The following is a 72,089-nucleotide window of genomic DNA, read 5'->3' as shown; positions in this document are numbered from 1 at the left end:
TGGCGGCGTCGACTTCTCGCCCTCCAGTGTAAGGATACGACCCCGACTCCATGCAAATTCAACAAGCCAGCGACCCCGCACCCTCGTCGGAAACTTTCACACCATATACAAACTGGGTCCTTAAAGACATTGCCCAGCGTCAGGCAGTGGCTGCACTTACTGCTTCCTCGCCGTTGGACTCAGAAGACATCTCCTGCGACGAACATTGGACCACTGTCAGCTCGAAATCCAAGCGCCAAAAACAGACGGAGGACTCGTGGCACCTTCGCTACGCCCCTCGACTCAATCCAGACGGCTATGTTGGTATCATCAAACCCAGAGTTACGTGCAGTCTCGCTGCATATAAGGGACAATGCGTCTTCGCGGAAGCAATTCATGCAGCTCTCTTACAGGCAGCGGGAAACACACCTGACCTACAAGTTGACATTACACAATACGGACTTTATCCCGTCTGGGACAAAAACATCATCGTAATCAACACCCCGAACGAGGCACTGATCCAACGCATCCTCAACATATCAGCACTGCAATTTCCAGACAGAACTGTGCCTATACACAGCTACATCACGCCAACGGACAAAATGGGCCGAGGCGTCATTCGAGTTGCCAACCACATTTCTACAGACCATATAGTTCAACGCAGAGTCTCGCCGGGTAACAAAGTTATAGGGGCCCGGCGTCTTGGAACCGCAAACGTAGTCGTGCTCACGTTCGAACACGCAGACATTCCAAGAAATGTGCTCGTTTTTGGAGAAGACTACCCTGTACAACGCTACCGCAAGACCATCGCGACCTGCTACAACTGTGGCAAGGTCGGTCACCGTACCGATGTCTGCCCTCATCCGACGACGCCATCCAGCCGGTCCCCTACATGCGGAAAGGCAGATGTCGACCTTGCCAACCATGAGTGTCTAGCCTGCTGTCTCCTCTCAAACGGCCCTCACATCACCGGAGCAAGGGAATGTCCCAAGCGCTACCGACGCCCGGTGGGCACGTCATCCCGACACATTAGAACAGCATCATCGACATGCAGGGCTTCATGCGGGCGAACATCCACGAGTAACAACGGGGCCCGCTCACGCTCTCGCCAACGCAGCATCTCCCGAGGCCGCCCAGCTCAAAAGGCTCCTCGGGCTCCATCCCGATCCAGATCTCGATCCAGTTCGAGACCCAGACAGGCCCTACAACAACAAACAACCAAGGCATCACGGAACTGCAGTCGGGGCCCACCTCAGACGAAGAAGACATCGTTACCACCGGTAAGCTGGGCAGAGATTGTTGTTCCCACCCAAGCTAGAAACGATGACGACGCACAAACAATCACACAACTCCAAAAGATGATAGCCACGCAACAACAGGTACTCACGAAACAACAACACAAGATAGAGCAGTTAGAAGAAGCACTGAAGTCACGGACAACAAGTCAACTGCCACCCAGCACAACCCTGCTTCAACCCACAACGGGAACCATGGAAACAGACACTCAGGCTCCCTCGCTTTACCCAGTCGGAAAACCTCACCAAGACCTGATTGAACAAATCGTTAATACAGTTGTCAAGATGCTCACACCACTCATAAAACAACAGATCAGCGAGGAGCTACAACAATTACGGGACCAACATTCGTCCTCAATACAACAAATCCAGGAACAAAGCTTGACCTCAATCAAGGAAGCTGTGCAACCCAACCTACTCGAACTAGACGCGCTCACCTGCAAATACAAACGCAGCGCCTCACAGCTGGAACAGGGGCGCGGAAGAACACCCGTTAAGCTACTCACGGGGCGCCGCGATATCTCCGCGACAGCGTATAAAACCGGGGACTCGGAAGAGACATCATCTTCGAACCCATGATGGCGCAACTCCCGCAAAGCCTAAACATAATACAGTGGAACTGCAGAAGCTTTCGCCGTAAGGCGTCATCGCTGCAACAATACATAGGTACGCTCGATCACAAACCCGACATCATAGCTCTACAGGATACAATAGTCCCCGATATCAGATTTTCGTCGTACGCAACACATGCCAACAAACAACACATCCGTCTGCACTTTAGTACACAACAGCTGCACTGCGGTCACGGTAGATCTCGACCCCCGTGATGAAAAGCCCGAGTACGTCTTCATACGACTTCTGCCTATCAAGCGTTCCCAGCCGCCTGTATGCGTGCTTAACATATATAGTCGACCCAAGTCGCATAAGCAAACCTTCATCGAAATCTTCCGCAAAGCCAGGAAACAAGCTCTAAATGCTCCCCTGCTTATAGTAGGGGACTTTAACGCCCGACACTCCTCCTGAGATTATCCGCAGGAGGACATCAAAGCGCGAAAACTGTATGATCTCATGCCTCTTGAGGGTATCACCTTCCTCACCGATCCAGCCTACCCCACTCGCACGGGTAACAGTGTTTCGAGGGACACGTGCCCAGACCTAACGATGGGTGTCAACCTTCCTCAGCCACTCTGGTGGAACTCGCAGGAGAACCTCGGGAGCGACCATTTCATCATTCACACGTCCTTATCGTATAGTAGACACAAGAAACATCAAAAGACAGTCAAGCTAATAGATTGGGCTGCTTTCCGCAAGACAGAAAACATTCCCTTTCACCAAACTCCCACATCATATTCTGAATGGGCCGACACCTTACTGCAACTCAAGAACGAGGTTACCAAAATAATCGCAACTACACCCGAAGCACCAGCAATCGATACCCATCTCTTGCATTTATGGGATGCCAGGCGCCAGCTCACAAGACGCTGGAAACGTCAAAGACTCAATCGCAAACTCAAGACGCGTATTGCTGCCCTCACTGCTAAGGCAGAGCAATACGCAATCGCACTAGCTAAAGAAAACTGGTTCTCGAAATGCGACTCCCTACGGGATCTCTTCATACCAAATCTGCCTGGCATCTCCTGCGCCACCTCATTGACCCAGATTCTACCAGAGGCGCGACCAGAAGAAGCCTTCAGAGGGTTATACACGGCTTCCCTGGCGACAACGCGAACTTACTCCGTGCCCTACAGTCGAAGTACGTCAACACCACGCGGGATCACACACCTATACTCCTGTATGACGGCCCTGATAATCCGGAACTTTCAAAAGCGTTTACGGTCGTTGAAGTTAAAGGGGCGATACAAAGCTTGAGGAAAGGCACCGCCCCGGGACCCGATGAGGTATCGATAGGGCTCCTCTCTAACCTAAGCGATGACATGACACAATTGCTAGTAGATAAAATGAACGAGTACTGGGACGTCGGAACGCTTCCCACAGAGTGGAAATCGGCCGAGCTCACTTTCATCCCGAAAGCCAGCAAAGCGCTCAATATTGATAACCTCCGTCCCATATCTCTCACATCATGCGCTGGTAAGGTGATGGAGAAGGCAATACAAATCAGGCTAACCGAATATCTAGAAGAAAAGAATCTCCTGCCTGACACCATGTACGGCTTTCTTCCCTGTCTGCTGGACATCCTCCTACAACTAAAACATGAAATCGTTAACCGACCCAGCGGAACTACTCAAACGGAAAGGGCTATTCTTGCAATTGATTTCAAGGGTGCCTTTGACAACGTTCGGCACTTCACCATTTTGGAAAACTTACGTGAACTCAAGTGTGGTCCAAAATTATATGCATATGTGCGGGACTTTCTTACAGACAGACGGGTCACAATCCGCATTGGGGACCTTAAATCGCAACCTATCACCATGGGTGATTTCGGTAAGCCCCAAGGAGCTGTCCTTTCCCCGCTCCTCTTGAATATTGCGCTCATGCGGTTCCCGGAGGCCCTAAATCAAATTTCGGAAGTACGCCACGCCATTTATGCTGATGACGTCACGATTTGGAGCCGCTCTGGCAACCTGGGCCAGATAGAAGAAGCCTTCCAACAGGCCGCCTCCGTCGTAGAGCAGATAGGGCGCAAGTGTGGTCTGGAGTGCTCCCCCACTAAATCCGAAATTCTCGTATATGGAAATAAGGCATCCGACAATACACCCCTCAATGTACAACTTAATGGAGCCCCAATTCAAGAGGTTGAAACCATTCGAATTCTCGGGGCCCACTTCAATAATCGGGGTAGGAACTCATTTGCCATACAGAAACTAAAAACGTCCTGTCTTCAAATTTCTCGCATGATTAGTCGGGTGGCCAACCGACGACGAGGGATGAAAGAACATGACATAATGCGACTCATTCAGGCATTTGTCACCAGTCGCGTCACCTCTAGCTTCCCTTACCTGAGAATTTTGAAAGCAGACGAGCATAAAATAGACAGAGTCATACGTGTTACTCTCAAGAAGGCTCTGAACCTTCCCCCGTGGACACTCACGGACCGTCTGCTTCAAATGGGGCTTCAGAATACCGCATACAAACTATTCCAAGCACACCACACGAATCAAGTCATGCGCCTGGCCATAACTAGAAAGGGGCGGAAAACGCTATCAGAACTTGGCATCGAAGCCCCCATTCAGAGGAGGGGGAAACAACGTATCCCGCATGAACGGAAGCAGGACTTCATCATCAAACCACTACCACGCAACATGTATCCACAGTTCCACGAACGTCAACGTCGGGCACGGGCCAAGGCTCACGACAAATACTCAGACACTGAGGGCGCCTTCTTTGTCGATGCAGCTGGACCAGTGAACGGCAAGTACACGGCAAAAGCGTCGTTCATCAAAGAAAATAGATAGATTGTATATCAGCCCAGGACACAGACGCAACTAGCATCGAAGAAGCAGGAATTGCCCTCGCCCTACGAAACCCCGGATCCACCTTTGTTCTGACAGACTCACAAGCAGCCTACCGAAATTTTTGCAAAGGCCACGTTGGCCCCATTGCACACCGAATCCTCACACAGCTATCGTCCCCACGCTCAGAGGGAGAATGGAAACAGCTGATATGGGTACCCGGCCACTGCGGAGTTAGAGGCAACGAGCTCGCCCACGCCTCGGCCCGAGAATTACTCTTCCGGACCTCCGACCCCGGCATATCGCACCCACCCTCGGCTATGCGTATGGACCCGCTTCTCACATACACAGAAATTCTACAACACCAAAGACTCGAAAGACGGAATCTTCCGCCTCCGGGGCCGAACCTCAGTAAGGAATCGCAGGTAGCGTGGCGCCGCCTGCAGACACTGTCGTACCCAAATCCATACGTACTATCTAAGATAGATCCCGACGCACACAAACCACAGTGCAGGTTCTGCGACAACAAAACAGCCACCCTGTACCACATGGTATGGCAATGTTGCACAATCCACCCATGCAACCCAGGACACAACTAAACATAAAAGGGTGGGAGGCAGCTCTGTCCAGCTCGGATCCGAAGTCCCAAGAGGCCCTCGTGAAATGTGCGAGGAGAGCGGCCCACGCCAATGGGATCCCGGACTAAGGACCCCACTCACCGATCTTCTCAAGAACATGAAATAAACGTTTTATTCTCTCTCTTGGGGACACTTTATTTGGTTTTACGCGACGGTTTTTTACAGCGAAAGCTGTTGTGAGATCATTTCACCGGCCGTTTTTGGCGCCGTAGTTGTCCGCCGCCACCGCCGCCGCCGGTGTCCGTAACTAGTATCGCTCGAAATAAGAAAAAAAAACGAAATAAGAAAAAATTCCAGGATGGAACGAGGTTCGAACCTGGGCCCTCTGCGTGGGAGCCCAGTATTCAACCTCTGAGCCATGCCGGTGCTTGAAAGTGCTTTGCAAAAAGGTCCTATACAGGCTTCATGTCGGGAAGGAACCACATTAGCATATGCAATATAGTGTGGTAGAAGAGTAAAATAAGCACCAAACGTCGCACAACGCGAATTCTGCAACCAGGCGTTACACAATGCGAATTGCGCAACGAGTAGGTTGTTGAATGCTTCCAACCCAGTACAAAGGGCTCTGCCATAATTCTTCATCTTCATCAGGCACAGCATCAACAAAATGCGCATAATGCCTCACATGCATTTAGCAGGTACCACGGCTCTCCGTAGAATGACGAAAAATGGCACAGTGCCTTAAACACTTCGCAGCGCAGGAAAAACAGACACAAAGAAGACGACACCAGACAACATACGAGCGCGAAGTGTTTAAGATGATTAACCAACAGGCCCAATTCGCCACAATTCTGAAGCACAGTGCCTGCTGCCCTACTTCTCAAAAATTACAATGATTTATAGCGTAGTGTGTTCCTCGCAAGTTCACTTGTATTGGTTGCCAAGGAAGCCCATAAGCGCATGATCCTATTCCTCGCGGTCTCAGTAAAGTTGCAATGATTTATAGCGTAGTGGGTTCCTCGCAAGTGCACTTGTATTGGTTGCCAAGGAAGCCCATAAGCGCATGATCCATTTCCTCGAGGTCTCAGTAAAGTTCTTCGCCCCCCCCCCCCGTCTCTCGCCAAGCAACGTATGTAATACAGCATGACGGGAGAGGGAAATAGCGACCGGGCGTCACCCAATGCAAATTACATCACTTTTCGGCCGTTTAAAGCTTCCAACCCATATTACAAAGGGCTGAGCCATAATTCTTCATCGTCATCAGTCGTCGCGTCAACAAAGTGCACATAATGCCTTACAGACGTGTAGCTGGTGCCTCGCTTCTCCGCAGAATGACAAATAATGGCTTAGTAGGTGCTTCCCAACTTAACAACAATTGTGATTTATGGCGTAGTGGGTACCTTTCTAGTGTAGTTGTATTGTAGCCCCAAGAGAGCTTACAACGGGCTCTAGAAACGCAGCTCTTCCAGCTTTCGCTGTGACTGTGCTGCGGTTTTAGCGCAGGCCTGGCGTTTTTTTACTGCCGGGCAGACTAAAACGCTCTATTGACTGCTGGAACCATGCCTGGCAATGACACGAACGACATGTGCACTTCTAGCGTGAAAAACGCGGAGCAGAAAGCAAGCAGCTCGAAGCGTCCCGCGGCAGACGCACATGACGCGGAAAGCCGAAAGCAGACGACGCGGCGCGCCGTAGTCATGGCAACCGCTCCTCCGTCGCTGATTGGCCACGGTGCTCTCCGGCAGCCGCAGAACGGCACGAAAATGGGTCTCGGAACTATTCTTCGAACGGCAAAGAACGGCTGACGCCCGCGAACGAAATCGTTTGCGCACGGCAGCCTGAGAACGTCAAACGGCAAGCGGCGAGCTGCCGTGCCGCTAGCGTGAGCGGGCCCTAACGTATTTCAGTCGGCGGCGCCAGCAAGGCGGCGGCAAATACGCCTGGGCGCGCCTCCGGGAGGAGAGGGAGTTGATCCCGCCAGAGAGGGGGTTGAAGATAGTTGGGAGAAAAGAGACAGAACGCAGATTTCAACTCTGATCCCAGTTCATGGATGGCGCCTCAATTTGCCATACCAGTCACGTGGGTTTTTTTTACTGGCCTGTGCCACGTACTACACAGCCCCTACCGGCCCGTTATCACAGGTGGAAACGTTTTACAAGAGCTCGAAATAGATGCGAGGGGGAAACCTTTTTCCATCGTGCCGAAGCGAGAATTTTCGAGGCACGCGGTACTTATCTTCGCGCTTCTGCAAGTTATATTGCGCCAGGCGTTTTAAAAACGTGAGCGACGCGCGTTATCGCTTGATCGCTTCAAACGCTCCTTGCGTTTTCAGCACGCTAGTCCATTTGTTTACACCGAATCATCATCATCTCATAACGCGAGTGCCAAAAGAAATGCGCACTTGGGGATATGAAAATCGTCACGAACCTTTGATAAGTTTACGTCGAAGCTCCCGATTCCTAGCTATGGCGAAGTTACAACATCCAACGTACCCTAAGCCTAACGGCGCACTAGTGCGGGCAACAACCTTACCACCTTACTACGCAGTACGTCGAGGGACACAAAAGTGAGGGTTCTCACCTTGCTGTCGACATCTGCAGCAGTCCACACCGTACTGCCGTGCTGAAAAGCGCCGCTGTCACACAAAATATCGCTCAGTACCACGACTTTTCGGAGTGAATAAGCAGAAACAGATGCCACCGAAACACGCATGAGAGCGGCCTTTCTTCGATAAGCGCCATACCATAGAATAAAGAACCAGTTTAGAGAAGGGAAACTGTAGCCTTGACAACGGTACGAAAGATAAGCAGCGGTAGCGCATGGAACTACCGAAGGCACCTAAGAGATGGGGCTGCGTAAACAGGAAGCGGAAAACAAAATTTATTGTTTTTTTTTAGGTAGAAAAATGCAAATGGCTGTCTTTTTATTCCGTACCGGGTGCGTATGCGCATACGCGGGTGCCTCGGCTGATTTTTTATTCTATCCTTTTTAAACAGAAGTGAACGAAAGAGGCCGGGACTCGCGTAGGGCTACGGAGGTCTCGTTATCTTTCGCCCGCTTGTTTTGAGCGCGTCGATACGCCCAGCAACACGCCAAAGCGCCCTTCGGAACGCAGTACCTGTGCGTACGAAGGTTACATGGAACCGAAAGGCATACATTGGCAACTGGCACCAGTAAGAACAATTCACGAGTGAGTAGAAGGAACGATAATCTTTATTGACAGTCAGCAAGCGGTAAAAGGCCCTTGTTGAGACATCGTGAGCTCGTAAACGACTAGCCTTCGCGGTACTTCAAAGAAACAAAACCAATTAGATGACGTTTGTTGCCCGTTTCCACCGTCAGCTAGCGCTCACAATAACCAACTTGTCTTGTATTGTAGGACAGACGTAAAGTATCAGCATTTTTTTTGCTACAGTTTCAGTACTTGCTTTCAACGAGTACGCCTGAAGACCCCGGGTTTGTTGTTATTACAACATATTGCCTTGAGAATACCAAGCAGGTTCACGCAAAGAAATCACATTTGAATAACAGAGAGCTGAGCTAGTTGGTAAGTATTCATTCTTTCTTGTGTCCGTGTTTGCACGCCCTGTCTTTTTAGAATGAATACTTACCAACTAGCTCAGCTCTCTGTTATTCTAAGCTTCATTTCTAGTACTCTGAGCCCTTTTCCGTGTTCCCCTACTTATCTGAACAATCCTGCCTCTTTGGCTTCTTTAATTGCTATTTGCTTGGTCCGTGCTAGAACGTTTTCATGGTTTTCTAGAAATAGAGTTTGCCCAGTTGAAGTTCAACTTTTGTGCGGCTTTCTGCAACCTTCTACCGCACATGCCAGGAGGATATGTATTCTTTGCCGCATGACGACTTGTTAAAATGTGTTAATGAATGTATTAACGAACAAGAGCACCAGACGGTTTTCACCGAAAAATATGGTGTTTCTACCGGGGCATTTCTAGAAATCCTTTCCATGTATTTAAAGTCGACGCTGGTAGGTTGGAAGGAAGGCGTTTATGTGCAGAAATCAGGGATATGTATTGGTTCTAAAGTTGCTCCTGTTCTTAGTGATTTATACCTTAGCAAGATAGACAATCTTTTGGAAGGCGCCTTAGGTAATTCGGTTATTAAGGTTTTTCGTTATGTGGACGATTACTTGATTTTTTGTAGTGGTGAGGACTTTGAAAAGGTGGTAACTTCCGTGAGCGAAAAATTTGAATTAAATGGAGGAGGGCTGCGCTTTACTAAAGAGGTGCCTCAGAATAACGGAATACAATTTCTAGACATTTTCTTAACTTTCCAGAAGAACCACGTGTGTTGGCAGTATTCTCCTAGATCTTCGAAACCGCTGTTAAATTTTTCGTCAAAGCACTCGAAAGTTGTAAAAAACGGCATCGCCATGTCTTGCCTTAAGTCAGCCCTCACCAAGTCGTGTGAGCACAAAATGAGTGATAGCTTTAACGCACAGGTTACACGTCTTTTAGATGTAGGGTATCCTCGTGATGCAGTGGCCACGGTCGCTGAACGTTTAAAGAAGTCTATTGTGTTAAGTCCGAGCATGGTTGCAGAAAGCGATAGGAAGAAACGTGTCGTAGGTATACCGTACATTCATCGCGTATCTCACAGGCTAAAGAAAGTAGGAAGCAGATACGGCGTTAATGTTGTTTTCACGGCTGCCAATAAGCTAGGTAAGATTTGTGCCGCTGTGCAGAGGAAGAATGAGGGAGTAAAAGACAAGAAGCGGACCGATATTTGTTTCATAAAACACACCAAAAAATTCACTGATTGCCGTACGAGTGTGGTGTATAAGATCCCTTTCAGCTGCGGCCGCTTCTACGTAGGACAGACGGGCAGATGCATCAACCAGAGATTGTTGGAACATAAGAGATCGCTAACAGGGGGCTCACCTTCTAATCTATCTTTACATTGTCGAGATTGTAAATGCACGCCAAAATTTGATGAATGCGCAGTATTGTACCGGCATAGAAATGAAGAAACGCGCCTGATGATTGAAGCTTGGCATATCGAGAATAGTGGTAGTGCATGCGTGAGCCAACCGTCGATTAACTTGCATAAACATGAAATCAAATGCCTTAACAGTTTTCTTCCACGTAGACCGCCACGCGTGCCGGATTGATAGGTTCGCCTGTTGCATGGGCATGCGCAGATAAGTTAGTTTTCGTGCCTTCTTTCTTTTCAGCCGTTGTGCTTCTCTTCAGTTGTTAGTCGGCGTTTGTGGTGTCCTGACCCCTTTCTTGTGTCCGTGTTTGCACGCCCAGTCTTTTTAGAATGAATACTTACCAACTAGCTCAGCTCTCTGTTATTCTAAGCTTCATTTCTAGTACTCTGAGCCCTTTTCCGTGTTCCCCTACTTATCTGAACAATCCTGCCTCTTTGGCTTCTTTAATTGCTATTTGCTTGGTCCGTGCTAGAACGTTTTCATGGTTTTCTAGAAATAGAGTTTGCCCAGTTGAAGTTCAACTTTTGTGCGGCTTTCTGCAACCTTCTACCGGACATGCCAGGAGGATATGTGCCATATTGACCGCGGAATCATGGCGTCAAGTGAGATTTTACCAGGAATGCCTCAAGGTCCGTTGTTCGACTTCGCGTGACGATCACCGCCAGAAGCAGATGTACGCCGACTGGATGAGGGTAGCTAACCAGCATGCGGAATTCATATGGAGGGTAAAACTTCGAGAACTTCAACCATGTAAGAGGAAGATTATTTCTACTGTTTCACCGCAAAATAACTTGCTAATCCTTGGAGGAGCTGCCTTAGATGATAGTCACTGCAAAACCCTAGCCTTAGGTCCTAAATACTGTTTTAAGCCGAACCTGAAACCAATAGACGTTCTAAGTTTGCCGCGTACAATCACTAGACTTGTTCCTGATGAAGAGCGTTCCCACTGCATTTCAGACTGCGTTGCTAGCATCAAGGGTTCTAATATGCATCTCAAGTGTTCTGATCCTATCCGGCCTTTGGTTAATTACTGTGTCGAGAAGAAACTCAGGCCAGTAGTTTCAGATAAGGAAGGGTATTTTGTAATTATGCCGGACAGTTTGTTCTCAGAAAAAGCATTAACAGCCATAGGAAAGAATTTTAGGACGGTAAAACTTAAGCCATCGGTAGTTAGGCAACGTGCTGTCGACCTTTTGTTAAGACATAATCTTGAGAGAATAGCTTGTAATGTCAAGAAGGCCAAATCACTTACTTTAGAATTGTTTTTTTCAGCCAAAACACATAAGAACGAGGTTCCGTTTCGAGCAATCGTTTCCGAGCAAGGCACCTGGCAAGTCGCTGTATCTAGTTATTTGGAGAACTGCTTAACGTCTTTGAGTTTTTCAGACCCTTTTCGTATGCGTAATTCTCAGGCGCTAGTTCAGTTCCTCTCAGAGGAGAACCCCGGCTGTTGTAAGGCCTTTAGTATGGATATTGAGGACCTGTATTATTCTTTGCCGCATGAGGACTTGTTAAAATGTGTTAATGAATGTATTAACGAACAAGAGCACCAGACGGTTTTCACCGAAAAATGTGGTGTTTCTACCGGGGCATTTCTAGAAATCCTTTCCATGTATTTAAAGTCGACGCTGGTAGGTTGGAAGGAAGGCGTTTATGTGCAGAAATCAGGGATATGTATTGGTTCTAAAGTTGCTCCGGTTCTTAGTGATTTATACCTTAGCAAGACAGACAATCTTTTGGAAGGCGCCTTAGGTAATTCGGTTATTAAGGTTTTTCGTTATGTGGACGATTACTTGATTTTTTAACACGAAAGTGTTTTATGCCGGGGTCCACCAAGACTTCAGTGACGCATTTCCGTCACGGAAATGACGTCGACAAAATGTACACGATCAGATGGCAAAGAAAAAAAGTTCCGGCAACGGGCATCGAACCCACAACCGCTGGGTCCGCAACTACATATGCCGGGTGCGCTATCCACTGCGCCACGGTCACAGACTCTAGAAGCTTTACAAACGCGCCTTTTATATCTACCACTCTTCCGGTCGGCGGGGTCGTGTTGCCCTCTGGGAGCGGCAAAGTAGAGTAATTCATCATTACTGTGGCTTCCGCGATCAGTACCAGCAACGCGTTACACGTTCGTCCGATTCGGCGCGTTTTCAATAGAAGTGCAATTTTGTCAATGCCTTAACACACCGCGAGGTGGCGACCTTAACGCAAGCGTCTTAAAAGCGTCGGCCTCGTTCATAGCATCACGCTAATCAAACCAAAAATAGCTCTGCGACGCGCGTCTGCCTCACCTGGCTGTCACACCGCGTTCCCCGCGTACGCGCTCGCCCCGAGAAAAATTGCGGCCGGGCTACCGGAGCGGCACGACGCACTTTGCGTTTCCCTCTAGTGTGGCCGTGGTGTTAAATCGCATATTAACATGCCGCAGGATGGCAGCCAAGTTCTGCGTCCAATATGCGACGCTCTTCTGGCTATCACAACTCGTTCAAGATTACGCTTTCACCGTTAACTACTATAGCTACCACAAACGTTTCTTTAATCATTGAACATGGACGTTAGTTGTCGGCATGGAGATGTACCACCAAGCATCAAAGTGCCTGTATCCACGTTAAACGGTGCTATAGCTGTCAGACATCAGTATACATTGTGCAAACTCTCTTATATCAATGTACAGTAAACATTCAGTTACTTCTACAAGGGCACGTTTTACTTTCGTGTTATTCCGATTCCTATGACGGAGGGATCAACCATGTTTTTGTAGTGGTGAGGACTTTGAAAAGGTGGTAACTTCCGTGAGCGAAAAATTTGAATTAAATGGAGGAGGGCTGCGCTTTACTAAAGAGGTGCCTCAGAATAATGGAATACAATTTCTAGACATTTTCTTAACTTTCCAGAAGAACCACGTGTGTTGGCAGTATTCTCCTAGATCTTCGAAACCGCTGTTAAATTTTTCGTCAAAGCACTCGAAAGTTGTAAAAAACGGCATCGCCATGTCTTGCCTTAAGTCAGCCCTCACCAAGTCGTGTGAGCACAAAATGAGTGATAGCTTTAACGCACAGGTTACACGTCTTTTAGATGTAGGGTATCCTCGTGATGCAGTGGCCACGGTCGCTGAACGTTTAGAGAAGTCTATTGTGTTAAGTCCGAGCATGGTTGCAGAAAGCGATAGGAAGAAACGTGTCGTAGGTATACCGTACATTCATCGCGTATCTCACAAGCTAAAGAAAGTAGGAAGCAGATACGGCGTTAATGTTGTTTTCACGGCTGCCAATAAGCTAGGTAAGATTTGTGCCGCTGTGCAGAGGAAGAATGAGGGAGTAAAAGACAAGAAGCGGACCGATATTTGTTTCATAAAACACACCAAAAAATTCACTGATTGCCGTACGAGTGTGGTGTATAAGATCCCTTTCAGCTGCGGCCGCTTCTACGTAGGACAGACGGGCAGATGCATCAACCGGAGATTGTTGGAACATAAGAGATCGCTAACAGGGGGCTCACCTTCTAATCTATCTTTACATTGTCGAGATTGTAAATGCACGCCAAAATTTGATGAATGCGCAGTATTGTACCGGCATAGAAATGAAGAAACGCGCCTGATGATTGAAGCTTGGCATATCGAGAATAGTGGTAGTGCATGCGTGAGCCAACCGTCGATTAACTTGCATAAACATGAAATCAAATGCCTTAACAGTTTTCTTCCACGTAGACCGCCACGCGTGCCGGATTGATAGGTTCGCCTGTTGCATGGGCATGCGCAGATAAGTTAGTTTTCGTGCCTTCTTTCTTTTCAGCCGTTGTGCTTCTCTTCAGTTGTTAGTCGGCGTTTGTGGTGTCCTGACCCCTTTCTTGTGTCCGTGTTTGCACGCCCAGTCTTTTTAGAATGAATACTTACCAACTAGCTCAGCTCTCTGTTATTCTAAGCTTCATTTCTAGTACTCTGAGCCCTTTTCCGTGTTCCCCTACTTATCTGAACAATCCTGCCTCTTTGGCTTCTTTAATTGCTATTTGCTTGGTCCGTGCTAGAACGTTTTCATGGTTTTCTAGAAATAGAGTTTGCCCAGTTGAAGTTCAACTTTTGTGCGGCTTTCTGCAACCTTCTACCGGACATGCCAGGAGGATATGTGCCATATTGACCGCGGAATCATGGCGTCAAGTGAGATTTTACCAGGAATGCCTCAAGGTCCGTTGTTCGACTTCGCGTGACGATCACCGCCAGAAGCAGATGTACGCCGACTGGATGAGGGTAGCTAACCAGCATGCGGAATTCATATGGAGGGTAAAACTTCGAGAACTTCAACCATGTAAGAGGAAGATTATTTCTACTGTTTCACCGCAAAATAACTTGCTAATCCTTGGAGGAGCTGCCTTAGATGATAGTCACTGCAAAACCCTAGCCTTAGGTCCTAAATACTGTTTTAAGCCGAACCTGAAACCAATAGACGTTCTAAGTTTGCCGCGTACAATCACTAGACTTGTTCCTGATGAAGAGCGTTCCCACTGCATTTCAGACTGCGTTGCTAGCATCAAGGGTTCTAATATGCATCTCAAGTGTTCTGATCCTATCCGGCCTTTGGTTAATTACTGTGTCGAGAAGAAACTCAGGCCAGTAGTTTCAGATAAGGAAGGGTATTTTGTAATTATGCCGGACAGTTTGTTCTCAGAAAAAGCATTAACAGCCATAGGAAAGAATTTTAGGACGGTAAAACTTAAGCCATCGGTAGTTAGGCAACGTGCTGTCGACCTTTTGTTAAGACATAATCTTGAGAGAATAGCTTGTAATGTCAAGAAGGCCAAATCACTTACTTTAGAATTGTTTTTTTCAGCCAAAACACATAAGAACGAGGTTCCGTTTCGAGCAATCGTTTCCGAGCAAGGCACCTGGCAAGTCGCTGTATCTAGTTATTTGGAGAACTGCTTAACGTCTTTGAGTTTTTCAGACCCTTTTCGTATGCGTAATTCTCAGGCGCTAGTTCAGTTCCTCTCAGAGGAGAACCCCGGCTGTTGTAAGGCCTTTAGTATGGATATTGAGGACCTGTATTATTCTTTGCCGCATGAGGACTTGTTAAAATGTGTTAATGAATGTATTAACGAACAAGAGCACCAGACGGTTTTCACCGAAAAATGTGGTGTTTCTACCGGGGCATTTCTAGAAATCCTTTCCATGTATTTAAAGTCGACGCTGGTAGGTTGGAAGGAAGGCGTTTATGTGCAGAAATCAGGGATATGTATTGGTTCTACAGTTGCTCCGGTTCTTAGTGATTTATACCTTAGCAAGATAGACAATCTTTTGGAAGGCGCCTTAGGTAATTCGGTTATTAAGGTTTTTCGTTATGTGGACGATTACTTGATTTTTTGTAGTGGTGAGGACTTTGAAAAGGTGGTAACTTCCGTGAGCGAAAAATTTGAATTAAATGGAGGAGGGCTGCGCTTTACTAAAGAGGTGCCTCAGAATAATGGAATACAATTTCTAGACATTTTCTTAACTTTCCAGAAGAACCACGTGTGTTGGCAGTATTCTCCTAGATCTTCGAAACCGCTGTTAAATTTTTCGTCAAAGCACTCGAAAGTTGTAAAAAACGGCATCGCCATGTCTTGCCTTAAGTCAGCCCTCACCAAGTCGTGTGAGCACAAAATGAGTGATAGCTTTAACGCACAGGTTACACGTCTTTTAGATGTAGGGTATCCTCGTGATGCAGTGGCCACGGTCGCTGAACGTTTAGAGAAGTCTATTGTGTTAAGTCCGAGCATGGTTGCAGAAAGCGATAGGAAGAAACGTGTCGTAGGTATACCGTACATTCATCGCGTATCTCACAGGCTAAAGAAAGTAGGAAGCAGATACGGCGTTAATGTTGTTTTCACGGCTGCCAATAAGCTAGGTAAGATTTGTGCCGCTGTGCAGAGGAAGAATGAGGGAGTAAAAGACAAGAAGCGGACCGATATTTGTTTCATAAAACACACCAAAAAATTCACTGATTGCCGTACGAGTGTGGTGTATAAGATCCCTTTCAGCTGCGGCCGCTTCTACGTAGGACAGACGGGCAGATGCATCAACCAGAGATTGTTGGAACATAAGAGATCGCTAACAGGGGGCTCACCTTCTAATCTATCTTTACATTGTCGAGATTGTAAATGCACGCCAAAATTTGATGAATGCGCAGTATTGTACCGGCATAGAAATGAAGAAACGCGCCTGATGATTGAAGCTTGGCATATCGAGAATAGTGGTAGTACATGCGTGAGCCAACCGTCGATTAACTTGCATAAACATGAAATCAAATGCCTTAACAGTTTTCTTCCACGTAGACCGCCACGCGTGCCGGATTGATAGTTTCGCCTGTTGCATGGGCATGCGCAGATAAGTTTTCGTGCCTTCTTTCTTTTCAGCCGTTGTGCTTCTCTTCAGTTGTTAGTCGGCGTTTGTGGTGTCCTGACCTCTTTCTTGTGTCCGTGTTTGCACGCCCTGTCTTTTTAGAATGAAATCACATTATTGTGGATGCCTACAGAATTGCAGAAAACATGAGCATTTTAACACGTGATACCGATGAAACAACCCATAAATGGGATATATGCAAGGCCTCAAAGAGGTGCGGAAATACAGAGAAGGGAGAAACGATTTTCTATCCCGGTCATTCTCTTATTGTGGCATCGCCACTGGAAAGTAGGCTTCATCAACAGTCTGGCCAAGTCGTGCTCATGCCATCGCATAATTCACTCGTTCATTTGAGCCCACCAGACTTTGCAAGTACAAGCGAAATAGCAGCTTTGTCCACACGTGTTAGCATACAACTCAAAAGCGAGAACAGTGAAGTGTGATATGTTAACGACGTCACAAAACAGAAAGAAAAACGCTGAGCTTGAAAGTACGTGTACCTGCCATCGTCGAGGAACCTGTGGAAACTGACGCCTTCGCTGGTATCGCAGCTCCTGCGGCACCATACAGTAGCACACCGACTGCCCACCATAAATGCAATATGATTACATCGGTGAATTAAAAAACTTTCATGCGTATTTTAGACAACATTAACGATAGAATTCGCAAGAAAACGGGGAGCAACAAACCAGCTGCCAACCATCGGACGCTAACTGCGCATATTCTGCGCGTTATCTGCGACACCCGAGACGCAGCGGCGCACTTTTCGCGCTTCGTCACTGGTCACAGCGACGGCCCGCTTGCTCGTTACCGCGCGCCGGCCGTCAGCGGCGAGCGAGAAGGCAGAGATGTTTTCAATCACTAAACAACAAATTTACTCATCATTCAAACATTACTTTCAGTTACACAAGAAAAAGCACTTTTATGCAGGAATGATAGCTGTATTTCTCTTAAATATTGCTTTTATTACGGCGCCTCTGGCGGATTTTTTGGCGTCGCCGAGGGCAGATTTGAACGGAGCCACTATGGTTTGTTCTTTAGCTGCGACGGGGTCGATTTTTTCGCCCCCCTTCGGCGATGGCTGGAACTTGAGACTTTCCGAGGCCTGGCCATACTAGATCTGTGGTGCGATCTTGTACGCGTTACAAAATAAACACGGAGGTGTGGCAGTACATCCAGCCGCACGTGACCATACGTGACCGCACGCGATTGGTCAATGCAGAGCCGTGACGTCTGTCGCGGTTCAAATGGGCCATTTGCGTGCGGCAGGATGTAATGCCACGCCTCCGTGTTTATTTTGTAACGCGTACAAGATCGCACCACTGGCGACGACGTCATATCGCCGGTGTCGCTCAGTGGTGTCGCTTGGTGGCGGGATGTTCTTTCAGGAATTTTCAACTGATCGCGTAAGAAAATGTCTTTACACGTGGAAGAAACAAATAAATAAAAGCGAAAAGCTATACATTTATGTTGCACAACTTTTTTTTTTCTTGCGCTACTTGCGCAATCATCGCGTCATATCAACTGTTGGTCATATCAAGGTTACTGTGATATGACGCGAAGATCTCGAAGGGCGAGAAGGTGCAGGGGTACGCTCGATTCGCTTATCACTTGTCTCGTTTCACTTTCTCACCCGCCGAATTGTTTCAATGCGGCTGGGTTGACGCAGTTCGACGAAGACACTCGTCCTCTTGCGTTCCCACAGCTGTGAATGCGCACCGCGCTCGCCGAGCAGAAGCGGGTATCGAATTTCTTTCCCGTGCTGGCCGCGAAATGGTGGGAAAAAGCAGAGTGTTCCATCCCGGGAAAACGAAACAGGAGCAGCAAACAAAAACCCCTATAACTGGATGGATGGATGGATGCAATGAGCGTCCCCTTTATAACGGGGCGGTGACAAGTGTGCCACCAGGCTCGACAAAAAAAAAAAAAAAAGCTTTACTCTTTTTTTTTCTTGGTGTTGGCCTTTACTTCAATTAAAACTATTTTACTCCAGAAGAAAAAAAAACTTAAGTTTTCAGTTCCGTTCTCTGCCCTTTACGGCAGAATGTCCTTTTTTTTCCAATATTTATTTTTGTCCTTTCTTTCTAGTTTTCTGCCACCAATACTCTAACCGTCTCTTACTTGTTTCAATCGCGGGTGTGTTCAGCTTTCCGTTGTCTCTAAAACCCAAGGCGTCATGTAGGCTCGTGCCCAAACGTACACCTGGGTGTATGTCTCCACATTCAATCAGAACATGCTCCGCCGTTTCCTGATATTCCCCGCAGCACGTGCATTGTTCTTCTTCTTTACCAAATCTCGCTTTATAACTACCCGTTCTAAGGCAACCCGATCTGGCTTCAAACAGTAAAGCGCTTCCCATTGAATTGTCGTAAAATGCCTCCCTCTTTATTTCATTTTCTCTCTTTCGGTAGTTACTCAAAGCCGGTTTTTTCTTCATAGCTGCTATCCAGTAAATCCTCTCCGCCTATCTGACTTTTCGCTTAACGCTCTTTGTTGACATACTGCTTACACTACCAGCCGTATATTTACTAGTGAGCCTCCTAGTTCTTTTTCTCCACTGTGTGTCAACGCTCTTCCTATACAAGTAACGGAACACCTTCTCTGCCCATCTACTCTCCTTCATATTCCTTAGCCTTTCTTCGAACGTTATTTTTCTCTGAGCCTCCCTCGCCTCAAAACCTGCCCATCCCATGTCGCCCTTTACAGCCTAATTTGTCGACTTCCCGTGAGCACCCAACGCGAGGCGTCCCACAGTCCTTTGATTTATATCCATTCCCGATTGCACTTCTGCCCTCATGCACACCACTGAGTTCCCAAAAGTAAGCCCCGGAACCATTACACCTTTCCACAGACCTCGAAGCACCTCGTAGCTATTCTATTCCCACAACGCTCTGTGCTTCATTATTGCAGCATTCCTCTTTCCTTTTGCTGCCGAGGCATTTTCCTGTACCTCTATGTACCTGTCACCCTCATTTATCCATACTCCGAGGTACTTGTATTCGCTCACCCTCGGTATTTCTTGGCCCTGTATTGACACCGCCTGATCACAAGGGTCATTGAATACCATCAATCCACATTTTGTTACACTAAATCCTAGTCCTAGAGCTTCCCCTTCCCTTCCGTATATATCCGCCAGCTGCTGTATATCCTCTCGACTGTCAGCAAATAAGACAATATCGTCAGCATAAAATATTCCTGGAAGCTTCTGCTCAATCATCACGCCGCCCTCTTTGTGTGACAGATTAAAACCAAAGTTGCTACCTTCTAGCGCTTTTTCCATATTCACCATGTACAGCATGAATAACAGCGGGGACAAAGGACATCCCTGTCTCAGCCCCTTGCTAATCTCAACGTTTTCTTTGCTACTCATTCCTTCCGATTCGATGCAAACTGTATTTTCTCGGTATATCTCCCTCAAAAGCTGTATACAGTCGTCTCCTATGCCCATCGCTCTCAACATATCCCACAAAATTTCCTGATTAACGTTGTCGTACGCCCCAGTGATGTCTAGAAAAGCCATGTACAAGGGCCTGTTTTTCTATTTTAGATATTTCTATACACTGAGTGAGAAGCAAACAGGTTATCGTCTAACCGCCTGTCGACTCGAAATCCATTCTGGAGTTGTCCCAAAATATCGTTGTGTTCTGCCCACTTTTCTATTTTAATTTTTTGCTGCTTGCATCGCCAACCTGTATAGTACCGATGTAATGGTTAGTGGTCTATACGAGCGAATGTTATCCTTTTCTCCCTTGCCTTTATAGATTAAGTTCATTCTACCTTTTTGCCAACTATCCGGTATTTGCCTATCCGTTAAGCATTTTTCTACAGCTTTCAGCAGTGCTTCTCTAGTGCTATTTCCTAGCTCGTTATTGAGGCTAACGGGAATACCATCTAAACCCGCGGCAGTGCGCTTTGGAATTTTTCCTTCAACCTTTTTCCAATTGAAATTCTCCAGCACTAGCTCTTCCTCGGTTGCTCTCTCCGCCACACTTTTACTCACCGGGGAAATCCCCTGGACGCTCTTTTTAAACGAAGCGGCTGTTACCTTTCGAATGTAACCTAGCGCTTCGTACCCTTCCAATCAATTGATTTCCTCCTTCATCTAGAATGTTGTTGCGTTGTGACAGACTTCCTACCTAGCGCCTTTATGTGGCTCCAAAATATCGTAGGTGTGGCCTCCTTTTTTTCGTGAATCTCTGTCACCCAGCGTTCACTTTCGCCTCTAATTTTTGCCTCGACCAATTTCTGTACAATGGATTTTTTCTCTAGATATATTTCCCATATTTCGTTGACTTCGTCCTGCGGTCGCTTGTCCTTTTTTGCCCTTCTATGATTCCGCGATGCTTCACGCCGCTTCTCGATCGCTTCCCGGATTTCCTTGTTCCACCAACTTTTTGGCTTCAAATCAAATCAAGTTTATTCATCTTTCGAAAAAGGAAAGATAGGAGCTGTCACAAAAAGGTACTACAGTGAGTAGCTTGACGAGGTGACAGCCCCTCCTTGATAGGACAGCAGCAGGCAGTGAACAGGACAAATAATAATAACGTGGAACAGATCAGAATGCAAATGTACACAATAGTTATTGAGACATATAAGCGGAAACTGTAGAACGCTGGTATAACATGATATAACGAAGAAAAGAAAAAACCCAAGTGCGAATTGGTGTTGGCTAAGTGAAAAAAAACAGCATTCAAAAAGAAAAGAAAACAACGAGATAAGGTAACATATATACTCATCGCGAACCATGTAAGGATGTATGCAAATAAGGTGTCTAATAATGTGAACAATATTTTGGCTTATTTATATACATATATCGCGGACCTCTTTCATTGTCAACTTTTCAATATCGACGCCATTTGTTTTCTGCAAGCGGTTTAACAGTGAAGGTAGCTGGTAACGGACCATTTGCTTCCCATAGTTTGTGCGACATCGTGCCACTTCCCACTGCTCTGGGTTACGGGTGCTGTATGCCACTGCATTTGTTTTTAGGTTGGCTAAGTTTTTCAAGGCATTGTCTTGGTTTTTTGTGCATAGTTTGTAATAACGACACATCTTATATTCGTATAATTATGTAACTCTTACGATACGCAATTTGGCAAACAATTGAGCTGTATGTGACAAATAGGGCACCTTACAAGTTAGTGTGATAATTCGCTTTTGTAATAAAAATAATTTCATGATATTGGCATTTGTGGTTGTGCCCCACACAAGAGCACCATAGTTCAAAGTCGAAGAGAAAAGCGAGTTGTAGAGGAGTAGATTTACTGTAACCGGAAACGTTGAACTGTTTCGCTGCAAAAGTCCTATAGTACGAGAAAGTTTTTTAACCAGGAAGTCAACGTGTGCATCCCATGACATTGTAGCGGAAAAATAGATGCCTAGGGTTTTGAAAGACTTAACGTATTCACCTGATGTACCATTAATAAATAGCGGATACGTAAGACATTCCTTATGACGAGGGTGAAACATCAAGGCTTTAGTTTTTGCAACATTCAAACCGAGGTGATTATCTATGGACCATTGCTGAATTAACTCAAGTGTGGCGGTGGCATGATCCGCTACATCACGAGCGGAGCGACCGGCGAAGAAAATGTTCGTATCATCAGCGTAGACGACATACTTTACCGTCTGATCAACGCTGATAATGTCATTAATATACAAAAGAAATAAAAGCGGGCCTAGGATGCTTCCTTGAGGTACACCTAATTTAACCTTTCTTGTAGAAGATGCATGTCCATTAATTTCTACATACTGTGAGGGGTGTTGTAGGTACGATGATATTAAGGAGTGGGCATTACCCCTAATACCATAGTGATTAAGCTTCTGCAGAAGAATGTGATGGCTAAGGCTATCAAATGTCTTCGTGAAATCTAAAAAGACACCTGATACGAGGTTGTGAGGTTCGAAATTTTCAAGTATATATTCTTTTTGTGCAAGAAGGGCAAGCTCAGTTGATTTATTTTTGTGGAAGCCATATTGTACTGGCTATAGAATCTTATAACGGTCGACGAAGGATGTGAGTCGTTTAAGTATTATTTTCTCTAGTCCTTTGGAGAAGACTGGCAGGATGGAAATAGGACGATAATTAGAAAAATTGTTTCTGTCACCTTTCTTCTAAATAACAGTTACTTTCGCACATTCCATTTTGCGTGGGAACACTCCGCTTGTAAGGCTTATGTTAAAAATGTGAGCTAAGCAGTGCGAGATTATGTCTATAACATATTTAACTGGTGCGATTTGCATCCCCGACGCATCGAGTGATTTGCTGTTATTGAGTTTACTGAAAGAGGAAACTACCTCAGCTTCACTGACCGGGTCTAAAAAAATTGTGTGCTCGTTGTGATATTTTAGCGCCGGAATACAGTTCTTTGACGAAGGGGTGAAGGAAACAAAGAAATCATTAAATGCAGAAGAAAGCGCCGATCCTTTTAACTCTATTCCGTCTTTTACTAGTCTGCTAAGGGGTTCGGGTGCATGGCCGATTATCGATTTTATTTTTTTCCAGAGCTGTTCTGAATTTCCTTGAGACGAGCTGAACAAATTGGTGTAATACTCCTTTTTGGCTAAACGAATATTTTTGTTTACATGGTTTCTGAAAGTTTTATAAGTTTTGAGTGATTGAGCAGACCTTACTTGAACAAACGATCTGTAAAGTTGTTCGCGTTTTCTTATTTTACTGAGCAGATCATTATTCATCCATGGCTTTCTTCCCTTTTTTGACCGTCTAGATGTTTTGTAGGGAAAACATTGATCATAAATCCGCATAAAGACGCAAAAAACTTTTCATAAGCTTCATCAGGATCGTTTTCTTTTAAGACATCGCGCCAGTCTACGTTCGATAAGCAATACCGGAATTTTGACAAAGTTACAGGGTTAATCTGGCGGTACACATAGGTGTTCATCTGCTTTTTTACATTACTGAATTGAGACAATGAAATGTAAACAGGCAAGTGATCACTTATAGCATAATTAATGACGCCTGCTTTAACATGGCATTTGTTGCAGTTGCTTATGAATACATCTAATATTGTAGCTGCACTTTCAGTAATGCGTGTAGGGGCAGTAATTACATTGTAGCACAAATGAGTGCTTAGTAAGGATTCTAAGTCAAGCTTTACAGCAGCATCAGTACCAAAATTAATGTTCAGATCTCCTCCAATGATCACCGCACACTTGAAGTGATCAACGAATTGCAAAAGTGCATCCAAAAAGGATAAGAAATTAGACACATCTCGTTCCGGTGCGCGGTAGCACGCACAATAAACAAACGAACCACACTTCACAGTAATCACTTCGTAGTCAGGCGTGATACGCGTAAATGCCGAGAGAATTTCACAGTCCAATCTCCTAAGCGTGAGGATGCACACTCCACCCCCTCGCCTGTTATCTCGGTTGACACAGTGACACTCATATGCAGGCATACAGAAGGCATCTGCGTCGCTACGAAACCAGGTTTCCGTAAACATTACAACATGGAACGGAAAACGCACATCGCTAAAAAAACACTCGATTTCATCGTACTTGTTCCTTCCAGATCGCAGGTTTAAGCGAAAGCAGTTTATACTCTTGTTGATGTCGCTATAGACATGATTTACAAGCTCGGCCGGATCAACAATGGTCGGTTGGAGAGCCATTTTGAGGGCGGTCTACAAGAAACGCGGCTGTGACCTATAAGGAAGCCAGCTGCAGTAATTCGCTTTCACTTCGGACCACGATAGCTCGAGCCCCCTCTGCTTTCCTAACTAGAATCCGCCCATTCGAGTGCCAGACAAAACGATAGTCGTTTTCGGCCGCCCATGTGCGCGCATAGCGCAGGAGGTCCCTGTGTTGCTTTGTCATGTTCTCAACAATGGTCACTGTTGATTTAAGGTTTTTCAGAACCTTTCTGCTATCTAGCCAAGTGTCACGTATCGACTGACGCACAAATCGAACTATTATGCCAGGCTCTTTCCCTGGTTTAGCAGGGAGCCTGTGAACAGCGTCGACATCATTCACACTCAGTTCAGGAAGATTGACAGACTTTGCGATGTCATTTAGCTTTGCGAGCTGGTTTTCATTTGGAGTCCTCTGAACACCATGAACATCAATATTATGCTTTCTGCTGTGTACCTCTAGATTATTCAGGGCTGATTCCAGTTCTTTAACCTGTGAATTGTCGCTGCATGGTTTCTTTTCGAGGGTTTCGACACGCTTTCGTAAGCTGCCAATTTCCTTATCTTGCTGCACTTGCTTACACAAAATTTCGTCGTACTTGTCAGGCATCAACTGTATCGATTTGGTGAGCTCACTTATCTGACCTGGCACACCCGCCAGAGCATCAAGCCTCTTGACGATGTCAGCCAGACCAGTAACGAGTTCAGGTTCCATGCCCTATCGTCCCGCTCCCCTTGATTTCGCCGAACGAGAATTTATGCACCGCCATTGACTGCGCCCAGCCTCGCCCTTGCTTTTAAATGTGCCCTCAGACCAGCCCGAACAGTTTCCCAAATGGTAGGCGTACTCACATTCGGTGCACCTCAACAGACGCCCATCGGATGGCAAGGCCTCGCTGCAGGCGGGGCACACACCGCTCGCAGGCATTTCGGCAGATAAAGGCACGTACGAACAGAGAAAGAAAATGAAAATGGCAGCACAAAACAACAGTAGCAGCAAACACGGCAAGGCAGCAGCGGCAGCAGCAGCGGTGGCGTAACTAAAAAAAATTACCACAAGTTAGGCTACGAGATAGCGATAACACCAACCTGGGAAACGAAGATAAACAGAGTTAGGACTGTGCGTCCGTCCGCCGCCACCGCTGCTGCCGTATTGCCGAATTTCCAGGTAGCCGCTAGGAGCGCGACAAAGTCCAATTCATCCAGTGCGTGACGTCAGATCAGATGAATTCGCCGGTCACTGGGAAAACGTCCAGAAGGCAAAAAAGAAATGGAGTTGAAACGGGGCGTGTTAGCGGATGAAGAAATCTCTTGGTTGTAGGTAGAAAAGGCGCACGGCACCCGAGCAGCACGCAAAGGTAGAAACCAACCTGGGAAACGAAGATAAACAGAGTTAGGACTGTGCGTCCGTCCGCCGCCCCCGCTGCTGCCGTATTGCCGAATTTCCAGGTAGCCGCTAGGAGCGCGACAAAGTCCAATTCATCCAGTGCGTGACGTCAGATCAGATGAAGTCGCCGGTCACTGGGAAAACGTCCAGAAGGCAAAAAAGAAATGGCGTTGAAACGGGGCGTGTTAGCGGATGAAGAAATCTCTTGGTTGTAGGTAGAAAAGGCGCACGGCACCAGAGCAGCACGCAAAGGTAGAAACCAACCTGGGAAACGAAGATAAACAGAGTTAGGACTGTGCGTCCGTCCGCCGCCCCCGCTGCTGCCGTATTGCCGAATTTCCAGGTAGCCGCTAGGAGCGCGACAAAGTCCAATTCATCCAGTGCGTGACGTCAGATCAGATGAAGTCGCCGGTCACTGGGAAAACGTCCAGAAGGCAAAAAAGAAATGGCGTTGAAACGGGGCGTGTTAGCGGATGAAGAAATCTCTTGGTTGTAGGTAGAAAAGGCGCACGGCACCCGAGCAGCACGCAAAGGTAGAAACCAACCTGGGAAACGAAGATAAACAGAGTTAGGACTGTGCGTCCGTCCGCCGCCACCGCTGCTGCCGTATTGCCGAATTTCCAGGTAGCCGCTAGGAGCGCGACAAAGTCCAATTCATCCAGTGCGTGACGTCAGATCAGATGAAGTCGCCGGTCACTGGGAAAACGTCCAGAAGGCAAAAAAGAAATGGCGTTGAAACGGGGCGTGTTAGCGGATGAAGAAATCTCTTGGTTGTAGGTAGAAAAGGCGCACGGCACCAGAGCAGCACGCAAAGGTAGAAACCAACCTGGGAAACGAAGATAAACAGAGCTAGGACTGTGCGTCCGTCCGCCGCCCCCGCTGCTGCCGTATTGCCGAATTTCCAGGTAGCCGCTAGGAGCGCGACAAAGTCCAATTCATCCAGTGCGTGACGTCAGATCAGATGAAGTCGCCGGTCACTGGGAAACGAAGATAAACAGAGTTAGGACTGTGCGTCCGTCCGCCGCCACCGCTGCTGCCGTATTGCCGAGTTTCCATGTAATGAATTTCCATGGCTTCCTCTTTCCTTTCCAGCAAATAGTTTTCTTCTCTCTCCCTATCTATTTCGTCATTAGATCTAATAGCTCACTGTACTCCCAGTCCTTGCCTGGTATTTTGCCTACTTCTTCCTCGACTCTTGTGGCTATATTTATTATTTGTTTGCATTTAAATACGAGATGCCAGACTTTGATTCTATGCTCTCATTTCCAGTTTTATATCCCATTTGTAATGTTATTCGTTTATGATCATTACCCAAGCTTTTAATCCCTTCCTCGTCTATTCTCATTTCCCTCAGTTTGTGGTAAATTCCTTCAGACATGAGACAATAATCAATACTTGACTGTTTGTTTCCGACTTCCCACGTGATTTGGCCGTCACATTTAGGCCCCGTGTTAACTATTTCCAGACTATGTTGCTCGCAGAGATCTAGTAATAACTTCCCATTGGTGTCTGAATGTCCGTCAAGGTCGTGTATGTGGGCATTCATGTCCCCTAGAAGGATGATTTCGGCCCCATTATCAAATTCCTTAATATCCTCACTCATGCATTCCGCTATCTCCTGATTCTTTTCTTTGCAGTTATTTCCCGTCCACAAGTAGGCAACCCCTAGCCACGTTTTCTTTCCACCTACTGTGCCCCAAACCCAGAGGTGCTCTGAACACGTCTGTTTCACTCTAACCCATTTGGCGCCGTGGTGAATTAGCATTCCTACACCCCTGCCTTTCCTTTCTGGCATGATCCTGTTGCATCCTTCCCAAAGATAATTTTCAATATGCGGTGGCTCTTCCAAGTCTCTAAGGTGTGTTTCTGTAACCGCATAAACGCCTATCTGTTCTTTGTTTAACTGATCCTCAATCTCTAACCATTTTGCCTTTTTTCTGCCACCCTACATGTTTATGTAACTAATTGCAACACGCGCCTTATCCCTTTTTCTTTTACCTTTTTTCTAGTTTTTCTCAACACTACCTGTCAAAGAGTCCTGGTTGTTTTCCCTGTTACTAGCTACCCTGGAGTCTGAAGGGCCCGCGTGCTCCCCAAGAAAGCTACTGCGCGTCCTGCCAGTCGCCAGCCCACCTCATGACCAAGCCTCTTATGGAAGTGAATTCTGTCTCTTTGGAAACCGCCCCACCTGTGCACCTCCTTGTTTATATCCACTACCTCGAAACCCTTCTCTCGACTAATTCGCCATATCTCTCTGTTTGCGTCGACAACCGCTCTTTGTAAGTTGATATTGCGCACTGGTACTTCCGGTATTTTGCATACTACAATTTGCACCTGGGGGACACGGTGCGCATGTCATCGACCCCTTTCACCAAGGTCGTCGCTAGTCCTGACGATTCCTCATTCAACACGTCATTTAGCCCTGCCGCAATCACCACGAGGTTACGTCTGTGAGCTTTAGCTGAGAGTTTTTCACTCGCTTGCCTCATGACTGACCCCAGCGTATGTCCTGGGAATGTCCCTATCGAGACTCTCTTATCTTCTTTCTCCGTTTCTTTGATTGCTTCTGCGCATCGGACTAAATTTGAGTCAGAGGCAATAATGACCCACTCAGACATTCCTTCTGTATCCTGCATGTGGCTGCTGTCTGGGTGACTAGCGTGAGTCACGGCTGCGGCTTTGTTCCCTCCCTCCCTCAAAACTACTTCTCGGAAGGTGGGCCCTGTGACCACTGCACCTGCATTTGCCATGCCTGCTGTTCCCTTCGCCTCTCCCGCACGGGGGGTCGTCGCCAAAATCCTTCCACCGTCACCTGCGTCTTCTTTGTTCCCTTCGACGACCTTCGATAAGCCCTCCTCGGCTGACCGGAGCCTTTCTCCCATGGCCTTCGTCTTTTCTCTCTCTGTCGCCAATGCATTCTCCAGCTCTGCGATTTTCGCCATGAGCCCACTCTGGGCAGCCATCATGTTCTCCATTTTTTCCTCGAATTCGCATTGTCTGCACTTGGCGTCAGCTTTTTCTGCCTTCTCGTCCGCACAAACTTCCATCTTCCAACCTACCCCGCACCCTGAACATTTTACGGTCTTTCTGACCATCGCTAGATCTGTTCACCGATACCCACGTATTAGAAAACTGTCACAAATAATCACGGCGTACTAAATACACTGCCCTAAGTCAAAAGGAACCACAAAATCAATAAACACGCTACACTTCAAGGCACCTTTCCATGCACGTGCTCAGTCTACGCGCGGACCTCAGCCACGTGGTGGCAGAAAAAAACAACAACACCACAGTAGAAAGTAATACACAAAAAATATACAAAGTAATAAACAACAAAATATACAAAGTAATAGACCCAATCAGGCTTTACGCTAACGCCTTATAGAAAGCTACAGACAGAGGCAAGCTCAAATCATGCAAATACACTTATCTGTCGCTGTCGTTCCGGAGCTCTCGAAAAACACGTCCATCCTGCCTCAAGGACGCTCGACAATCGCCCTCTGGCGGAATGATGCATGCGCGACCGCTTTCCTCAGGGCCGCAGGGCCGCTGCGCCCCTCGCGGTGAGCAGTGGCGCTAACCGAGGAGAAACGCTACCATTGTGTTGAACTCGATTGCGGCTTCCGCCGCATTACCGTGTTGTCGCTGCGACACTGCCGTTGCGTTCGCGACTGCGCGTGCGCTCGCGTTTTTTTTTTCTTTTTTGCCTTCATGTTCCTGCAAGCAGCAAGCAAAAACCCCTATAACTACGGAAGGGTCGCTGCGTCCCTCGCGGTGAGCAGTGGTGCTAACCGAGGAGAAATGCTACCATTGTGTTGAACTCAACTGCGAAGGCCGTAAAGCCTGTTTCACATGCGAGCGACCGAGCGGCGGGGCCCGCAGCGATCGAGCGGCAGCAGGACGCTCGGACGCGGCTTCGTTTCACATGCACCGCTCTTGCGCGGCGCGCGCCTCTGCGATGCGCAGTGATGGTTGTGGGAAGCGCCCGTTATCCGCGGGTTTCCTTTCTCCGGGCTCGCTTGTTTTGGTGCGCTTGGGTTGCAAGTTTCACGAGCCTTCTACTTCGGTGATCGAATTTCACGCGCCTAAACCTTGAATGATGAAAATGTGCAGTGTATCAGAGTGCAATTAAACAACTTCAGTAGTCACGTTTATTTCTGTTCCAGCTTTCTTTTTTTACCACGCAAGTCATGTTGCACGCCCATACACTTGGCCATGGAAAAGCGAAAGAAAGAATTTGTTTTGGGGGTTTTAAGCTTTCACAGGGCTTTCGGTGGCTTTTGCTCTCGAATGCCGCAAGGCGCTGGTGCGCCGTATGGGCCGGCAACCGGATGCAAGCGGCCCAGTCGACGACATTGTGGGTTTGTGAAGGAGCTCGTCTCTTTTTTTTTTTTTTTTTGCCTATGGGCATTCTGCAGTAAAGAGGCGGCGGCATTTGTCGTCTTCGGGGTACGTGACCACTAAAAAAAAAAGGGAAAAGAAAAGAGTAAACTGTTCGAACGTGCTGCACCAGAGTAGTAAAAAAAAAAAAACTGAAACGTCTACTGCGAACAAGTGCGGAGTGTCGTAGGTTCCCCCTGTCCGGACCTATGTTGGTGTCACGATTCGATAAAAATACAAAAGAACAAAATGACACGTGCAAACGATTTGTCTGCTTTGATGGAAGCGCAGTAAAGAACAACAAAAGGAAAAGAACGGCGTTTTCTACACTGCCAGCTCGTTGCAGCGAATGTCGTCTGCTAGGAAACCGAGTCGGAGCGAGTTCCTCCCGGCGCGCGCGGCTGCTCTCGTCTCCATCCCTACGGTCACGTGCTCCCCGCGTCACTGCTCCCCCATTGGTTGACCTTGGGCAACCGCTCTGCCGCTCGCGAATTTTTCCAACTCTGGCGATCTCGATCGCGCGTCCACTGGTCGCTCGAAAAAACCTGTTTTTGGGCTTCCGCGACGGCAGCCGCTCCGCTCTTGGAGCAAAATCGCTGCATGTGAAACAGGCTTAAGACGGAACGCGCGCCCGCATCTTTCCAGTCCGGCCGGGCTTGAGAAGCAGAACTTAGTCGCGCAGCGGGTAGTCCTGCTGTTCGCTCACCTAAAGTACAGTCTAGCGCGATATGAAGGTTATCGCGCGAGCGTCGACCAGCCTAGCGTCCCACGGGCCTAGCGGCACGTTTCCGAACAGTGAAAATCAAGATTACGCATTCTTCTCGCCCTCTTGGCTGTTATATGCGAGAACAATCGCCCCTACGACGAACTCTACACCCTTTCTCTCTACTTTGCTTTCCATTCGTTGCGATCAAGTGTATTCTTCGTTGGCTCTTATGTTCGCGGTCGATAACAAAATTGCTTGAAAGACCCAGTGAAGCTGGGCCCGTATTCTCAAAAGGCGACAATCGCAAAAGTATCGCCTTTGGTGCGCGCTGATTGGCTATTGAGCAAACCGGAAAAGTTAGGGCGCCATCTGGTAATTCCGCCGACGTCAATTTTGCGTCATGGTGCTCGACGGTGCTCTAGACATATTTGCAATAAACGAAGGCACCGTTAACCGTCGGTTCGTGGTGAAGTCTAGCATTTCAGCGACGTAGGCGGTAGCTTCTAGTATTCAATCCTCGGTGGATATACGCAGCATTTTTTACGCTGAAGCTTTCTTCGAGCATTACCTTGGGGTGTTATCAGCAGTCGTTCTATGACAGCGCGTGTTTCTTCGTGGTTTGAACGTCCCAGGAACATGAACCGTGCGTTGCTCGCGTGGCTTATCGCGAGCTGGCAACATGTTGAGCTCTTGAGACGATGTCGCTGCGGCGGCACGCTACAGCTGAACTCTCCGAGTACGCCGTGTTAAACTCTCAACGAAAACACGTTTCACGCAAAGCTGCATTCTTTAAATATTATACTGTGCATTAAATAATCAAACAAAAAAACGTTGAAAGCACCTTCAACACGTCTTATACTTCAAGTAGCCACAGCCAAGCCGGCCAAGCCTGGCCACTGCGTAGAAGCAGCAGCACACGCTCGAAAACGCCGCACTCGGGTTGCTCTGTGCTGTACGGTGCGCTCACTCTGTGTTGTAAGACATTCGGACGACCAACGGCCAGTTGCAACAATGACGTCACAGCCAAGTGTTTTTTTTTACTTATTGAACGCATCAAATTCTACGTCACCAAACGCGATACTATCGCCTTTTGCGATCGTTTGAGAATACGGGCCCTGGTGCTTGGCACTGCTTCGTTTGAACGGCTAGCTAAGTTGAACGAAGTATATCGCGTTCTCATAAAAAAAATTGGCCGCGTATCTGCGTGCTTCGCTGCAAATGTCGTCTAAAGACGATAGAACAGGCGCTGCGTGAGATATGAACGCCATCTGGCAATACGTCGGGAAACGTGAATGCTGTGTTGCGGGCTGGTAGTCCCGGCGCAGCAGCAGGCAAGACCGGCGGTGACCAACGCGACCGGCGGGGACGCCAGCCAGCCCGAACACGCGGTTTGGCGCGAAGCGCCGAAGCAGAAGAAATGTCCGCACTCAACGAGTACTCTCCACACACTCTTTTATATTCACGTCGCCTGGGTAAAGCAGGAATGCCAGAGCGGCGCCCCATGGCACTCGTACAGTGCAATACTGAACAGAAACCGAAACACAACAATGAGCTCGCGCAGAGGGCACGGAGGAAGCCAAGTTTCGGCGCAGTCGCATTTTCAGCGCAGCTTAAGAAACTAGAGTCTCTAGAATTACGTATCTATGTATTTTCTATTAAAGGAACACACCACCTAATACTTACCTAGTGATGTTGCGCCTCAGATATGCGTAATGTTTGCTTTTTGATCAACCATGTACACAAGTATGAACCTAGTGAGCCGTTCACGATGGCTGGCCCTTGTGCAAGTGGTTCAACTTTGGCCGAGTGGCTGAATCGAGGGACGTGCCGACAAACAGAAAGACAGACAGAAGGACAGACAGAAAGACAGACCAAAATTTCTGCGTTTAAGTTCCCCAAGAAAGACTATCGTCTTTAAAAAGACATGAAAATGTGCCTTCCTCAGGCGGGAGTGATCGCAGCTTCAGGGACAGCAGAAAGAGTGAGCGAAGCTTGCCTGATATCTCCCTCTCCTCGAAAGAGGATTCTGGGCCATGGCGCTGCTGTAGTTCTTGGTCGACGCTCGCGCGATCACCTTCAAATCGCGCTCGAACGAAACGAGGTTGATGTGGGTGTTAGCATTTATCGTATTTCACGACTTTTTACAAACAAAGAATTTGGATTGGACTGTAAAGAAGTCTTCTTTTATTTTGTTTGTCTTTTGAATTTCTTATTTCGTTAGCTTTAAATCGGGCGAAGCGCGGGAACTGGTTGACTTGTATTCGCAGCGCTTGCCTCCGCTCACTCTTGCCACGCGCTCAGCGATATCACAAGTGGCATAGCGCTTGGTTATCCCTCTCGGTTGGCATGCCCACTATGAATACGGGAAAGATGAGACATTCGATGTAGGGTGCAGCGAACGGAATCCGCAGTGAGCCACATCGAACAGGACAGCCATGCATCAGACGAAGATGACTAAATCAGGGCATCACATGTTTTGCGCGGCTCTTTGTGTGTTAACCCAGCGATTCCCAGTTCGGCAAAGGTTTTTCAGGTTTCCTAGTGACAGCGAGTGAACACAAGTATTTGGGCTAATTGTTTGAGCAGGTATTCATTTTGCATGACTACATGAGTAAGCCCAGTTCTTTGCAAGTGTGACTGGACTGACATAAACGCAGTGTGACTAGACTAGTTCGTCATAATGACGGCCTGCCTGCTGCCGGCAAAATAGGTTTAATGAAAGGCTTAAAGGCGTGCTGGTTCGGCTACACAGTTTGTTCATCTTTTACTTTTGAAATGTACCTCGAATGATGTCAAACAATAGTGGGCTCCTTTCTGTTCATGAAATGCATGTAGCCAGTGTGAAACGTTCTGGGCCTTCTAATACTGTCACTGAAATACAATTAATGGACTCACGGATGCTTCGAGAAATCGTTGGACAGGGAATGTCGCGGCAGCCAACGTTTTGCCAAGTGAACTTTTTTTCGTCAAGGCAATGTTGCTGCCTTGATCAAGGCAAGCCAACTGCCTCGAGCCGCATTGCCCATTAAACGATTTCTCATCAGGATTTCTCATCGCTTCAAGCGTTCATCTTCCCCTGATGCTGTCTTGTTGGTACTCCAGTTCCGTAAGAAAAATATGTGTGCCGTCTTAACAGATGCGATTGAGTCAAGTATGACGCGGCCTGCTCGTGATTGATAGTAATTTTCGCACTGGTTCGGATATTTTCGGTTATATGTTCGCTCATTATATGCATATTTCATTTGTGAATTATAGCTGCTTTTGCGGATTGACACTTTCATACTACGTGTATGTCTATTTTATAGCACGAAACGTGCTATTAAAACAAAAGATTTTCATTTTACTTGTATTGATCGAGTTTTTGTCTTATGGAGAAATCGGTCAGCTTTTGTTTGTCCACTTAACAACACAAGAAGAAAATCTAAAAAATGCTTAACTGAATTTAACGAATCGCCGCGTCGCCCGAGCGGCCAGTGGACCTGCAAGAGAGCACGAACGCATTCCACTTGCTTGCGAAGTGGGAAAGCAGAGCTTCCGCGGCAACCCTCCTCCTTTCCGTTTCGCGCCCTTTTCCTCTGTTTGCAGACCTCACCAGTGACGTCATGAAAGAAACGTTTTGTTTGCGAATTATTTCTCATTGAATACCCGGCCACCGCCAGTGCTTGAAGCGGTGCTGCCGCAGCATATCAACATGCGAGAGTACGTCTCATGGGAGGCATAGGGAGTTTCCGCCCCCTTGCTGAATGTACCGAGTACTCCAAGTGCCGGCATGCACAGCGGCAGCGGTGGCGTAGTGCGACTCGCGATGAGATCGGTAAATTGCGTGGGCTGACTGTGCGGCGAATGTGTTGAGCTAATCGGAATACGTCGCAATATGTGCTGTCTTTGTTTAGACTTCAGAGTCGTAAGGATTGCGACATTGGAGGCTGTTCTTCCATTTAATGATGGCATTACCGTACGTTCCAGAATTCTGAAGTCATTAAGTTTGAAGGCTAGCCAAACACAGTGAACTTGCGGAAAAACGTTGACCACAATCGACGATGCATTGTGGATTGAGCTACACGACAGCTCTCAAAAGAAGCAAAACAAGCAAGAAGAGGGGCCTTAAAGTGAAAAAGAAAAAAAGACATTGGCAAAGATTACCAATCTCGTAGCTACTACATAAACTAATCGAACGGTGTCTGTGGCGAAAGATGTTCGCTTTTCAGCTGTTTTTCTTAAACTAGATTATCTTAAAACAATGTTTTTTGCTACTTAGGTACCTATATTTCCTATGTGTTTCAGTAACCAGTTTATTATTCTTCATTGTATTCTGCATAAGGGAATGCAACTGCTGTACCAGAATTCAAATAGCGCACTTCACAGTTTTCGTGGCACATATTTTGTAACATGGAAGTTTACTCAAAATATAGGTCCTCGTGGCAAGAAATTCACCAAAATTGTATTAGTAGTCACATTTTATGAATCTCCTAGAGTTAAAAGCAGAAAACATGGGAACAAATTATATATGTATTGTGTGGATGTCCCTTTTTGTTATGGAGAAAACGGTTCCTCAACACGGTAAAAAACTCGTGGGACGTTAGGGCCTAGCCTGTGACCTTAAATAATTCAACTCAAATAGAAGCAATGCTGTGGCAACAGCGCTTCAAGATGTAATTCGATATAGAATCTGAAGCGTGAGCAGAATGATGATTAACCCATATATGCCCAAACTCAGAAAAAATGACAAAACAAACTTTTTTTTTCGCGGAAAGTGTACTTCTACCCTCAAAAGAAAGCCCAAGTTATTTATTTACTGCCAGGTAAACTCAACACTGTTTTTCAAGCCGTCCTATACATATAGGACACTGGGTGTTAGGGGTGCTATATGCGGGTGTGGTAAGCCTTGAAACATTTCACGTGCACGTCGACATTGCACTTCTTCCTCTCCATGACGTCTTTCGTACAAAGCACGCGTTTTCCCGGAGAAAATGGTCGGCATTTCACGTGCACTTCTTCCTCTCCATGGCGTCTTTCACTCAAAGCACGCGTTTGCCCGGAGAAAGAGCTCGGCACGTGGTAGCATGAAAAGCAAGCAATGTCTAGGCTTCCAACGTGCCAGGGCCGTGAAGCCCCGCGCGGAAGGCAAGTCCTCGCGCCCGGGCGTGGGCCAATTCGTTGGAGTTGGTGATGCCGCCGATCGTGGAGCCCATATGATCCTCTGGATGGGGGTGCGGCTGATCGAGGGTCGCGGGACGTTCTAGCGACATTTAACGAAGTCACTTCACATTATCGTTTAAGTCGTAGGGTCTTTCCTCCACCCCATTCGCATCTTACCAGAGGACAAGAAGTCACGCTCAGACTACTACAGACAGGGGTTTACCCTTGCCCAGCTAATGTATCTATTTATATGGATATAGCTCCTGACTGCCCGGACTGTGGGTGTGTGTGTACATTTGAACACATGATGTGGGACTGCCCCACATACCCAAGGAACTCAAGGCGCAAATCATCCCAAGACAAGGGTTTTATTCCGCCATCAAAAGTAGGGATCGTCACCGTCAGCTTCGGGCAATCCAAGGGGCCCACGATGCCGCAGGCAGGTACTCCCTGCCTGTTCCAACGTGGGAGCGGCCCGCAGGGGCGTCGGGCTAAAACCCGGCTCTCCTCCCTCGGTGTACAATAAAGTTATCTATCTATCTAGGCTTCCACACGTTGAGAATGAGGCCTGCTTAATGTGCTGTAGGTGACGCTAGTCATCAGCTAAAAAAATAGCGATATTAGACTGCATCAAAGAAGCGTCCTATATGTAGGACACTGGGCATATATGGGTTAATATTGCGACAGAACGAGGGCTTAAAGTCAGGGGAGACCCCCCCCCCCCCCCCCCGGCAGTCCAACGGTGGCATTGGGGCACCCATTTGACAAGTGATGGAGTTGAAGTTTTTCGGCAGTAGTACTTTGTATGCGGAAATTATACGCTGCAATTTTCGGAATGCTGATTTAATCGCGATTGTTTGGTCGATGGGGTGTCAGCAAAACAGAAGAAAACAAGTGTCCGAAAACACAAGAAAACAGAAGAAACAAGCTAGGTAAACATGTTCAAGTGTTATCATACTGCTGAATGCATTTCACCGAGACACTGAACACCACGGGCAACGCCTCCTGAAACCAGGGGTCACCACCTTGTTCGACTGAGCTTCTTGGCACAGCATACGAGGCACCTGAGCGTGAAGCCACCGGCTCGTGAATCAGTTATGGCTAATCTTGGTCTGTTTAGTTTACCACCCAATTTTCATTGTTTTAGTTCCGCATCACAAGTCTGCTGTAATGCCAAAGACGCATTATCTTGCCTACGTTTTTCGGAAAGTGGTAGTGAAAATAAAATATAGCATTGTCGTGCCTGAGGCTCTGAATGCAGTGAGTCAACTAATGTTATTTAGCTTGAGCTCACACACCTCTGAGCCGTTACATTTCGAGTTGTTTTTGAAACATAGTTCCCAAAATAGTTTCATTTATTGCTTGATTAGATTGACACGTTGAAGAAAATGGACGAAATACATTCGGAACAATATATGTATTTCTATAGCATTCATAAGGATTTCTTCAGTTTCAGAGACAGTTGGCTTCACTGCACTGTGATCATCGCAAACACCTCTCTTAAAGGGGTACTGATACTAAATTTCGCGGGCAAGATAGCCTATGAGATCGATTATCGTGAACATGCGTATATCATCTACAAAATATGAACAGCGAATATGGCTTCGAAGGTATTTTACATGAATTTTGAAGCTTGCGTGCGCGATCGAGCGCTATATGCCGTACATCGCGGCATTGACTCCCTCGAAAGTTACTCGACGGTGACACCCCTATTTCCCTTACGTCACCACGCTCCAGCCGATACAACAAGTTATGATGAAGTCATAGCCGCCATTGCTCTTTTGCCGCTTTCGCGCCAGCAGATACGTTTCGGCGGCTGCTCGCGAGTCCGTGACCGAGGCGCACGTGTTGATATTTTGATGTTTTGCGACACTGCTTTCCCATTTCCTGTTCCAAAGGACTTCTTGGTGCGTGACCGTACGGAAATGCGTCCCAGTAATTAACTATTTGTCGCGCGCGGCAGCAAGCGCTGTGCCGTGTTATGACTAACAGGCCCCCAGCAACACATTGCAGCAAAAAAAGAAAAAAAGAAACGCGACGCCAAAGTTTTTGTTTCAGTATCCCTTAGTGCTTAATCTATAATATATATATATATATATATATATATATATATATATATATATATAATACATATAGTTGAATTTCGTTGATACGATTCTGCGTAATAACGTTTTTCAGCCTAATACTTTTTGTTCTATTTGCGGCCAACGTCCCCCGAAAATGATGCATTTTCATGCGTTTAATACAACCAAATTTTTGCCCAAAATTGGATAATACGACCGCGAAAGTGGACCATGACCGATATAAGGAGAAATCCTGCATTTAATCTTCGGTATGCTAGCTCACAGCGGATTCCAACACCCCACGATCTGCATGTTACAGAGCCGCTGAGGCCGCAGCAGCGTTGGTTTTGCGACGAAAAGTTCGCTGCCAGGCGACCTTGTCTTTGATATATATATATATATATATATATATATATATATATATATATATATATATATATATATATATATATATATATATATATTGCCGCTTTGTGAGGGTCCCCTCTCTAATGAAGGGATACTAACCCCCGTATTCAGAAACGCTCCTCGACTTGAACGTTACTTGCCTACGCCTTCGGCAGCGTGTTTGAAACGCGTTTGTGCTGCCTTGGTACCGCCTAAAGACAGCGCGTTCGTAACGCGTTGAAGGTGGTGGCAAGTCAAGTTCAAGTCAAGGAGCGTTTCTGAATACGGAGGTAAGCCCTGGGCAAAACCGCGTAAAAAATGGGGCGAAGATTACACAACCCACTGCACTGACGACCAACTACTGTCTTTATTGTAAAGGCAGAGAATATATCGGCAGGCGAACAATGACACAATAAAAATGACTGTAGTGAATGGGCAGAATTTATTAGGGGAATTCGTGTGTCTGTGAACTTTGAGGGGAATTTTGAGGACTTTTGTGCGGATATGACTACGAAGACAAGGAACACGAGAAGGCGAGCCAGGGGCGGCTGGCACGCCCGGCGTCGGCACGAGAAAAATTGGCCGCGTATCTTCGTGCTTCGCTGCAAATGTCGTCGAAAGACGATAGTCTTGTGCCGGTCGTACTACACGAGACCTCCGCCAAAGGCCAAGTATGTAGAGAGGCCGAACGAGTATTGCGTGCGGCCAAACTGCAAGAGGGAAAAGTGACCATTAAGAGGTTCCCGGCGCACGCGGGTGACGCGTCAGAACGCAATGCCAACCACAACGAGATGACACATGCAGCGGCGCGAGCGCTAACTAACCGCGCCCGTGGTTCGGAGCCGTGGTTCGGAGCCAAGGACCGCATGACGGACTATAACGACATCACAAGAGCCTACCGCCTGGCTCGCAGGACTTTCCCACTCCCGCACCCGCGGTTGAGTCGAGCGGAGGCGGTACTATTGAGACAGCTCCAGACCGGATCGCTACCGAATCCGGGACTGATGCATCGCATGTACCCCGAGACATACCCGACCGACAAGTGCAAGGTCTGCCGGAGGGAGACGGCGGATCACACGCACATGTTGTGGGACTGAAGTAAACACCCAGAGGAAGCGAGATCAAAAACGATCCCGTCGCGGCTCGAGGAAGCCGTGAAGAGCTACAACCAGGATCAACAGCTCTGGGCCGTCCAGCAGGTCCTCGGGGCGCTCGAAAGGCAGGGACCAAGCGAGCCGGCAACAGCGAGCGGAGACCCACGCCGAGTAACGGCAACCCCGAAGGCCCTCGCCGTGGCGAGCTAGCGCCCAACTGCAGGCACAAATAAAGTTTGATCCATTACAATCCAATTCTCCTCTACGTTGAACCGCCGCCTCTGCCTCATAGCGTCGCATTTTCAGCGCAGCCTAAGAGACACTAGCATTTTGAGCGCAGCCTAAGAAACATTAGGGTCTTCAGAATTACTTACCTGCCTATTTTCTATTAAGGGAACACACCACCTAATACTTACGTTGATATTGTGCCTCAGATATGCGTAATATTTACTTTTTGGTCGACAGTGTTCACAAGTATGAACGGCCGTACCTGTTCAAGATGGCTGGGCGGTAAGCAAGTGGTTAAACGTTGGCGGGGTGGCTGAATCGGTTGACAGACAGACAGACAGACAGACAGACAGACAGACAGACAGACAGACAGACAGACAGACAGACAGACAGACAGACAGACCAAAATTTCTGCGTTTAAGTTCCCCAAGAAAGCCAATCTTTTTTAAAAAAAACAAGAAAAGACGACAAGGAAGAGAAGCGCGTGGTGAACGCGCAGAGGATCCTGCTGGTCAAAAGGACACGCCGGACCAGGGCACTGTCCATCACTTGGCAGTGTAAACGGAACTGTGAACGTCGTAATAAGCATTCTGCTTTCTGTACATGCTGACGCACGTTTTTCACCGGTGATACCCGACCCTGGAAGGACAAGTGGCGTGGTCCCTGGCTGCATAGTTGCGCTTCTGCGTGCTTCTGTGTGCGCCTGCGTGCTGCCGTGACCTGCGCGGTGCACCTTCGTCCACGTCACCAGATTCGCCCTACAAGAAGAGCGCTCAAGGTGCTGGCTGCATCACTTGGCAGTGGCAACGGAACTGTGAATGTCGTAATAAGCAATCTGCTTTGTGTACAGGTCACTGACCAAGTATACTCAGCTGCTTATAGCGTCGATGTCTGGGTCAGTTGGTACATGACGCTGAGGCAAAAAACGCCGGACAAGGGGAAGAAGACGCCGGACAAGGGGAAGAAGTGACACACACAACGACTGGACTAGCAACTGTGCTTTATTAGCTGAAAGCACCTCCCAGAAGAACCACTGCGCATGCGCTGATCACGTAAAACCATGAAGCCACAACCCAAAACATGAAAAAAGCAAAAGCAGAAACTGGCCTACATAACGGCCAAGAATCTACCGCCAGAGTGACAGGAACTCGCATTCTTTCTGTAGTAATGAAATGGACGTAGTGCTCACACAATCATCGCGGTGCATGTTTATATGATAAGCTTCAAGGATTTCGCGCTCCTCCTTGCCCCCACCTCTACCCAAAATCTTAACATTGGAAAACAGCGGCACACAACCACAGATCAGGCAGTGGCGGGGAAGATTAGCCCCGTCTGACGTGTTCAACAAATTGTGGTGCTCGCGCAGTCGTTCATTCAAACATCGGCCAGCTTGGCCGATGTACACTTTTTCGAATGTTAGCGGAATCGCATACACAACATGTTTCGCGCAGGTAGTGTACTTGGTTTTATGCCGAATAGAACACACCGGAGTGCTAGTGTTTCCGCGAGCAACACGTGCAAACAGCGCAGAAAGTTTGCAAGGCGCCGAAAAGACAACATCTACGCCCTGTCTCAAAGCGACTTTTTTCACACAGTAGGAAACCTTATGCATGTAAGGCATGACTACAACACTCTTCCGCTGGGAATCAATTGGTTCTGGACATCTATTCGCCGGCCTTTTAACCTTTTGCAGGAGCGTTTCTGCTACAGCTGTCAAGACATGCTTGGGAAAACACGCTGCTCCCAAGCGCTCAACCTGACAGTCAAAACTCGACTTAACGCAGTGGTGGAAACTCTTCTGCAGTGCATTACGGAAGCAGTTACTCGCGATGCCTCTCTTAACAATTTTTGAGTGCGCGGACGAGTAGGGTAACAAGGATTTCTTGCTTCTGGGAGAAAAACACCAGCACAAATATCCATCATCCCTAAAAGTGAGCAAAAGATCCAAAAACCTAATGGAATTGTCAACCGGAAGTTCATGAGTAAAAGATAGGGCGTTAGAGCAACCTCGGAAGTAACTAAGAACTTGTTCAGCCACCAGTGTGACGGTGTCATTAGATGATAGCTTTAAAATGATCAAGAAATCATCAACATATCTAAAGATATGACAAACACGTGAATCATGAAGAGAACCCTGAAGCAGGTTGTCAAACTTGGCTAAAAATATCTGGCAAAGAATCGGTGCTACCCACGCCCCAATACAGACTCCTTTTTTCTGTAAGAACTGCGAGCCATTGAATTCCACAACCGTGGAAGAAAGATACCTAGTTAGCAGTTCAAGGAACGCGTCACCGGACAACCCACAGGCATTTTGAAAGGAAACAAGACCATTGTGATCAATCAGTCCACGCACAGCTAAAAACAGTTCACCATGAGGAATGCTATAAAACAAGTCCTCTATGTCAACAAAGAACGCACCATTGGCGCCTGGGAATCCTTTCCTGAGCAGCTCAACAACACCAGAGGAGTCCGCTACACTGTAATGATCCTGCAAGGTCAAGGATCGCAGGTAGCGCTGTAGAAACTGGCCCACAGCTTTCTGCCACGTGTCCGCCTCTGTCACAATAGCCCTCAACAGGCAATACGGCTTATGGGCTTTTGCGGTGAAAAACACCCGAAGTAGTTTGCCTTTGCAAGAACTCACCTTCTGTGACAAGGTAACCAGGTTGTGCTCCTTTAGTGAGCTGACCACTGAGGACTTCATTTTGGAAGGCTTCTGTTGTGAAGGCAAGAAATTCTTAGCAATGGCTTCCGAGGCTTTTTTACCAAAGCTTCGCGTGGGAAGAACCACGAACCCCCCTTCCTTGTCCGCTTCAAGTAGCGTGAGGTCGTTGTCAACGAAATGATTCACAATGCGGTGAAGCGCCCCTGAGCTCTTCTTGGGTCGACAGTCGACGCCTTTGCAGAGAGCATCGAATCCTTCGGACAAAACACGCTGCTTCTCATCCTTCTCAGCCTTTTGAGCTACACGACGTACACTCGCAAGAAGTTCATGTCCGCTGATTCTTGGCTCCATGCTGAACTTGGGGCCCTTCTGAAGAAGGTCATTAACCACTGGTGGCACCGAGGCTCCATCCAGAAAGGTAACACTGCCACTGTGGACCTGTGGCCGAATTTTCTTAGGTGGAGACCGCCGCACTTGTTGCTAGAACACCTCAGTAGCATGGCTTGCCATGCTCGCTGGAGCTTGTTGCTTTCTTCGGGTTATTGGAGCCTTCTTCGGGCCACTGGAAGCGTATGACCAAGATCTGGAAATCAGAGTGCTGGAGACAGGTGCGGTTCTTGCATGATTGGCTTCGAATTTTGTGCCTTTCTGGGCATAGCGACTCCGCTGGCATCCGTTCCCTGCAAGAACATCGTCGCATGGCCGGGTGCCGAGTAGAGCGGAGAACAAGAGCAACATCGTTGTTCAATTTAAGTGTCGCGTCAAACGTGAAAGTGTGCTAAAGAAGGCAAAAAAAGCGCGCCTTACAGATGCAGATTTAGGCATTGCCAACTCAAGTTCCTTTTCGCCGCCAGTGTATGTGAATGAACATCTCTGCCGACGTTGAAGAGACTCTCGCGACCGCTGTAAAAAAGGAGTACGAAATGAAATGGAAATCTGTGTGGTCTTTCAACGGAAAGATATACGCTAAACAGACTCACGAAACACCTGCTGTACACATACATAGCGAGCGTGATAGCGACAGGATTTTTGGGGGGCAGAGTGGTTTTGCGTCCGCGTAATGTCAACTGATGTGCATGGTGGAAACTTTTGAAGAGCGTTTCTTTTCGTTTGTTCGCTATGGATTATCTAGAGCTTGCTTTTCCTTATGATATCTGCTTACATAACATACAAGCAACGCAGTTCTGCATATTAACACAAGGTCAATTAACCATAAAAAGGACGACGTTGCATTCTATTTAAAACGATTCCAATTAAATATTGACCTCATTATGATGACTGAAACATGGGGTACAAATGATGAACCAACTTTTACTCTGGATGGCTACGATACATTCTGCTTTAATCGGACTCATAAGCGAGGAGGAGGGGTTGCTTTTCTCGTTACGACAAAAAAGAATCGCCACGGCGTCCCTTAATTCAGTAAGATAGCAGATGATTACGAAATACTTACAGTCCAGTTTAAAGCTGAGCTGATCTCGGTAATCTACCGGCCGCCAAATGGAAGCATGGCAAGTTTCATGCAGTTTTACGATAACTTCGTGGAGTATGCTTGTTGTAATAACTTTCTCCTTATTTCTGCAGGAGATATAATATTAATGTACTGGAGGAAAAGTGTGTCACTCGCGAGCTAAATAACCTTTCACTCTCTAGTGGATTTAAAAATCGCATTAGTACGCCAACACGAATTACATGCTACACTGCATCAGCACTGGATCTTGTCATTACCAATATTGACACAGTTATTTATAGCGCAGGCACAATAACATCTGATATTAGTGACCACTGTCCCGTGTTTATGAACTATTTTTGCAAACCTCTCGATAAAGGGACGCGGCAGGTGCTGCATACCATACAGCATATTACATCTCGAAGTGTGGAAGCTTTTACTCTCGATATATCCAATCAATACTGGTCATCTGTATTTAAAAAGAAAAATGCCGATAACGCATCATATGCGTTCATCCAAATTTTTCAACGCATTTACGCAAAACATTTTCCTTTCAGAGCGTTAAAATCTGCAAGAAAGGCAAGAAAACCCTGGGTCACTCGCGAGCATTTGACAATGATAAAGCGTAAAAACATCTGTTATCACACTTTTTTACGTACGCGCTTTACTGAAACTTTGAAAGAATTTAAAAAACTTCGAATGAGAATAAATGCTGAGCTTCAACGTGCCATGAAAGCCTACTATCAGCGTATTTTTGAACATACCAATCGGCAACGGTCAAGTGCAATGTGGAAGCTAATTAATACCATACTCGGTGGTGATAATAAAAATGCTTCGTCAACAGGGCTTGTTTCTGAGCTAGTTGGTTCATAACTCGAGGAAAAAACTGTAATTGTAATGACGCAAAGAAGACGGGGACGAAGCGAAGACACGAACAGACGCCCGTGTATGTCTGTTCGTGTCTTCGCTTCGTCCCCGTCTTCTTTGCGTCATTACAGTTTTTTCCTAAAAAGATGCTTCGCCTGAGTCTATAAACTTTGGGGGTAAAGATTTAAATGGCGCAGCACTCACAAATCATTTTAATGACTACTTCATAAATGCAGTTGCGTTGCGCAATGATAACGCCGATTTTGTCGCCGGGTGCAGTCACGTGACGCAAAGTGTCTTTCTCGACCCAACAAATGAAAGTGAAGTATGCGGAGTCTTCAAGCATCTAAATATTACTAAATCGCTTGATGCCGATGACTTGCAGATCACACCAACAAAACACGTTTTATATTTACTTAGTGGTGTACTAACCTATATGTAACTTTGCTCTTGAACATGGTGTTTTTCCTGAAGCCATGAAGAAAGCCCGAGTATCAGTCATTTTTAAGGGTGGTGACCGCAACACAGAAAGTAACTACAGGCCAATATCGGTTGTTCGCGTCTTCTCTAAATGTTTAGAAAAATTTATTCATGTCCACATAACGAAATTCTTTAACAAACATGATGTGCTAACAGATGCGCAGTTTGGCTTTAGATGCGGCAAGTCCACTGAAACTGCGTTGGTGACATTAAAGGAAGCTATACTTCATAAATTTGAACAAAATAAATTCACACTCGGCATCTTTCTAGACTTCAGAAGGGCATTTGACTCGCTTCATCATAATATATTGTTAGAGAAATTAGAATCAAATGGCATTCGTGGTGTTGGCAAATCTTTAATTCAATCATATCTTAACAGTAGGTGCCAAGGTGTTTACATTATTGGAAATAGCTCGTCATTCTTGCCCCTCACTCGTGGTGTACCGCAAGGCAGTATACTTGGCCCGCTGATGTTTAATGTTTGCATTAATGATATTGTTCAACTAGACACAACGGTTAAATACGTCATATATGCGGATGATTCAACAATAATCCTTGATGGCATCAACTTAGATGATATTATAATTAAAGCAAATGATATACTTTCAAGGATTTCATCATGGTCTAGAATGAACCAGCTTAAAATTAACCCGACTAAGACAAAAGCCATTGTTTTTCGTGCCAAAAATAAAGTACTCACTACCCATCAACCTTTAGTTCCTAAATCGGTGCCGATAGATATTGTTGATAACCACAAAATACTTGGAGGTTATTTTTCTTCCAACCTAGGCTGGGGCACACATGTAAATTTTGTTTGTAAGAAGCTTTCTTCGGTAATAGGAGTGATGTCTCGTTGTCGTAACATTTTGCCGCTCAAGGTCAAACTTCAGATATATTACGCGCTATTTAATTCACATCTAATGTATTGCACCCTTGTATGGGCCACGACAAGCAAAGCAAATATAAAGTCATCACTCTCCAAAAAAATCACAGCATATCCACGGAGTGATTGATGATGAGTGGGCGAAGCTGCGGAGGTTCATCGGTAAACCGTGAATCTTCCGTGAATTCTGCCCAGTACATCATCACCGACGTGAGATCGGGCGCGTTTATACTAAAGGTTCGATGAGAGTTATGACGACTTGCAGCTCACTTAAATTTTACATGTACGCTGTGAATTTTCATTGTTTAGAAAGCCATTGCTTTAGAAAACATCTGGCGTCTTTCGTTAAGCAGCTGGCGTCTTTTCGTTTTGCTTTAGAAACATCTGGCGTTCTTTCGTTTTGCTTTTAGAAAACATCTGGCGTCTTTCGTTGGTTTATTTCATCAATCAACGGCGTTTTGAACAAAATTTTTATTTTTTAATCACGCACAGGAGAAATCTCACCAGGCACTACCTTGGAGGTAAACAATGTCTTCTAATGGGAATGAGAGACAGAAGAAGTCGGCTTTTAGCTAACACTTACACTTCTACTTCTACTAACGTTTCCTATTGGAACATGTCAATGGCTGCTAATGGGGAATGAGAGACAGAAGAATTCGGCTTTTAGTTAACGCGCACGCTGCGAATTTTTTATTGTTCAACAACGCACAGGAGAAATCTCCCACCGGCACCACCTTGGAGGTCAAGATCTGGTACTAGCGTTAAGACTGGTTACGCACTACGAGGGACGAACGGGTGCCGCTTTAAGGAGCTTCGCCCCTAAAAAGATAGTCCGCCAAATTGGAAATATTGTTACGGGGAATATTACGATCGCGGGCGACCTGGCTGGCGATGTCAGCACGGGCCAGTGCATCACGAGCATAGGCAGTCGATGAGTCAGCGTCAGAATGCAACATGGTGTCCACGGGTAAAGGCGGGTCGTAGCCAAACAACAGGTAAAAAGGTGAAAATCCAGCTGTGTCGTGACGCGAAGAGTTGTATGCGAAGATTACAAAATGTAGGTTGATGTCCCAATCGCGGTGGTCCTCAGAGACGTACATTGGAAGCATGTCTGTCAGGGTACGGTTCAGGCGTTCGGTGCGGCCGTTCGTTTGTGGGTAGTACGCTGTAGTGAACTTGTGGTGGGTCGAGCAGGATTGCAGGAGGTCGTCGACTACTTTAGATAGGAAACAGAGGCCGCGGTCAGTGATCAACTGAGGAGGAGCACCATGACGCGGAATGATGTCATGAAGAATGAAATCGGCTACATGAGTAGCGCAGCGGGTGGGAAGTGCTCGTGTGACGGCATACCGCGTTGCGTAGTCGGTAGCGACGGCAATCCACCTGTTACCGGTGGCCGACGCGGGAAAAGGTCCCAGAAGGTCGAAGCCAACACGGAAAAATGGCTCATCTGGGACTTCCATGGGCTGAAGACCGCCAGCGGGCAATAGCGCAGGTGTCTTGCGCCTCTGACAGAGGTCGCACACCGCACCGTACTGTCGCACAGAACGGTAGAGGCCAGGCCAAAAGAATCGCCGTCGAATGCGGTCATACGTGCGTGACACCTCTAGATGGCCGGCGGTGGGTGCATCATGAAGCTGGGCCAAAACATCCGAGCGGAGATGCGCAGGAACAACGAGCAATAGCTCAGCACCGTCAGGGCGGGCGTTGTAGCGGTGCAAGATGTGGTTGCGAAGGACGAAGATCTGTAGGGAACGATCAGGCAGTGGAGATTGCAGACCATCTATAATAGGCCGCAGAGATGAGTCGCGGCGTTGTTCAGCAGCTATGTTGACGAAGTCGGTAATGGAGAGAACGAGTGGTATTTGTTCATCTTCCGTTGTTTCAGGCGGATCGAATGGGTGCCCAGACAAGCAGTAGGCATCCCTGTGAAGTTGCGCAAGCTTATAGGATACAGAAAATGTGTACTATTGTAAGCGCAGCGCCCAGCGACCGAGGCGTCCTGTGGGATCCTTGAGCGAGGAGAGCCAGCAAAGCGCATGATGGTCTGTAATAACCGTGAAGTGTCTGCCATACAGGTACGGTCGGCATTTCGCGGTGGCCCAGACGAGAGCTAAGAACTCGCGTTCTGTAATCGAGTAATTTTGTTCCGATGGCGACAAGAGGCGGCTTGCGTACGCGACGACGCGGTGTATACTATGTTGCCGTTGTGCAAGCACTGCGCCTACGCCGTTGCCACTGGCATCTGTACGGACCTCCGTAGTGGCACACGGGTCCTAGTGTGCCAGAACTGGCGGATTGGTGAGAATGGCAACGAGTGATGAGAAGGCGTTTGCTTGTTGTTGGCCCCAGGTGAATGCGACGTCTCTTTTGAGCAGGCAGGTTAGAGGATGCCCTACTTCGGCGAAGTTCTGGACAAAACGACGGAAGTAGGAGCACAGTCCAAGAAAACTGCGGACGTCCTTAGCAGAGCCGGGTGTGGGGAAATCTCTAACTGCACGGACTTTTCCAGGGTCTGGTTGTACGCCTGCAGCGTCTACGAGATGGCCGAGTACAAAGATTTGGCGTTTTCCAAAGCAACATTTCGATGAGTTAAGTTGGAGGTGAGTGCGTCGGAAAACATCAAGAACGGTGGACAGGCGAGTGAGATGGTTTTCAAAAGTAGTGGAAAAAACGATATCATCGTCTAGATAGCAAAAATAGATGGAACACTTCATGCCTCGAAGGAGAGAGTCCATCATGCACTCGAAAGTCGCGGGAGCATTACACAAGCCAAAAGGCATCACCTTAAACTGATAAAGTCCATCAGGGGTCACGAATGCAGTCTTTTGTCTGTTTTGGTCGTCCACAGCGATCTGCCAGTACCCTGAGCGCAGGTCTATTGAAGAGAAATACCTGGCGCCGTGCAAGCAGTCTAGCGCGTCGTCTATACGCGCGAGGGGATACACATCTTTATTGGTAATGTGATTGAGATGGCAGTAGTCAACGCAGAATCGCCAGCTATTGTCTTTCTTTTCTTTTTAAGAAGCACAACGGGGTAGGACCAGGGACTGGAAGAGGGTTCGATTATGCCCTTATGGAGCATTTTATCCCCCTCTCGTTGTATAATAGCACGCTCTGGAGCTGACACACGATAGGGCCGTCTGTGAATGGGTCGGGCATCACCGGTATCGATGCGATGGGTTACCACTGATGTCTGTCCCAAATTACGGTCGCCGAAGTCAAAGATGTCCTCGTAGGAAACGAGGAGGCGGCGGAGAGCAGAGACTTGTTCAGAAGTGAGCTCATCGGATATCATTGGCGTGAAGTGGTCGCACAAGGATGGTGACGAGAATGACGTCGATGAAAAATTGGGTGGCGAGTCTAGGGTCAAAGCGGAAACTGTATGGTCGGCCAGTGGTGTCAGATGTGCAAGTGACATCCCGCGAGGAAGAACTTGCGCCGTGAAGCCAAAATTGAGGATGGGGAACGAAGTTCGATTGTCAGTAACTGTCACCACCATGCTGGGGAGCGCGACATTACGCATCATTGCGACGTCAGGAATCGGGGCAGCAACATAATTGCCATCAGGAACTGGTGGAATGGCGGAAGTCGAAGACACTCGAGGGAGCGGAGACGGGGTGGGCCGGCAGGGGTGAGGACGAAAGGAGTTTCAACCGGAGAAGTCCTGCTGAGCAGTCAATAAGGGCAGCGCGCGTGGACAGGAAGTCGATGCCAAGAATGAGATCACGAGGGCAATTTTCGAGTGCAGAAAACAGAATTGAAGTGTGATGATCAGAAATGGTGATGCGTGCAGTGCACATTCCAAGCACAGCAAGAGTACTCCCATCGGCTATACGGACGGTAGATGTAATCGCGGGTGTTACAACTTTTTGGAGACGGCGGCGGAGGTCGGAGCTCATGACAGATATATTTGTGCACCAGTATCAATGACAGCAGTGACAGGTATACCATGAACGAGAATGTCAAGAAGGTTGCATCGCTTGTCAGGAGTAACGAGAGGATTCGCAGTCGGAGTCGTGTATGCAGCGTCACCTCCGGGGACTGCACCGTCTAGTTTCCCGAGTGGCGGTCAACAGGAGACCGAGAACGGCGAGGTTGGGGCGAGCGGGACTGACGGCGCTGGGGCGATGGCGAGCGGCTGGTCCGATGTTCCGAAAAACGCTCCGCACTTGTCTCAGCGCGGAAGGATGGAGTATATGGCGCACGTTCGGAGCGGGAACCCCAATAGTTAAAGCTTGGGCGACGTGATGAGGTCCAACGGCTGCGGCAATGGCGGGCATGTGTCCTATCCGATGGCATGTGAAACATATGGGCCGATCATCAGGTGTGCGCCATTCGGCTGGGTTTCGTCGGGGCGGGAAAGTGGCGTTCGGAGTAGCAGCCGCAACGACTCTAGGAGCCGAGACGGGAGTTGAACTAGCATTTTGGAAAGTCGGTGAAATGCCCATATTCGCAATCTCTTGGCGGACCACGGCCAGGTTCAGTGAAACAAGAGCGAAGTTGTTTCCTGTAGTGCTGTCGCCAGGCATAACGGGTGCCATAGCCTCGAGTTCCCGACAGACGATCCTGGTGACGTTTTTCGGAGTTGGTGGCTGCCATCGCGTGGGTAGATCTGCGCAGGAGGACGTAGCTGCCGTGTTGGGAAGGTGCTCAAATCGGTGAATGATGCGCCTACTTTTTGCCTGTTCAAAGCGACGACATTCTGCTATGACCGACTCCACCGTCGAGCAATCCTTGCACAACAGGAAACTGAAGGCATCATCGGCAATTCCTTTCAGTATGTGCCCGACTTCGTCCTCTTCAGCCATGACCTTGTTTACCTTGCGGCACAAAGCCAACACGTCCTCTATATAAGCGATGTATGGCTCGGTGGCCGTCTGGGCACGAGTTGCGAGCTCTTTCTTTGCGGTCACTTGTCGTCCAATAGGTTTCCCGAATAAATCGCATAATTTCTGCTTGCAGACATCCCAGCTTGTCAACTCTTCATGCGTCTCGTACCAGAGTTTTGCAGTGCCACGCAAGTAGAAGAGGATGTTTGCCAGCATCAGCGTTGGGTCCCAGTCGTTGCTGCTGCTGACGCGCTCATATACAGCCAGCCAGTCGTCGACGTCTACGCCGCTTGTGCCGTTGAATGCGCCAGGATCACGGGGCTGTACCACAACGATCGGCTGTGACCTGACGGATCTTGTTCACACTGGGTCGCTTGGTCCGTCATCGTGGCAGCTGCAACGCGCCGTCCGCTGCGAAGATCCAGTTCCTGGTGCTGTGTAGCGAGTCGTACCCCGCACCTCCACCAAAGATGTTATGGGGAAGAAACTATATACACAGGGTATATTTGACAACGATAGCGTACAACGCTGTCGCAGTCCAAGCGCGTTCCGCCCAGCACTTCGTCGTCGTCATTTGCTGCCCTTCTCCACCTGTGACAATATTGACCCGTTCGGAACAACGCGTGAAGCTTTCCAAGAATTCAATATATTACGAGCTGACAACCTTCATACATCTCGCTTATTGCACACAGTTTACTTTTCAAATAGGGAGCTCTCCAACTTCATTAGTACACTGTCATGCCTAGAGCGTCGTGCCATTACAGTTCCCACAAAAAATAATGACATTAGGTTCGTAACGCGCTTCCGCACTACGTATAAATACCAAGCCTTTGTCTACAACGTTCCCATAACGCTTAACACGCACGAAAGTACGATAACCTGCAAAAAGAAACAATTAAACTCCAATTTCTGCTCTCTGGCGTCATAGGAACATGCGCAACAAACTTTTCTCATAGTCTATTCATATTTTTCATAGTTTAGTTTAGTGTATAAATACATTGTGTCATGTCACATCTTGCTATCTTGCAATATATTACCGAGATGTAAGTATCTGTGTTTCAGGAAATGTATACATGTGTGGTTTTAGAGAATGTATACGATGGTCTATGCACAATGTACATTGATTTTTGGAAACGCTTTTTTTATTACACATTTATAATATGTATCTAAAAATATGAAGTTGTGAAATGATTTTTGAATTAGTATGTAATGTTCATGTTTTATATTGTACTTGCATTTTATATACCTCTAACAATTTCCGCACTACTGCCATTTGTATGTACAGGTCACCAGGGCCTTTGTCAAGCCGTTCTCACGGCTTTGACCCTTGGCGACCTTCCAGGTTTGTCTGGTAAATAAAAACGTTGAATTTGAAACTTGAATTTGAGCTCCTCTTGACCGCTCTTGGCAAGGGCCTGGAGTTAAGGTGAATACCTGGGGGTGCAGACGGTGGTGGCTCCTGCTATTGCAAGCAAAACCAGTGTACTGTTCGTGGAACTCCTGCATGTTCCTTTTGAGGCCCTGGAGTCGAGGTGCCGGCCTGGTACTGCAGATACCGGGCGTGGCTCCTGCTGTGTCGGCGTGCGTGGAGGGGAAAACCGGTTCTTTAACGCCGCCGCCACATGGGAGGTAAGTGGGACGTGTTCCACCTGCGTGCCTTGGCTCGCCTACTACAAGGATCGTCGCAGCACGTGACGATACGTCGCTTCCGGAAGTCGTCATAGTCTACGAACCCGTGAGACCTCGTTTTTCCCATATTCGAACATTCCGCCCATGGGACCTTGTGCGTAGTTTAAGTGTGTTTTGCTTCATGCATGCTTGTACTTCGTGATCGTTGCTATAGTGTCTTTGTCTTGATAAATGTTGTTTCGAGCTCACTCGTGCGTCTTCTTTTCGCGTTCATTCCGTTAGCCACGCACACGCACACGTGACGAACCCCACTGTCGTTACAATGACACAAAGGACATCGAGACACTCGGCTGGCCGGCATAAGTATCAAATTCGGTGAGTGTTTTTTTCGTGAAAATCGTGTTTACGATTTCATGAAAAGCAGATTTCGTGGAATCGCAAACACGAGCAAAAAAAAGGAAGAGCAAGAAAACTTTGAATTGGTGGTCAGTAAAAACTGATTAAAAGAGCTAAACCTGGACAATCAAAAATGAACAAAAACCAAGAACCGATGTCCAAAAATTGATTTCTAAGCAAGAACAAGGCCAAAGAACTGCAACTTGCAGCAATAAAACAAAAACAAAGGCATGTGACCGCAAGATGCTTCATCATAAATGAGGCTCATAAATGAGGGCCATAAGAGTACGTCGCCACTGCTGCTGAGGCACTTACTCAGCAGCAGTGGCGACGTGCTGTTATGGCCCGGTGCTGAATGTTTTCTTCGTGTTTACAGGAATACATGCATCGCTTCTGACGCCCAACGCATCATATCAAGAGACCAGAACCACACTGCTGGAAACTATCGAGAAGATTACACTAAAGAACGTGACGCCAACGTCACCTCGGAAAGCCTACGAAAGGAGCCTGACACCGATGGAACAGACCACACTTACTCAGCAGCAGTGGCGACGTGCTGTTATGGCACGGTGCTGAATCATTTCTTCGTACAGGATTACCTGCATCGCTACTGACGCGCAACGCGACATATCAAGAGACCGGAACCACACTGCGCGAAACTACAGAGAAGGTTACACCAAACAACGTGACCCCAACGTCACCACGTAACGCCTACAAAAGGAGCCTGGAAACAATGGAACAGACCACACTCACTCAGCAGCAGTGGCGACGTGCTCTTATGGCCCGGTGCTGAATCATTTCTTCGTACAGGATTGCCTGCATCGCTACTGACGCGCAACGCGACATATCAAGAGACCGGAACCACACTGCCCGAAACTACAGAGAAGGTTACACCAAACCACGTGACCCCAACGTCACCAGGAAACGCCTACAAAAGGAGCCTGGCAAGGATGGAACAGACCACACTGACTCAGCAGCAGTGGCGACGTGCTCCCTTGGCCCGGTGCTGAATGATTTCTTCGTGTTTACAGGATTACCTGCATCGCTACTGACGCGCAATGCGACATATCAAGAGACCGGAACCACACTGCGCGAAACTACCGAGAAGATTACACCAAACAACGTTACCCCAACGTCACCAGGAAACGCCTACAAAAGGAGCCTGGTAACGATGGAACAGACCACACTGACTTAGCAGCAATGGCGACGTGCTCTTATGGCCGGTGCTGAATGATTTCTTCGTGTTTACAGGATTACCTGCATCGCTACTGACACGCAACACAAAATATCAAGGGGCCGCTGCCAAACCTGCTAGAGTTGTGAATATTGTTAGTGCCTGTTTAAATGTTGCGGTGTTGTGTGCCGTTCAGCCGTACCCGATCATGGCTTGTACATGACTTGTTCTGAGTGTAAATTCAAGTTTCATTTTGGCACTTGCTCCGGTATAGTTGAAGAAGCTTTCGCTGGAAAGCGCGATAGCTCTAAGAAATCATGGAAATGTGAATCATGTCGGGGGGTGGGGCAGGGGACAGATGCTGAAACCACGCGTAAAACGCCACCCACTGAATTGTCTACTCGACTTATAGCAATCGAAGCGAAGCTTGATGCCCTTTTGGTCTTGCGAACGACGTTGGTGGAGCTGGAATCGTCTGTTCAACATCTTTCTGACAAATTCGATGAATTCCAAAAGAGGCTACAGGCACAAGAAAAAGCTACCTCGCAGTCATCGAACAGAGTCGACAAACTTGAGCGCACTGATCCGAGCAATGAATTGGCCCAGATCAAACTGGATCTAGACAACCTCAAATGCCGTAGTCCTAGGCTAAATATTGAAATACACGGTGTTCCTGAACCCCAGAAGGAAGACCTAATGATGAAGGTAAATGAAATAGCGGGCCAAATTAAGCTCCCACTCTTGAACAAGAGTGACGTTGCTGCAATACACAGACTTCCAGCTAAACCAGGCAAAACACGTGCCATCATTACACGCTTTGCACGCCAAGAACTTCGCGACACCTGGCTTGCAAATAAGAAGCAACTAAAGGACCACGGACACGTTTTTTTCTGTGAGAATATGACACGGCTATCACGCGCTTTCTTGTCAAAGGCAAAGGAGTGGGCCCAGACTTCAGAATACGCTGATGTATGGCACTCAAACGGAAAGCTTCTGGGGCCAAATCACAAAGCTTTCTCTTGGCTCCGCAATTTCTTAGCCAAGAATTCTCGTATCTCGAGGGAATACGATAGCAATGGTACGAATTTAACTTACTCACCACTTTTGAGGGCAAGGAGGCAACGCGAAAGTTGATGGAACGACAAGGAAAGAAGTGCGCGCAGGTGATAGCAAGGCAGCACGCGAAGCGTCTAGCATCGAGGGTATATGATGATAGCGAATGTATTTTCGCTGTATATCAGCTTCCAGTTCTGGGCGTCTGCTACAGCGCTTACGCGTTGCAGCAGACGTCCTGGGGTCTTGCGCGACGCCAAGTGCACGTGTTTCGTCGATGACCATAGCTAATAAAAATCTAGTTGCTTGATGGCGTTAATAATCCGCGCGCTATCTCGTCAAGTGCAGGCGAACAACGCTCCAGATGGACCGCATCTATAAACCGCGCATAAATTGAAACATTGAAGGTTTGAAGATGTGACCGAAGCGTCTCCCCCTGTTTACCACAACCAGTTACATTTTCATAAAGCTACACTGCCACTCAAATTAGACATGTTCGAGCACGGAATGGTGGTTGCCATTAGGGTGTTTTGTAGCTAGACGTAAAATGTTGCATTTCTTACAAAGATCTCAGTACAATACATAGGAGCGGCTTTTGAGCCTACGGAGAACTGTACAGGAATATAAAGCAGCAGTAAGAAAGGCATGTTGCGCGTAATGCCGCAAGTTCAATTGACCGCAGCATTCTGACAGGGCCGGAATGCCAGAGCAATCGTATACGCTTAGATATGTGAACGCGTAAAACGAGGAAGATTCGTCGGGAGGTTTCTACGAGCTTTTCAGAAAACACGGCGCAGTCACTTCGTCCTTGCGGAGTTTGCGTGAGCAAACATAAAAGTGGCGTTCAGTTGTCTCGACCTGAGGTGACATCACTACACGTGCGCCTGGATTCACAGGGCGCGCGTGATGCGCGTTTGCACGATTAACAAAAAGAAAAAAAAAGAGACGGCGGTCGCGTTACTTACTATCGTTTATGGGAGTGAAAGCCATACAAAAGCGAGCGAAAGTGTGATTGTGCTTATATATAAGAATCGGAGCAAATTAAGCGAGCAGTGATTTGTTTAGTGAAAGTTTATTTAAATGACGATAATCGAAACAAATAGGATATTCAATTAGTGAAAGTGACATTAGTGACAGTCAATTAAAGATAGTTGATTAGTGATGTCGCACTCGTTACAAAGTGCACGGTAATATAACCACACTTGATGGCTTTAAGCTTCGAGTCACCTTAGGCGAATGCATTAGGATCCCGAGCTTTTTTTTCTCTTTTTGATCGACTTTCACCGGACGTTTTGCATAAGGTGTCTTTGGAGGGAAAGATAAAATATATACAATGAAGTAAGTGTTGCAGTGGCCAGCTCTCTTGCGCAACACTGCAGCGGTGGTCGAGTCGTTACAGCGTGCGGCTGCAATGCGGGAGGTACTGGGTTCGATTCACAGTGTCGCCAAACGCTCACGTATCTTTTTTTATGGAAAGACAGATAGCAAGGCCTGAGGTTATGTGTTGCGGGCACTCTTTTTTTGAGAAGGTGGCCTTTCCACTCTCTTCTTCCACTCCCCTTTAGGCCCAAAAACGCTGCGCCGTGCTCCCTCACAGGTCACAGAAATACGAGTACCTTTTTTTTCTCTAACCACTACTATCGCAAGAGCGCACAGCCCCGAAACCCAATTATCATACCTGGGCATTACTTTTCACGACTCTGGCCATTCGAGCGCCGGTCAGACATCACGGTGTTTTCAAGAACATCAAGAGACACGCGGTGGCCAAACTGCTTGCGGCCAAGGTGACTGCCTTTGTCGGAACATGTTTCCGTGCTAGTTGGGTGGGATTCGTTCCACGCCGCAGCGCAAAACGACAGGGACAGAGAGAAAAGACACAAAGACAGTGATGTGTTTTCTCTCTCGGTCCCTGTCGTGTTGCGCAGCTCCGTGTAATGCCTTTGTGAATGGTTCTAAAGAACTCCAGCAGGCTATCGAGTTCTGAGGAGAGGGCAAAACAGTAGGCCTGCGAAAAGATTACGGCAAATTGATTTGCGTCATTAAGGGCTACTCTTCCCTTTGTAAGTACTTGAAAATTTTAAATGCGAGTTCATTCTTTATCAACAGCAGTTACAGTATAGATGACAGGTGCACAGACAAAAATCCGCATATTCAGTTTGACTAGTTTTGTGCCCTAAATAGTAATTGGCAACACGTATGACAATACGTAGAAATACCACGCACATATGTAAAAGTATGTACAGCTACGGGCGAAAGCTTGGTTATGCTGGTTGAAGTCGACTAGTCTATTCTACATATTCGACAAACGCAATCTGTAGAAGCAATGTTACACGGAGGAGCTGTCCTATAAACTTATTTTTGCTGGTTGGTTGCATAGTTTCCAACTTCTTGGTCAGAAATGTACGTTGTAAATAAAACATCTTGTTTGAATGCACACATTTTATGTAAGCTTGCATTCATTTTTGCACAGTAGGAAACATACTTGAGAAATGAAAATGAGATAGAAAAAGGAGAACAAGAAAGCGAATAGCAAAATTCATATAAAAGTTACAGTAAACAAAATAACGCAAGATTTTGTTTAAAAGATACATGCATACACATACATACATACATGCATACATATATACATACATACATACACACATTTATTTTATTTTTATTTATTTTCAAATACTGCAGCCCAGGGGCTATCGCAGGAGTGGGTACACAGCAAGAAATAATAAAAAGTGCACAAACAAAAACAGGTGAAATACACAAGTACATTGGCAGGTCATATAAATGGAAACATTTTATAAACAGAATTATACGAACAATGAAAAGTAGCAAGGTTTACAGCACACCGTCCTTTAATGCATTAAAAAATTCATCTTTCTGAAAAGACCGAATGCGACCTGGTATGAGGTTCCACATTTCAATACATCGAGGAAAAAAGGTGTATTTGAAGAAGTCAGTGAGAGGATGAAACACAGACACATTAAGTGTATGGCTGTTTCTGGTGGATGATGGTTTGGCAGGTGTTATGTAGTTGTTGTGTGATGAATATTGCGGTGAATTAAATAGAGTGAAAAAGTTTCAGAGACTCGATGTCGCGTCTTTTAGAAAGTCATGTTAGGCCAAGTTGCGCTAGATGGCATGATGGTACATACATACATACATACATACATACATACATACAAACATACGTTGAGATGTAGTTAATAGGATGAGCTGCTATAAAACAACAATGCTGATACACTCAGTCTTGAGAACATGAGGTTTCAAGGCAGTAACTTACGAGAGAAATGTCTCACCACTCTTATGTGCCAACTCGGCATTTGTCGAACCCTCTTGGAACCATTTGATGCATGGTTCCTGCTGCTGCCCACTCACAAGCAATCTTTATCCTTTTTTGTGGGCGGCAGCCCACGACGATATATAAGAAAAGAGCCCCTGACAATGTGATGCCAAGGAAAAGCGCAAAGCATCACATTTGGTACATGTCTGCAATATGACACATAGTTTATTTACATAGTCCGGCACATTGACAACACTATAACAAGCCATGTTAGGTGACGTGGGCTGAAATATTGGCACAGGTCGGACAAATTCTGGACAATACATAAATAAAACAGTTCGTTGTTACTGAGCTCCTCGGTACAAATAATGCTGTTGTTGACATGTCAAGACCTATTGCTTCTCCTGAAAACACTCCTCAAAAAGGTATCAAGTTTCAAAGTGTGCACATGTGCCGACTTCCTTCGAATGAGAGACTGCTGTATCATCATCATCATCATCATCATCATCAGCCTGTCTACGCCCACTGCAGGGCACGTGCTGAACACAGGCGACCTCCAAGCCCAACAGACATTCGTGGCTAGAGCCCGGGCCGCCGCGGCAGCTACAGGGATACCGGACTAGGGATCCCTCTTATGTTTGTGAAGGGCGGGCCCATCCGGCTCACCCCGTACACACCTTTCGCTGTATATAGCCTAATAAATATTTTCCACCACCACCACCACTGCAGGGCAAAGGCCTCTCCCATGCTCCGCCAATCAACCCGGTCCTGTGCTTTCTGCTGCCACGTTATACCTACAAACTTCTTACTCTCATCTACCCACCTAATTTTCTGTCTCCCCCTGACGCGTTTGCCATCTCTTGGAATCCAGTCAGTTACCCTTAATGACCACCGGTTGCTGTATAGCAGTATACTGCTGCTGTAGCAGCACTGCTGTATAGCAGTCTCTCATTCCGCTCGAAAAAAAAATTTCCAATGCACTTCTGGGCAAGGCATGTGATGTGAAACTTCAGCGTCTTGCATGTATATCTTGCTGCTGGCCTCAGCTGCGATGTTTATCAGGAGAAATGAGCAGAATAGCATTTTATAATGTACCACGATGAAGTAATTATGTTTCAGGCGCATAAAACATGGATACCAATAAAATAATTTAAAAACATTTACCTGACACAGTTTACAGAATCGTAAATACATTTTCATGGAGCAATCACAGCTTATCTGAATATAGTAGTAATGGTTATCAGCCTTGAAATTTGTTCGAAAACGCCAGTTTCAAGATTACAGTATACCAACAGCTTTCTTCAGGCTAATCCATTGTACAGACGCATCAAAAAGCATGCAATAATCACCCTACAAAAAGCAATAAATACTTTCAGCAGTAAAATGAACAAAGCTGCATAGATGATAAACTATTTGCAGAGTATACAATTACATTATGGAGAAACCTATGGCAACAAACACTATATGAAAAAAATTACAACTTACACAGTACATGCAGAGAGGTTGACTGCTGAAGAGGACAGAAAGGCGACGGGATAACATTACACAGATGCTAAAGCCTGTTGGACCTACTAGCAATAGTGACGCTCCTCTTGCATCTAAATGATCCGTGGAGAAGGAATTTCCAGAGCTTATATAAACATAAAGTTATTTGTGCTATACTAATGCGAGTATCCTGAACGACTATATCGACCAAGTGCAAAATTACCCACTTCAATGGTTTCATTCTTGCACTACCAAACATGAAAACACGGTTTTGGTTGCCGACCATGGCTGCTGTTTCTAATGGCAGTGAAACGCAGAGACAAACATGCACTTTGATTTACGTGCATGTTAAAAAAATCACAGCATATCCACGGAGTGAATGATGATGAGTGGGCGAAGCTGCGGAGGTTCATCGGTAAACCGTGAATCTTCCGTGAATTCTGCCCAGTACATCATAACCGACGTGAGATCGGGCGCGTTTATACTAAAGGTTCGATGAGTTATTACGACTTGCAGCTCACTTTAATTTTACATGTACGCTGCGAATTTTCATTGTTTAGAAAACCATTGCTTTAGAAAAATCTGGCGTCTTTTCGTTTTGCTTTAGAAACATCTGGCGTTCTTTCGTTTTGCTTTTACAAAACATCTGGCGTCTTTCGTTGGTTTATTTCATCAATCAACGGCGTTTTGAACAAAATTTTTATTGTTTAATCACGCACAGGAGAAATCTCACCAGGCACTACCTTGGAGGTAAACAATGGCTGCTAATGGGAATGAGAGACAGAAGTCGGCTTTTAGCTAACACTTACACTTCTACTTCTACTAACGTTTCCTACTGGAACATGCCAATGGCTGCTAATGGGGAATGAGAGACAGAAGAATTCGGCTTTTAGTTAACGCGCACGCTGCGAATTTTTTATTGCTCAACAACGCACAGGAAAAATCTCCCACCGGCACCACCTTGGAGGTCAAAGCGTAAGACTTGTTACGGACTACGACTACTACTACTACTACTACGACGACGACTACGAGGGACGAACGGGTGCCGCCTTAAGGAGCTTCGCCCCTAAAATTCAAGGTAGCCGAAATTAATTTGCACATTACCACTACAGTGTGCTTTACATTAATGTCAAGGTTTCGTATATTAAATGCAGAATTTAATTAATTTTAAATCCTCAAGTGCAAGGAATTGCTGAATGATGCACTGCTCAACAATTAAACTGCAGCTGTGCAGATTCTCACCATACAATTTTCCAGCTATCACAATGCATTCTGTCTGTTGACGTTCACTTTGAACAGCAGGACACAGTCACTGGTAGTCGCTGTCTACTTGTTGGCCTTGTGCGTTTTGTCCGAGGTAGACTGTACACTGTACAATTAAATGACTGTACAATTAGATACACTGTACAATTAGATGACAGTGGGGCACCTGATCCCGTGATACTGCTAGAACACAGAAAAATACAGATGATTGTTACAACCGTGCTATGTGTAAGACTGGACAGCTGATATATGCTAGAAACTCCAGCTATCGTATTTTCAGAAGCCGATGACAACTATGAAGAAATATTAAAAACAAAAAAAAAAGGTTTCAACATAGAGCCACCAACAATGAAATCTTTGAAAAAATATTTTATGATATTGCCACGCCCACTTCTTGTCTTGTTTTGATGTATTCGGGCTTGACCGGCAGGGACGGTTATCAACGCTCGACGCTGTCCGCGAAGCAGTGTTCGAGAAGCTTCCCGATTGTAGTGGATCGTTTTGTTAAGATTGCGCGCCGCACGCGAATGTTCCAGCTTTGTCGAGAGATAACGCCGCCACCAGCGATATGGCTGGAAAGTTCGATAGCGCCTGTATAAAAGCCGACGCGCTTGACCACTTATCAGTTCATCGAGGGTCGACGCGTTGTTCGCCGCTATCAGTTTATTTCTCTAGCTGGAGTTGCATTTTCCCGGCCACAAGTTCGGCCTAATAAAGAGTTTCATCTCGGACGTGCTGACTGCTGCCTTCGTCGACGTCACGACCACGTGACATCTGGTGGAGGTGCTGGGTACATGGCTTGACGGGGGCGTCCGGATCATGAAGGAACAGCGCCTCCACCAGATGTCACGTGGTCGTGACGTCGACGAAGGCAGCAGTCAGCACGTCCGAGATGAAACTCTTTATTAGGCCGAACTTGTGGCCGGGAAAATGAAACTCCAGCTACAGAAATAAACTGATAGCGGCGAACAACGCGTCGACCGTCGATAAACTGACAAGCGGTCAGGCGCGTGCCAAGGAATGCCTTGCCATCCTCTGGGCTACGTCAAAGTTTCGCCCCTACCTCTGTGGCAGGCCCTTCAAAGTTGTCAGTGACCATCACGCCTTATGTTGGCTAGCTAACTTGAACAACCCTTCAGGTCGTCTCGCACGATGGAGTCTGAGGCTTCAAGAATTCGATATTACCGTGGTGTACAAGTCCGGACGAAAACACTCTGACGCCGACTGCCTGTCTCGTGCTCCCGTCGACGCGCCGCCTCAACACGATGATGATGACTGCTACCTCGGAACTATAAGTGCCGACGACTTCGCCGAAAGGCAACGAGCCGATGCGGAACTGGGGGGCCTTATGGAGTACTTCGAGTGCAAGACGGCCGTTGTTCCGAAGGTATTTAAGCGAGGACTGCCGTCGTTTTTCATACGGAACGGCGTTCTCCTGAAGAAGAACTTCTCGCCACTTCTAACCGACTATCTTCTCGTCCTGCCCTCATCATTGCGACCAGAAATCCTCCAGGCCCTACACGACGACCCGACGGCTGGACACCTCGGTGTTTCCCGCACGCTCGCCAGAATACAGAAAAAATACTACTGGCCACGCCTTGCTGCCGACGTCGCCCACTACGTTAAAACTTGCCGAGGTTGCCAGCGACGGAAGACACCGCCGACTAGGCCAGCGGGACTTCTGCAACCAATCGAACCACCTCACCGGCCATTCCAGCAAATCGGGATGGACCTACTGGGGCCGTTCCCGACGTCGACTTCCGGCAACAAGTGGATCGTCGTAGCAACTGACTACCTCACCCGCTACGCCGAGACAAATGCCTTGCCCAAAGGCAGTGCCACCGAGGTAGCCAAGTTCTTCGTGGAGAACATCGTCTTGCGTCATGGCGCCCCAGAGGTCCTCATCACAGACAGAGGTACCGCCTTTACTGCGGACCTAACTCAGGCGATCTTAAAATACAGCGAGACGAGCCACCGCCGCACCACCGCCTACCACCCGCAGACCAATGGCCTCACCGAGCGTCTAAATAAGACCATCGCCGACATGCAGGCCATGTACGTCGACGTTGAGCACAAGACGTTGGACGCCGTCCTTGCGTACGTGACCTTCGCTTACAACACGGCCGTCCAAGAAACGACGCAGATGACGCCGTACAAGTTGGTCTACGGAAGGAGTCCGGCGACGACGCTCGACGCCATGCTACCAAACGTCACCGACGAAGAAAATGTCGACGCCGCCGCTTACTTACAACGTGCCGAAGAAGCTCGACAGCTTCTTCGGCACGTTGCGCATCAGCCGCCTGCGCATCAAGGCCCAGCAGCACATCGAGAGCCGTCGCTACAATCTTCGTCGACGCTTCGTGGAATACCAGCCCGGCGACCGTGTTTGGGTCTGGACGCCGATACGCCGACGTGGGCTTAGCGAAAAACTCTTTCGGCGATACTTTGGGCCATACAATGTTCTTCGACGCCTCGGCGCTCTTGACTACGAGGTCATCCCGGACGGCATTACGAACTCCCAGCGACGCCGCGCACGACCTGAAGTCGTCCATGTCGTGCGCCTTAAGCCGTTTTTTGCGCGTTAGTGAACCTGGGGACTCTATTTCTTTTCCTGTGTTGCTGTAATTTATTTGTGTATGCACTTGTTTTTTTCTCTTCTATGTTCTTGCACAAGCATCGGGACGATGCTTTTTCAGAGGGGGGCAATGCCACGCCCACTTCTTGTCTTGTTTTGATGTATTCGGGTTTGACCGGCAGGGACAGTTATCAACGCTCGACGCTGTCCGCGAAGCAGTGTTCGAGAAGCTTCCCGATTGTAGTAGATCGTTTTGTTAAGATTGCGCGCCGCACGCGAATGTTCCAGCTTTGTCGAGAGATAACGCCGCCACCAGCGATATTGCCGGAAAGTTCGATAGCGCCTGTATAAAAGCCGACGCGCTTGACCGCTTGTCAGTTGATCGACGGTCGACGCGTTGTTCGCCGCTATCAGTTTATTTCTGTAGCTGGACTTTCATTTTCCCGGCCACAAGTTCGGCCTAATAAAGAGTTTCATCTCGGAAGTGCTGACTGCTGCCTTCGTCGATGTCACGACCACGTGACAATATAAATGTATAACTACGATGTTCATTTTGAAGCCAACAAAGTTCTGCCTAATAGTGAGACATAAGCCAATAAAGTATCTTCTATTTCGACTGTACACTAGGTGCAAGAAGCTGACCACAAATGAGTTCACTATGCTACACTCTAAGAAAAAATCAAGTATTTGGGGAGTATTGCCACCCCACAACTACAATCGTCATCCATCTCAGGTACTTTCCTCGCGTTACCACCACGGTTTCGGCACCTCCCGGTCATGATTGACGCGCCTTATTAGAGTGACAGCATTCTTGACAGGAAAGTGCCAAGAGCCAGGTTTTCAAAAAAGAAAACCCGAGCAAGCAAGATTACGTTATTTTCGTGTGGCAGAAACACTGAAAACTCGATTTTTTCTTAGAGTGTACTCATGTATTGCTATGTTGTAAGACAACAGCTATTGTTCATCACTTTAACATTATCTGACATAGCCACCTCATCATGCAGTGTGCAGGAACAATTTTGAAGACTAAAAAACACAACGCATTTGCGGATTATGTGTTTGAAAACCGTTTTTCCTACCAAAAGTACACTTTGAAAATATGCGCTTGATTAGGAGAAATGATTGTGAGCAATAAACACATTCATAATCCACAAACACTCACCATCATTACTATTGCTGTCAATGCCATGCCGGACGGATATGCTGTGTCCTGCTCAGAACACCAAAGGCGCACTGTATGACTTGTCTTGCACGGGTGAGGGTGCACTGCACTGCTGCTCAGCTGGGCCAGCCACGGAGAGAAGGGTGGGCACCCATGGCTCTCAGGCACAGCGAGAGTCACATTCTAAGATCAACAATTGTGTATTCAGGATTTGTAGAAATAACCGTGACACTATGCAATTGTGCTGAGAACATGTATGACGGAAATGCAACATATGCAACAACATTGAAAAACGATGAGCTACGACCGGTAAAATGCGCATTTACTGCTCCTGTGCTGCCTGAGCTCCTTCTCCCTGCATGTTGCGAACAGCCAGGCGATTTTCACCCGCTTGCTATTTCCATACAGAGCACTTGATACAGTGAGTGAGTCTCGCCATGTTCAGCGCAAAAAAAAGGAACACGAAAACACAAGGAAGTACACGACACAAGCGCTGTCTAACAACTGAAATTTTAATGGAAGAAACGTGTCATATATAAGCACAAAAAAACAGAAAACAAAAAAGCCACAAAAACCAAACAGAAAATCTTATCCCCCACCAGGCATGTATACTCACGTATGCTGTAGATAGGTAATCTCAGCCTCCGTGAGAGCGATTGAAGGCTGGCTCACGCATCTGTCTCTTGCTATTTATAATTTCAAACGCTTCAGCTATTTCACGCGTGCGCTGGTCCCTGTGCCTCATCATCACGGTGGTTTTGTTTAGCTCGGCTGCGCATCCGCATTGCCGGCAATGGAGGGAAAGATGCGTAGATGGTGTGCCTTTCAGAGAGCTAGCGTGCTCCCTTAGACGGACGTTGAGACAACGACCCGTCTGCCCAATGTACGCACCACCACATGACAAAGGGATGGCGTACACCACTCCGCTCGCGCATTCAGTGAATCGCTTAGAGTGCTTCATGGTGCAACCTTCAGTGCTGTCAGCAAGAGACAGATGCGTGAGCCAGCCTTCAATCGCTCTCACGGAGGCTGAGATTACCTATCTACAGCATACGTGAGTATACATGCCTGGTGGGGGATAAGATTTTCTGTTTGGTTTTTGTGGCTTTTTTGTTTTCTGTTTTTTTGTGCTTATATATGACACGTTTCTTCCATTAAAATTTCAGTTGTTAGACAGCGCTTGTGTCGTGTACTTCCTTGTGTTTTCGTGTTCCTTTTTTTTGCGCTGAACATGGCGAGTATGTTCCAACTAGCCCAATTTGCCACCTTACTTCAGTGAGTGAGTCACAAGCACAAGAGCTCAATAAGATATAAAAGTATTTGTGCTATTTCAAAAGCACAACTTTCCAGTCTCACATGTATGAAGTAAAATTCATAAGCTGCAGACTTTACACTTTCGACATTGTCAATTCCATCATAGTCTGCTTCTCCTTAAGTGTCCAATTAGCAATGGTGCGTGAAAATAATACAAGCATCCACTGTTACTAACAATGTTTGGGTTGTGAAGGTCTGCACATTAACCGGTGTTTACTGTACCACCTGCACTTTAAAAAAACTAACCTAGCAACCGGCCATTAGGCAGTTTTCTGCCCTTGAAGCTCCCAGGAAGAGCACAGTCCATCCAGATGAGGCTGCCATGCGTGCTTCCAGGCCCCTTTGAAGTCGGCTGGATGATGACACCCCTACCATTGCAAAAGACTTGTGCATTTAGGGAGCACAAGTTCTTCCTATTTCTGTACAGGTGCTCCAAGTCATAAGGTGGCTTGATTTGCCAATGCTTGCAATCGATTGATTCCAGGACCTTACGGAAGTCTGCGATCTGTGAAGAGGCCAAACAGGATATATTCAAAAAACCATCATTGAAAGCGTTCTTAATACATATTTGGCAGTAACACAAAAACTATCACTTAGTCAAAGCTATCAAATATGCTATATTCAATTTGCAACAAACTGAAGCCCCATGTAAGCTTTACATACTGTAAGATATATATGTCCTGGTAAAGTATAGTGCTGCCACAGCAGTAATCTTCTATACAAGTAATTTTGCAGTATAAAGGGAATTCCTGAAGAAGTGCTACATGGCTCCTGGAAAATAAATTCGCATCAAATATTTTTCTCTCAACTGTCAGGCGTGGGAAACAGACAGACTCCTCTTAATAACCAGATAATAACCTGCTTAACCCAAATCATAAACACTGCTGGTGTACTTGCTCATATTCCAATAAATGTATATTGGCCATACATAGGTATATACAAAGCGGTAGTAGTACATTTTTCGTACTGGAACTTAACATGGGGTGACATTACATCTGCTGGGATGAAAAACTTACAAACGTACGTTATAGCGCTACACGAATAACAACGAAATTAGTTGCGCAAGTTCAACTCACCGATGACACAACGATATTAGCAGCCGTCAGCGTCATCGGGAATCGAATGTGCTCTGAAGCCACAGGCAAAAGACGTCTGTGGACTGGAAGCTGCCGTTGACGTAGAAATGCAAGGCTAGCAAAACGTGTACGTCCACTGGTGAAGCATGAGAAATCACCATGGGCCGCTGCAGTTAAGGCTCCAGTGCCGTGCAAAACGACAGGACAGATGGACTCGAAAACCTGTAGTTAGCAGGTGCTGGTCTACGACTTCATCCAAGGCAAGGCACCAGTGGAAGTGTGCTCTGTCCGGATCGAAGCGTGACGTCCACGTGCTTTCGCTATCAGGTACAAGTCCAAGTTTTCACCGGAGAACAGTCAAGGCGTACTGCCAAAGCAGCCACATTTACAGCAGAATGTTTCGGCGCGCGACTTCTGTTCGACACGTTATGACGTTCGGATTACGGTTATCACAAGAAGGAGAAGCAACGAGTTAAAAAAGAAAACGCCAAGCCCAGCGCCAAATCCTAAAAGCCCTCATAAAGCACCATCGCAACTTCGTAGGGCGAAACACGGTTATCAACGCTTTTAGTATTCTGTCACACGGGCACAGACTCTTCACAAGTCTTGGAAATGTCAACACAGCACCGCTGTTCACAACGCACATCGTTTCACTCCCGAACACTGCATTTACCTGGACTACTCACAAGAAAATAGAAGCGCACGGGCTAACCCGTGGCGAAGCAAGAACCAAATACAGAGCGTAGTTCATGCGTTACCGTGCGAGCACAGAATCACTCAAGTAACGTGCCGAAATGCTGTCAATTCGAAGTGCCTCACTGCACCTTACTGAGACACTGGAAAGCGAAGCAAACGAACTGTTACCGACCCTCAAACACGCACTGCGGGCTCCTCGAATGCTAGTTACCGTCGGTACACAGGCGCCGAACCCCGCTTCATAAACACACCGAGGCACAGGCTTCGCTACGCTTCACCGCGCACCAAGAGACACTGCCGTCTGTCTTCACACGGCTTGCGCGCACCGAAAAAGCAGCGGTATTCACAGCACATCCAGTCGAACGCTGAAGGAACCCAAGCGTTTGCGAAAATCGGCACCGACACATACCGACACATACAGTTTACGGCGCCACGTTGTTTTCGCGAACTGCGCAGCAGGGTCAAGCGCTAAGAGTGCTCACAAAAAGCTCTTGCGCGTTTTTTACGGCGAGATAAAAATTTCTCTTATATGCGAGGGCGAAGATATGACGAACACGATAGGAGCGCGCGATAAAAGAAGTGTTTTGTCAACGTCATAAAATGACCTGATGTAGAGAGTACTGCTTCCCAACCAATCATAAGCTGCGCATCTCGCCCAAGCCGTCGTCTGCTAGCGCTTGTCGTCTGCTACGATAGGAGCCTGCAGCGGGGGTTTCGCCTTGTCTACGCGATGATTTCCATGTCAAGCTGACGCTTCTGAGCACAAAATACATATATGAGCAGGTGAAGCCACCTTTAATTGATGTTCTCACGCCTAGGTAAATGGCAGTTAAAAAATTATACCATTTCCCGCTAAAGGGGACCATGAGGCGATGCGAAGCCGGTGCACTTGCACGATCGCGTTCCGTTGGCGTTCTTTGCGCATGCTACCGACCTCGCGTCGTGGAACGCGAAGAGGAACGCGACGCGCGTCTTGTCTTCCCTCTAGCCTGGCCGTTAATTCTCACAGGGCGAGCGGGGAACGCATTCGGCAGGCATGCGAGAGGGGGGCAGCGTAGGAGAGGAGAGAGAGGGAGAGGACGCGCATGCGCTGGTGCCCATCGCGGCGTTGCGCAGGAGAGAATTTTGGCATGTCTAGCCCGCGTTTCAGAGGAAGAGTGGACAGGGGAAGTGGAGAGGGGGAGAGGGATAGTGGTGAGGGGGAAGTGGAGAGGGGGAAGTGGAGAAGGGAGGGGGGAAGTGGGGAGGGTATGCGCATGCGCAGTACGGGTGGTCACGCCGCACACCACCACCACCACCGGATTGAACTCCGTTATAATATACTTCGCATCTAATAATCAAAGGGACATGAATTCGGCAAAGGTTTGTTTATACTCGAGAATCGTGAGCATTCGCACTTATTTTCGGTGTCATTTCAAATTATTGGAGTCATTTCTTTCTGACTACTTGCCACATTAACGCGTTCCGTTTCGGTTTCCGAACAGTGAAGGTCGAAAAGCTCGATTTGTTTGTGATTTCGTGCATAATCACGCACATCTATATTATGCTGTGATTTGCAATGTACGAGCTCGCTCTGGATCGGCCCAAAGTGCACAGCGACAGCTGCATTTCGGAGATCGTGCCTATTGGTCAGTTAAAGCCAATCCAACTAGACAAGTTATGGAATCACATAATAGGCTTTAATAACGGCTAACTGAAATGTTCCGTTCAATTTTATTACCAATAACGTGCAGCTGATGTGCTCCTCTGAACCTCCTTGGTGGTAGTTTCGACCAATGCTGTGTACATCATCATAAGTTGAACATCACATTGGAGGAAGTAGGACGTAGCACAACATAACAAAAAAAATGTTGACCAAATACCGCGCCGCTTTCGACTTCGTCGACCGTTTATGTAGAACTTTCGTTTTAATCCAATCACAAGCCTTTGCATGTATGCTTTTTTGCCATTGACACCCAATAGGCTTCTTTAATTACTGCGACTCCCGGCTTATTGGACGACTGCGAGTGCCAATACTGTCCATAGCGTACAAGCGAAAGAACACACGAAACTCAAAGCGCCGAAATAAATTAAAACGTACCAGCAATCATCAAGCAGCCTTACATGGCCGTGAATTAGCTTAAAATCAGCTATGGCACCCAGATACCCGCCGCAGTTGCATGTTCTAAACAGCCACATTGTTCGTAAGAGTGGTCCGGACCACTCTTGGGATTTCCTCGTAGCCACGCTGTTTGTGCGCAATTTTTTGCTTCGTGAATCCACTTACGGGCCTTTTTCAGTGACGTCACCAAATATAGCAACTGCGTCACCATCGCTGGCATGTTCCTTGACAGTCGCAGCGCGCTTTACCGCAGCGGCCGATGTGATAACGATGGCTCTTACGACGTTTTTTTCGCTTCGTGAATCGACTTGCGCGACAAAATTTCTCTTACGCGACAATTTGCTCAAGAGACAGTAGGATTGTGCGTGTTGGTATAACATGACAAAGAGTGCTTAACAGCGCAAACGACCGGAGGGGATAGAAGAGACGAGACAGAGCGCTGAACTGCCAAGAATTTATTTCTTGCGAAGCTCTTCGCTTTTATGCAGTCGCCAGTTGCACTAGTCATGCTCGAAACACATTGATAATGCATAAGTACATCACACCGACAAGCGAAGGAACAACCTTTCTTTATCGGTGAGCGCGACATAAGGGGTGCTAACACAAGCATCTTTCAATGCGCATGTCTTTTCTGCCTCTATGATCTCGCGTGTGGTGCGATCCCTGCATGTAGGAACAATAGTACACTCTGAAAATATTGGCCGGCAGCCACACGTGCTGCAGTGAACGGACAGCCATCCTTGTTTATAATGATTCACATTGTACATATGTTCCTTCAGCCTCTCATTTATACAACGACCTGTTTGACCGACGTGGTTTCAGACATTTTGAGCTTGCTCATGAACTTTCTGAGAATTGTGAAATCAGGTTCCTTGACTGTAAGCTATTTCTGAATAATGGCCGCACTTGCTGGATGTATCAACCACGTGGAAATAAGCCTGTTTTGCCATTTCATTCCGCGCATTCTAAATCAGTTAAGCGAGGTATCACAAAATCTTGTTTCATGAATGCCCTGCGAAAATCCTGTGTGCACAAGATTACCGAAAGCTTTGTTGAGCACTCTTCAAGGCTGACGTCGGCTGGATACCCTGACCACGTGCAAGTTTCCGTTACCGAGGGCCTGCTACGTGAACTTCAGGCCAAAGGGAACGATAACGTAGTCCAACCTGTCACTGCTAGACAGGCTTTCGCCGTGGTTCCTTATATGCACAAGATAGCGCACAATCTTAAGAAAGTGGCACAGCGAGTTAATGTGAAGGTTGTTGTGACTTCCTTTTCTTCGTCATTCGTCTAAAGATGACCAAACATCATCATTATGGATGCTCCTCACGAGCTGACGCGTGCTCACGTGGCAGCGCTGGCTCGCCCTCTTCTTTTCTTTTTTTTTCTAGTTCCATTAAAGCGGTTCATCTTGCAAGACGTGTTTTTGGCTCGATGTTAACCGCGCCGCAGTTGGAAGGCTTAGAGGTCCAACACATGGTGCCGAAAACCCGGGACCTTTAGACACCGCTGACATCATCGACGCACGGAGCCGCGACAGCTAAGAAGACGCGGCGCCTGCGACCTCAGCGAGATTCCCCGACTGCGTGCGACAGAATGGAACGACAGCTTAGACGACGCGACAGCCTGCGGTCTCAACTCGATGTCCTGTTGGCCGAGGCGGAAGGCAACTTGCGAGAGAATCGAGAGGTCACGAAAGCTACTGTAAGTGTACTCCTCGATCGAATCAGCTCCTTTTACGGACAGATAGAGAAAGTTGATGAGGCGATTTTTGAAGAGACGCCAGACGACCTGTTAGACAGCGAGACATTAGACGCTGGAAAATACCGTGACAAGGTTGTTACCCTGACAGCGAACCTACGCGTCAAACTGAATGAATGTCTGTCGCCTCCAACCCCACGCCCTACTAACGTTCACCCGTTACCTTCCGGCAAGAGCAAGCTTCCGCAGCTAGAACTCCTAAAATTTGACGGGAACCGCAGACAGTGGCCGCGATTTTGGACCCAGTTTACATCAGCAGTTCACGACAACAGCGAGCTGAGCACAGCTGACAAGTTCAACTACTTGAGCAGTCTGGTGACCGGAGCCG

This window comes from Rhipicephalus sanguineus, chromosome 6 (assembly GCF_013339695.2).
Source record: "Rhipicephalus sanguineus isolate Rsan-2018 chromosome 6, BIME_Rsan_1.4, whole genome shotgun sequence".
Lineage (NCBI taxonomy): Eukaryota > Metazoa > Arthropoda > Arachnida > Ixodida > Ixodidae > Rhipicephalus > Rhipicephalus sanguineus.
Note: the sequence above shows the minus strand (reverse complement) of the source record.